The sequence below is a fragment of the Narcine bancroftii genome, chromosome 6 (assembly GCF_036971445.1).
Source record: "Narcine bancroftii isolate sNarBan1 chromosome 6, sNarBan1.hap1, whole genome shotgun sequence".
In the NCBI taxonomy this organism is placed as follows: Eukaryota; Metazoa; Chordata; class Chondrichthyes; order Torpediniformes; family Narcinidae; genus Narcine; species Narcine bancroftii.
The window spans coordinates 72,942,655-73,002,145 of NC_091474.1; the positions used below are offsets into that span (position 1 = coordinate 72,942,655).

General features: G+C 43.5%; 1 protein-coding gene across 3 annotated transcripts; it reads left to right on the forward strand.

The window, feature by feature from the left end:
- Positions 1-339: 339 nt before the first annotated feature.
- Positions 340-54,413, forward strand: vstm4a (V-set and transmembrane domain containing 4a). Of its 3 annotated transcripts, none has more exons than XM_069885343.1 (9): positions 340-758; positions 14,332-14,724; positions 17,463-17,531; positions 19,007-19,075; positions 21,680-21,787; positions 21,870-21,903; positions 24,177-24,283; positions 30,906-30,970; positions 53,770-54,413. In XM_069885343.1, the coding sequence occupies exons 1-9, from the start codon at positions 710-712 to the stop codon at positions 53,884-53,886; spliced, it is 1,011 nt and encodes a 336-aa protein (XP_069741444.1). In that variant the 5' UTR covers positions 340-709; the 3' UTR covers positions 53,887-54,413. The 3 variants fall into 3 exon arrangements, with proteins under 3 accessions (XP_069741444.1, XP_069741442.1, XP_069741443.1); XM_069885341.1 differs by lacking the exon at positions 53,770-54,413 and adding an exon at positions 34,658-36,014; XM_069885342.1 differs by lacking the exon at positions 53,770-54,413 and adding an exon at positions 32,578-34,647.
- The last annotated feature ends 5,078 nt before the right edge of the window (positions 54,414-59,491 follow it).

Here is a 59,491-nt window from a genome sequence, read left to right on the forward strand (position 1 = left end):
TGCTGGTTTGCAGCTATTAAAACACAACGTTGGATATGTCTGGAAGCTCCCACTGCGGTGAAACTGCCGTTTTGGAATTTGCTCCAAAAACCGTGTTCTGCAGAAGTTCTGATAGGGAAGAAACAGAGTATGCTGCACTCCAGGAGCTCACAATGGAGTGATTATATGTCAGCTAATTTCCTCCAAATGGGAATGTCTGAGAAATCAGTCACACAACCAGGTCTCTTTCTCTCTTTCTCAGCCACATGTACGTTTGCTTGTCCCCTCCCCTTCCCATCCTTCCCTCTCTGCCCCTCCTCGTCTTTCCCCCTTTGAAAATCCACAGTGGGACAAATCATTTCAAGGCAGCAGCGAGGCAGGGAGCTCCGTGGCTGGAAGTTTTCTGCTGTTCCGCTGCTCCCACTCACTGTAAAGTTTTTTTTAACCTCAGGCAAGTTTTCTGACAGCTGAACAGTTGAGCTGCCTTTTTGTACAAGGTGGGCACTCTCATCGCTGCCAGTTGTGCTGACAATGAACTTCGACTTGTTCCCCTTAAACTGAAGAAGTTGCTTTCCTGTGGACTGCAGAGGAAATGCCATTTCCTACATTGGTGGAGAGACGATCGTGTGTGCATGGAGAATGAGAATTAGAAAGCATACAGCTGGCTGACTTGTTACGTAACATGTCAGACGCTTGTGGATTTGCTTTCAACGGCTGGCTTCTATGAAGCATGCAAATCCTGGGAGTTGTGCTGCTGTTGGTCGAGCTCCTTACCATAGGTAAGATGACTTTTACAGCAAATATTTGATACTTTCACTCAGAAAGCAAGAGGTTATCTTTTCAGATGCCACACAGCTATTCACACTGGCAGGATATAAGAGGCCCCTTCAGAATTTTTAAGGAACTGCTCCAAAAAAACTGCAGTGTTTTTCTTCTGAAAGCATTTATTGTTCAAAAAAAGGGTTAGTTTTGCCAAATCTAACTGGTCTTTTCTTCATTTTGTTTGATCCTTTCATTAGTTACTGTGCTGCCTCAGTCCTCACCATTTGTTGTCGATCAATTCAAGCCTCAATCACCATTCAACTCATCACAACAGGCAGGTTGGGAAGTCTTTGACAGCCTGCCAACCCCATCTATAAAAATGCAAGCAAGAGAAAATAGCTATGAGTTGGAAAGTTTGGTTGAGTTGCTTCAATGCAGGACTTTAATCGAAATCAGAAGAATTAGAATTTATTGTCATGAACATGTCACGAAATTTGTTGTCTTGTGGCAGCGTCACAGGGCAAACATTACATAAACCACCTTACAAAGTAAATAAAACTAGTGCAAGAAAAAGACAAAGTCAAAGTGAAGAAGTGCCTATGGTTCATTGTTCATTCAGGAATCTGATGGTGGAGGAAAAGGAGCCGTCTTTGTGCCGCTGAGTGCTCGCCTTTTGGCTCCTGTACCTTTTCCCCGATGGTAGCAGAGTGAAGAGGGCACAGCCTGGGTGGCGGGGGGATCCTTGAGGATAGAGGCAACTTTCTTAAGACAACGCCTCTTGTAGATGTCCTCGATGGAGTGAAGTCTGGTGCTTGTGATGTCACAGACTGAGTTAATAATCCTCTGGATTTTTTTTTCTCCTGAACATTGGCACCTCCATACCAGACAGTGATGCAACCAGCCAGAATGCTCTCTATGGTCCACCTATAGAAGTTTTTGAGTCTTCGGTGACATACCGAATCTCCTAAAACTCCTCACAATGTATAGCTGATGGCCAGCCTTCTGCCAGATTGCATCGACATGGAGGCTCCAGGACAGATCCTCGTGATGTCACACAAAGGAAATCTCTGTTGAGAAGTTCTAGCTGTCATTTCATGTTGACTCTTTTTTTATTGCAGACAATGAAAACTTTTCTGATTTGTGACAGGTTGTGTTTGATGAAACAGTTGTGAATAGGTAGGGATCACAGCATAAGAAGACTCTCCATGCTGTGTAGACACTGCACCATGGCCAAACAGCTGCTCTGTGTGGAAAGTGTGCTGGGCAATTATAGCCATGCAGTTCTCAGCATTGTAGAAAAGATGCAATCCTTGTGTCTATGTGGAGTTAGCCCATCATGAAGGGTGAACTGCTTTCTCCAAGCATATTTCCATGATTATAATTATTGTGGACTTCTGTACTATTGCAGGATTCAGCTGTAATTTTCGTAATAAAACCATAGAACACTACAGCACAGAAATTGGCCTTCACTCCATCTAGTTCACACCGAACTATTCATTCTGCCTGGTTCGTTGACCATAGCCCTCCATCACATCATTACAAGGTGAGGGGCAGAGAGCTTAAGGGAAGCATCAGAGGTGTTTTTACACAATCAGTAGTGGGTGCCTGGTGGAACCTGGTCCAATAGGGACATTAAAAGACACTTGGATGCATAATGGCTCTGAAGGAGGGAAGATTAGTAGGTTTTTATATGTCAGGACAGCATCATGGGCTGAAGGGCCTATACTATGCTTTAATGCTCTTTTTTATTCCATATTTTTTCTTAATGTTTAACAAAGAAAACAGAGAAAATAGGTATTTATAATATATATAAAAAAACCCAACTGATCGCTAAAACAATAAATAAAATAATTTAAAAACCAACTGTGGATCTGAGGACCTGTTGAATAGTTTAAAACATCGCTGCGGGGTCCACTCCGACAGATAACAAAATGTCTGGAAAGGAAGAGTTAATTTATAGAATTCTTTGGCTTGGCTTCGCGGACGAAGATTTTTTTGGAGGGGTAATGTCCACGTCTGCTGAAGGCTCGTTGGTGACTGACAAGTCCGATGCGGGACAGGCAGGCACGGTTGTAGTGGTTGCAAGGGAAAATTGGTTGGTTGGGGTTGGGTGTTGGGTTTTTCCTCCTTTGTCTTTAGAATAACACCAGTTAAATCCCATGAAAGTCATCAATTAATTTTCCATATCCCTCCCTTCCATGTACCCATCCAATCTGCTCTTGAATGTCCAAGTGGAACCCACGTCCACCACCTCCGCTGGCAGTTCGTTCCACACTCTCACCACTCTGAGTGAAGATGTTCCCCTTAAACATTTCACCTTTCACCCTCAACCCATGTCCTCTAGTTCTTGTCTTAACCAAGAAAAAGTCTGCTTGCAATTACCTATCTATAGCCCTCAGAAATGTGTTTACCTCTATCAAATCTCTCCCAATTCTTCTATGCTCCAGGGGAAAAAAAACTACTAACCTATTCAACCTTTCCCTATAACTCAGCTCTTCAAGTCCTGGCAGCATCCTTGTAAATTTTCTCTGCACTCTTTCAATCTTATTGATATTTTTTCTGTACCTAGGTTATCAAAACAGTGCACAATGCTCCAAATTTGGCCTTACCAATATCTTGCACACCAACTAACATCCCAACTGCTGTACTCAGTACTTTGATTTATGAAGGGCAAAAGTTTTTTTTACCTGCGACGCTACTTTCAAGGTCTGCTATCCTTCTTTAAGTGGTGCTGTAGTACAATAATTGGATGCCCTTCCTCCTTGCTCGATGGAGATGGGAATTTCTCGCAAAGATGGAATGCGACAGATGCACTGCTAATCCATAAGTGTTAAACAGGGATTGGTGCACCTGTACTGCAGTGATAACTCGGATCCTTGTTTCCAAGATTTGTTCTGATTGAACAAAAGACAAGACTTCCACTCCTGGATCACATCTCAGATCAATTCAAAACCGAGGGAATAGTGCAAAGTGTGATCATTGTTGAGAGGCAGGAAACTCGGCAGCAAGTTTCTATAAAGAGATTGCAAAGAAAAATCAGCATATTCCTGAAGCCTGAACTAAACAGTAAAAGCTAAACAGTAAAAGCTGAAAATCGTCATCAGGTGGGGCAGCATGGCTAATGTATCTTTCCTTAACACTTGGAAATGCCACAAAACAGAAAAGGGGGAAGGAGGAGCGGAGAGGAAAGAGAACAATGGTGTGTCTAAGTGAGGCTGGCAAAGGCTGAATCACTAGTGGTGGTGGTGTGGCAGAGTGAGGGCAGTGAAGACTTGTTAGTCATATCTAATCCATCCTGAGCAACTGTAGAAGCAAGGAGGTGAATGAGGGTAAAGGGGAGAGGGATGCATTTATACTTAGTTTTTTACATTTGTTGTACATACCTCTGGAGCTGTTGCAAGCAAGAATTTCAGTGCATCTGGACATTGTACAATTAGGAGAGGCACAGTTAGCGTAGCTGTTAGCACAGCGCCTTTACAATGGCAGTGATCGGGACCTGGGTTTGAACACCACACTGTAAGGAGTTTGTACACGCTCCTCATGTCTACGTTGGTTTTCTCCAGGGGCTCTGGTTTCCTCCCATCGTTCAAAAACATAATGGATAGGTCAATTGGTTGTAATTGGGCCAGAATGGTCTGCTCTGTGCTGTATTTCTAAATTTAATAAATATTTTTAAAAATAAATTTAAATATAAAAAAATTAATTTAAAATTAAAAAATTAAAAATTCAAAAAATAAATTTCACATCTTTTTTGAAAGGGAAGTGACCCAGATTTTAAAAACAGTTAAAAAATGAATTGAGTAAACTCACTTTGTGCCAACACACGACATGCCTTTGGCATCAAAGTGAAAACACAGTGATGGAGAAACTCAGCAGGTAAATCTTTATTTTTGCTCTATAAAGGACACTGTTTGACCTGTTGAGTTTCTTCAGCATCATGTTTTTACTTCAATCACAGTGTCTTCAAACGTTTGCATTTTACACATGCCTTTCGGAGCCAGGTTTACTCTGGCCTGTACTCTGAAGAGGTCCAGGACTGAGCAATGATTGCCAGTGATTCTGGAGAGCTCTTTTCAAGAGGGGGCCGTGCTGCAAAATTCAGGAGATCACAGAACACTGCACAGCGGAGATGAGCTCCATAGTGGATTCACCAAATGATCAAAGAATTAATTTGGAATGTTGTCCTGAGAATTTCCACAAGTTTATTTTGCCATGTGTTAGATATGGAGTTGTGAGCAGGTTACCCACAATGTGCAATATGACATAAGGTTCAAAAAGAAATCTTTACTTTGCTCAAATTCATCTGCAGATCACTGAATGTAAATCTGCCAGAAACCAAAGGAATCAAGCTGTGCTTGGGAAGAAAAATATTTTCTTATTTTTAAATATGTTTTTGTACTTTTTAAAAGTTGGAATTGTTCATTCAATTGAAAAATGGTGTATTGTAATGACCGATTTAATCTCAGAATCCACCCTTTTACTTTAAATGAATATAATTAAATTAAAGTTAATTATTTGGAAGTTACATGAAGTTCAAAGGTGAGATTTCTTGTAAATGAAAAATAAAATTGTATGTAACAGGGTTTGAAGCAATTGCATCAATGTGCTTTGACTGAAATTACCCAGCTGGACTTATGGAGCCTCTTCAAAGGCCTGTAGATGTGCAGAACCACTGCAAGGCCTCCCTCCGAAATGAATCCATCCTGGGGGGGGGTTAGATTCTGATTCAATAATTTTAACCAGTGATCATGATCACAGGGGCTTGATTTACATTTGGTGTAAATTATTCTCGAATTTCTGCAACTCTTTTTGGCGCTTGCATGATGTGTGAAATTCCATGAAGAGAAGCTCGCACCCTGTGTTGAGCCCTCACCGTGGGTTGCCGTGGAGAGATAATGTTCCGAAATCCGGCTGTGAAAATATACTGCACTGCACTGGACAACATCTGGGTTCCTTATGTTTTATAGTAAAAGTCCAAAAATCTGGATGCTCAAAATCTGGACGACCGGGCCACCTGAGAATCTGGACTCTCAAATTTTAAAAATTGAGCAGTTTGTGTGCGTGCGTGAGCGCCACAGATGCACAGTGACCACGATTAATCTTATCACAAAGAAATTCATTTGTATACTGCATTTTTCTTGTACAATGTTCATTTTTAAACATTATTTCAAAAATTACATGCTTTTTTTGTAGCAAAAAAACTTTTATGTTTACATTTTTATCGTGTCGACTTTATTTTCCTTAAAACTGCTCGATTTGATAAACGAAGCCTGCTGTTTTTGCTCATGAATAAACTATCAACATTCACCTGTTTATTCCTCCTTAAATTTTAATTTTAAAATTATTGTCTGGAATCTGGAAAATCCGGATCATCCCAATCCCTAAGATTGTCCCAATTTTAGGATTTTTACTGTGTTACATACCTGTAAAGTGAAATTGAAAAAAAGTTTAGAATTGCTGCACTGATCCAGCAGAATTTATGAAATAGACACAGCATATGCTCTTCCAAACCCTCATACATACCCTGCCACTCATTAGGGACATGACTGATCAACATCTCTCTCCATACCCTTTAACTCCTTCAAGATCGAAAACTATATCAGTCTCTGTCTGAACTATGCTCAGTGACTCAGCTGATTGGGTGAAGAATTCCAAAGATTCACCACTCTTGAGTGGAGAAAGTTCTCCTCATTGCTTCTCTCAAAGCCTCACTCCTTATGTTGAGTCTGGGAGGTACACAAGAAAGTTTACAGGCGCTGGGGTCTTGTGTGGTGCTTAAAAAGTGCTGGAGAAACTCAACTAGTCAGGCAGCATCCATAGGAAGCAAAAGGCATTTAATGCTTTTGGCCTGAGCCCTTCTTTCCCAAAGCATGCACTGTTGCAGAACTTCTTCAGCCTTCTAAGGAAGTAGAGACAGAGAAGAGCATGTGGAAAATAGACACATTCCTATTCCTGTCCAATTAGCTACATGGGTTCCAATTATTCTCACATGTTTTTCCAGATCAAAACTCAAGATGTTAATATTCAAGGAAAGGTTGGATAGGTATATGAACAGGAGAGGTGTGGAGGGTTATGGGTCAAATGTGGGTCAGTGAGATTAGGTGGGAGAAGATGTTCGGCACAGACTAGTAGGGCCAAACTGGCCTGATTTTGTGCTGTAAAAGGTTATATGGTTATATATGTTAATGACACTTTCCCCGTTCATGAGACTGCAACAGATGCCCTTCCACAGGTTAATATGTCTCACAGTACCCAGTAGTCCCAAGCGAAATGGCGGTGTGCAGCCCCAGGAGGCACCAGAAACACTTCACCATTGAGTTTATGGATTTAACTGTGTTATATTGATTGGTTACAAGTTCTAGAAATGGGCAGGATTCTGCCCTGAACTTGCTGTTGGACATTCCACTTCAACCTCAGAATACGTAACTGTTGTGCTCTGTTTTGAAGAGTATTTGTACCTGTGTACTCAGGATTGATGGGAACCTGCTTAGAACAGAGATGCAAAGGAATTTCTTTAGCTAGAGGGTGGGAATCTGTGGGATTTGGTGCCATAGGCAGATGTGGAGGTCAGATCATTGGGTGTATTTAAGGCAGAGATTGATAGGATTCTTTGGCTTGGCTTCGCGGACGAAGATTTATAGAGGGGGCAAATGTCCACGTCAGCTGCAGGCTCGATTGTGGCTGACAAGTCCGATGCGGGACAGGCAGACACGGTTGCAGCGGTTGCAGGGGAAAATTGGTGGGTTGGGGTTGGGTGTTGGGATTTTCCTCCTTTGTCTTTTGTCAGTGAGGCGGGCTCTGCGGTCTTCTTCGAAGGAGGTTGCTGCCCGCCGAACTGTGAGGCGCCAAGATGCACGGTTTGAGGCGATATCAGCCCACTGGCGGTGGTCAATGTGGCAGGCGATGGTCCTCCATTCTGGAGACGTGACCCACCCAGCGCAGCTGGATCTTCAGCAGCGTGGACTTGATGCTGTCAGCCTCTGCCATCTCGAGTACTTCGATGTTAGGGATGAAGTCGATCCAATGAATGTTGAGGATGGAGCGGAGACAACGCTGGTGGAAGCGTTCTAGGAGCCGTAGGTGATGCCGGTAGAGGACCCATGATTCGGAGCCGAACAGGAGTGTGGGTATGACAACGGCTCTGTATACGCTTATCTTTGTAAGGTTTTTCAGTTGGTTGTTTTTCCAGACTCTTTTGTGTAGTCTTCCAAAGGCACTATTTGCCTTGGAGAGTCTGTTGTCTATCTTGTTGTCAATCCTTGCATCTGATGAAATGGTGCTGCCGAGATAGGTAAACTGGTTGACCGTTTTGAATTTTGTGTGCCCGATGGAGTTGTGGGGGGGCTGGTAGTCATGGTGGGGAGCTGGCTGATGGAGGACCTCTGTTTTCTTCAGGCTGACTTCCAGGCCAAACATTTTGGCAGTTTCCGCAAAACAGGATGTCAAGCGCTGAAGAGCTGGCTCTGAATGGGCAACTAAAGCGGCATCGTCTGCAAAGAGTAGTTCACGGACAAGTTTCTCTTGTGTCTTGGTGTGAGCTTGCAGGTGCCTCAGATTGAAGAGATTGCCATCCGTGCGGTACCGGATGCAAACAGCGTCTTCATTGTTGAGGTCTTTCATGGCTTGGTTCAGCATCATGCTGAAGAAGATTGAAAAGAGGGTTGGTGCGAGAACACAGCCTTGCTTCACACCATCGTTAATGGAGAAGGGTTCAGGGAGCTCATTGCTGTATCTGACCCGACCTTGTTGGTTTTCATGCAGTTGGATAACCATGTTGAGGAACTTTGGGGGGCATCCGATGCGCTCTAGTATTTGCCAAAGCCCTTTCCTGCTCACGGTGTCAAAGGCTTTGGTGAGGTCAACAAAGGTGATGTAGAGTCCTTTGTTTTGTTGTCTGCACTTTTCTTGGAGCTGTCTGAGGGCAAAGACCATGTCAGTAGTGCCTCTGTTTGCGCGAAAGCCGCAATGTGATTCTGGGAGAATATTCTCGGCGATACTAGGTATTATTCTATTTAGGAGAATCCTAGCGAAGATTTTGCCTGCAATGGAGAGCAGCGTGATTCCCCTGTAGTTTGAGCAGTCTGATTTCTCGCCTTTGTTTTTGTAAAGGGTGATGATGATGGCATCACGAAGGTCCTGAGGCAGTTTTCCTTGGTCCCAACAAAGCTTGAAAAACTCATGCAGTTTGACATGCAGAGTTTTGCCGCCAGCCTTCCAGACCTCTGGGGGGATTCCATCCATACCTGCTGCTTTGCCACTTTTCAGTTGTTCAATTGCCTTATATGTCTCATCCTGGGTGAGGACCTCATCCAGCTCTAGCCTTAGGGGCTGTTGAGGGAGCTGGAGCAAGGCGGAATCTTGGACTGAGCGGTAGGCACTGAAAAGAGATTGGAAGTGTTCTGACCATCGGTTGAGGATGGAGATCTTGTCACTGAGGAGGTCTTTGCCGTCTGAGCTGCGCAGCGGTCTTTGGACTTGGGGTGAGGGGCCATCGTACACAGCCTTTAGGGCCTCGTAGAAACCCCTGAAGTCGCCAATGTCCGCACTGAGCTGGGTTCGCTTGGCGAGGCTAGTCCACCACTCATTTTGGATCTCCCGGAGTTTGCACTGAAGATGGCTGCATGTGCGACGGAAGGCTTGTTTCTTCTCTGGACAGGACGGCTTTGAAAGGTGAGCCTGGTGGGCAGCTTGCTTCTTTGCCAGCAGCTCCTGGATTTCCTGGCTGTTATCGTCGAACCAGTCCTCGTTTTTCCTGGAGGAGAAGCCCAGTACCTCTTCAGTGGATTGCAGTATGGTAGTCTTCAGCTGATCCCAGAGGGTTTCAGGGTATGAGTCCGTGAGGTGGATTGCATCGTCGAGCTTTGCTTTGAGGTTTGCCTGGAAGTTTCCTCTCACTTCGTCTGACTGCAGGTTTCCAACATTGAGCCTCTTTCTGGGGGCTTTATTGTTCCTGGGCTTTGGCTTGAAGTGAAGGTTGAGCTTGCAGCGAACCAGCCGGTGGTCAGTGTGACATTCCGCGCTGGGCATGACCCTGGTGTGGAGCACATCTCGTTTGTCTCTTTCTCACACCAGGACGTAGTCCAGGAGGTGCCAGTGTTTGGATCGGGGATGCATCCAGGTAGTCTTCAGGCTGTCCCTCTGCTGAAAAAGGGTGTTTGTAATGACAAGCCGCTGTTCTGCGCAGAGCTCCAACAGGAGGCCCCCATTGTCGTTGTACTTGCCAACGCCATGCTTGCCCAGGATTCCTGGCCAGGTTTCTGAGTCTTTGCCGACGCGAGCATTGAAGTCGCCAAGGATGACATCCTTGTCGGCTGTAGGGGTGCATTGAATGAGGTTGCGCAGGTCAGTGTAGAACTTGTCCTTTTCTGCTGGTTCTGCCTGGAGGGTTGGAGCATAGACACTGATGAGGGTGATGCGACACTTATTTTGAAGGGGGAGTCACATGGACATGATCCGGTCCGAGCGCCCTGTCGGGAGGTTTTCGAGTTTGGAGGAAATGGAGTTCTTGACCATGAAGCCTACACCAGATAGGCGTCGTTCATCCAAAGGCTTGCCAGACCAGTAGAGTGTGTAGCCTGCGCCGCGTTCTTGGAGGCTGCCTACATCTGCCAGGCGGACTTCACTGAGAGCGGCTATGTTTTTTTTTTTTTTTTTTTTTAAATTTTTTTTTATTTTTCACACCATAAATCACATTAGCCATGATATACACAATTTCTTTTTCACACATATACAGTGACTTTTTCTCCCCCCCCCCTTTCCTCCCAAACCACCCCCCCACCCCCCCTCTCATCCATTTTAGGTATACAATCTAGGTTGCATTAATCCAGTCAGACAATGTTGTCATTCAACAAAATTACACCAGAAATTCTACTGAGTCCATTCTTTTCTTTCCTTCTCCTTCCATCAACTTAGGTAATGTTTGTCCCCGGTAGGTTTTCGCTATTGTATTTAATGTAAGGCTCCTATACTTGTTCGAATATTTCAATATTATTTCTTAACCAATATGTTATTTTTTCTAATGGAATACATTTATTCATTTAAATTTGGTAGTTTATTCCTTTTAATTTGGTTATGTATTCCATTAATATTTAAAGACATATAGTTCAGCGTAGCCCTTTTATATTTTGTTTATCTTCTCTTTCCGTTTTTCCATCATTACCTTTCCTCCTTTTCCATTTCTGTTTTCTTATTTTCAACTCTTTATAAGACAACATTCCTACAACATCCAACATTTTCCTTATTCTCCTATTTCTATCTTATTTATTCCCAATCTCCCATTCACCTCCTGAGTTGTCCTTTATCCCTTGTCGGACAACCACATCTCCCCTCTCCATTTGGATTTGCGAATCCACTCGCAAGCGTCAACTGATTTTGCAGTGACCGCTATTTCCCCCCACCCCGCCTCCCCCAGAAAAGATTTCACTTTTCATATGTCACAAAGGTCACTCTTTTAATTCCCTCCTTATTCTCTCTATTCCATTACCTTCCCTTATTAATTCTTGTCTATACTATCTATATTTTCCTCTAAGTACAGATACATTCACGTATGCTCCTTGTCTCTATTCACTCTTATACCTCTTTACCCGCATACATATCAATCGTGATCATTTTTACTCTCATTACCCGTCTTCATCCCTCAGTCTATTTTTGTCTTTACCCACATACATATCAATTGTGATCATCTTAACTCTCATTACCCGTCTTCCTCCCTCAGTCTATTTTTGTAATTGTTCTGCAAATTTTCGTGCTTCTTCTGGATCCGAGAATAGTCTGTTTTGTTGTCCTGGAATAAATATTTTCAATACCGCTGGATGCTTTAGTATAAATTTATACCCTTTCTTCCATAAAATCGCCTTTGCTGTATTGAACTCTTTTCTCTTCTTTAGGAGTTCAAAACTTATATCTGGATAAATGAAGATTTTTTGCCCTTTATACTCCAGTGGTTTGTTGCCCTCTCTTACTTTTTCCATTGTCTTCTCCAGTACCTTTTCTCTTGTAGTATATCTTAGGAATTTTACTACAATAGATCTTGGTTTTTGTTGTGGTTGTGGTTTAGAGGCCAATACTCTATGTGCCCTTTCTATTTCCAATTCTTGCTGTAGTTCTGGACATCCTAGGGTCTTAGGGATCCACTCTTTTATAAACTCCCTCATATTCTTGCCTTCTTCATCTTCCTTAAGGCCCACTATCTTTATGTTATTTCTTCTGTTATGGTTTTCCATTGTATCTATTTTTTGAGCTAGTAGTTCTTGTGTCTCTTTAGTTTTTTTATTAGATTTCTCCAATTTCTTTTTTAAGTCTTCTACCTCCATTTCTGCTGCTACTGCCCGCTCTTCCATCTTGTCCATTTTCTTTCCCATTTCTGTTAAGGTCATCTCCATTTTATTTATTTTCTCTTCTGTGTTGTTTATTCTTTTTCTTAAATCCTTAAATTCCTGTGTTTGCCATTCTTTAAATGATTCCATGTATCCTCTAATAAGAGCAATTATATCCTTTACCTTGCCTCTCTTTTCTTCTTCTATTTCACCATACTCTTCCTCTTCTTCTTCCTCTGGGTTGGCCATCTGTTGTTTCTTTGTTGCCCTTTCCTCCTCTTCTTTCTTGTTTCCATTGTCTTCTGTGGTCTCTTCTTGCTGCAGGTGTTCTGCAGCTGTCGTTGCCGGCTGTGGAGATCGACTCCCCAGCTGGTCCCCCCTCCCGTCGGTGTGTTTTTTTTCATTCGCATCGCGCATGCGCGAAACTTCGCGCATGCGCGGTTGCGCACTTTTACTCGGCTCAGCGAGCCATTTTTGTAGTCCATTATTTACCGACCTGAGGGAGCGGGTTTCTCTCTCCGCAGCGGGCCTCTTCGGACAGGTAAGGCCTTCACCTTTTTCCTCCTTTGTCTTCTCTTCCTCTCTTCTTACCGTTGCTTTCGACTTTTCTTTTTTTGTCGCCATCTTCTTTCCACCTTTATACTCACTTTTCTGTAACTTTTATTTCTGTGCCTTTGTGTTTTCTCTTGTTTTTCCCGACTTTTCTGGAGAGGGCTGGAGTTCACCGTCCGGCCACTACTCCATCACGTGACTCCTCTCGAGAGCGGCTATGTTGATGTCAAGTCTGAGGAGTTCATGTGCAATGACGGCAGACCGACGTTCAGGTCGGTGGCTGTCAGCCTTGTCTAGCATGGTTCTGATGTTCCAGCATGCTAGCTTGAGTTTATGAGCATCTTTTGAGGGGGAGGACATGGATGGGGAGGACGTGGAGGGGGAGGACGTGGAGGGGGAGGACATGGACCTGTCCTCGGGCCTGCGCAAAGGAGATTTTAGGTGGAGTGCAGTGCGCGCAGTACTGGCCCCACCCTTTACACCCATGGATCATGTGCCGTGGCCAAGCAAGCAGGGATGTGGCAGCGAGGTCCTTGGGTCGTAGGTTTTATATCGGAGTGGCCTTCTCCTATGCAGTTTTCTTACCCGGGCTGGAGGGGCCTGCCTCCCCTCCTAGGTCGGTCCATACTGCCTGTACTGGGGCCGCCGCCGCCGCCTACCCTCTGCCCGGACCGGGGCCGGGGCCGGCGCTGCTCTCCCTGTGCCCGGACCAGGGCCGCCACCTCTACCTCTCTGCCCGGACCGGGGCCTCCGCCTGCCTCACTCGACCGAGGCCGGAGCCTCCCCTTGCTCCTGCCCGGATCAGGGCCGCCGCCGCCTACCCTCTGCCTGGACCGGGGCCGGGGCCACCGCTGCTCTCCCTGTGCCCGGACCGGGGCCGCTGCCTCCACCAGGAGGATTAGCCAGGGCATAAAAGGCTATGTGGAGAAGGCTGGGCAGTGGGAAAATGGATCAGGTCATGATTAAATGGCAGGGAAGGCTTGATGGGCTGAATAGCCTATTTCTCCTCCTATACCTTATGGTCTTACTCTTGCTGAGGAAAGTTTATTTAATGGGTAGGAGTGGTATATTGAGTTGTGGAATTGGTTGCGTTTGCTTGTCTTGTGTTGCTATACTGCTGACTTACGTAAAAAAATGAAGAATGAAAATAAAGATAGCACTATCAATTAGACTCGACAGATCAGGTCGAGATTAATAGGCTTTAGTTACTATAAACTTACAGGCATAGCTTCCATGCTGTTGGCCCAATTCCAAGGCAGCACTGAGGGAGGGGATTGAGCAGTACTGTCTTTATTAGGAACCCTGAGGGGGAGGAGTTACAATATCAGGGGCGGACCCACCAATACAATGCCTATAATAGCATTCGCAGGTGAACAGCTAACGTCTCCAATTCCTCTCTATATTATTTCAGTGAAGCTAATCGCATCGAGAATAAAGCAATAATTTTCCCTTGCTCCAAGCACTGAATTCTCAATGCAGCACAGAAGAAAACTATAAAGTTTGAATGTGACAGATGATAGGTAATCTGTAGCAAATAAAATGATGTATATCAAAATAACTATGTAATATTTCAGCTCTATGTATTGATACTGCAACAGGACATCACTCAAAGTATTGGTATTATGACTAGTATATTACCACTGTACATTGATACCATCTGACAGCTCGTCTGGATATTGTAGAATGCTTTAATATTGACCATAATGTTATCACCTTGTGACAGATTTCTGCAAGGCCTTGAGTGTCGTTGTAACCCCAGGACCTGTGGTGGAGTTCAGTGAAGGGCAACGAGGAAGTTTATTTTGCCGGGTGTCCCAACAGAAATGGAGAAACAGCTATTTGTCTCTGGTGTGGCTCTTCTCAAATTCAGAGCACAGCAATCAGAGGATCCTGAGACTGAACCGGACAGGCCACGTACAGGCATTTCGGAATTGCAGGAACCACCACTGTGAGCTTCAGTTCTTTCAGCAAGGTGCAGTCAAGGTCTACGTATTGATCATCAACAAATTTCACAGCAGTGATGAAGGGCATTACCGATGCAAAGTCCAGGAAGTTGCAAACCTAAATAGGAAGTGGATGTCAATATCGAATGGAGAGAATGCCACAAAAGTGAAAGGTAAGAGCTCGCGTCCTATTTTACTTAAATGTGCAGACAAACCAATTAAACGTGTAAACAATTGTGAAATGAAAAAAAAATTATGGGAGTTCTCTTTTAAATGCAATAAAGTATTCAGATAATTATTCTGGTTTTACCTTGGAATCCTCTTGTTGGCATTGTAACTATGGAAGCAAGAATAAAACAGCGTAATATTTACCACGTTTAATTTCATCTCGCCCCTGGAGTCCACTGCCCTCACACAATTAAGTGAATTATGCTGGCAGTAATCTCATCTTGCTCAGTTCTTGTCCTGATCATCATTCTTTCCCCTTCCCCGTGAGCTTTTCTCAATGCTGCTATTTTGCAGAAGGTCCTCCTCACCATGCTCTTTTGCCTCGCCCGGATGAACCCCAATTTGGGCAACCCCTCCCCCACCCCCACCCGCAGGGATCCAGTCATGTCGTCTGGGCAGAATTGGAGCCTCTGGACCATTGAGAAACAGATCCCTTACTGCCACCCCAAAATTCCCCTCACAGTCTTTGACAGCCAACCAAACACACCTCCGCTTTGTTGCTTTAAAAAGCTGAGAGATTTTCAATAGTGTTTAAATATCTTGGAAGAATTTTTTTTTAAAGTAGGCTTTTTCCACTGAGGGGAGGTGAGATACAAACCAGAGGACATGGGTTAAGAGTGAAAGGGGAAATGTTTAGGGAGAACTTCTTCACGTAGAGAGTGGTGGGGGTGTGGAACAAGCTGCCAGCTGAAGTGGTAAATGCGGGCTCAATTTTAGCATTTAAGCAAAATTTGGACAGGAACACAGATGGGAAGAGTGTATAGGGCTATGGACTGGGTCCATAGTCAGTGGGACTAGGGAGAAAAAATGGTTCGACACAGACTAGAAGGGCTGGAGGCCTGTTTCTGTGCTGCAATGTTCTATGGTTCTATGAAGTCATTAAATAATCTGTCATAATTGAAGAATAAATCTTATTGGTAAATTGAAGAAGCTTGCATGCATATAATTCTCTTTGTCATTCCTGATTCCTTGCACCATCTGCATTTAGCCTTCTGTGAGTCCTGAAATGGACCCCTCTGCACTTCTGGACTTTGCTTTCTCTCCTCATTTCAGTATTAAACTTATTTTTTCAATTTTCCCATCCATTTTGTGCTTCTTTGCTGCATTAACTCTGTTTGCCAAACCTTTGCTTACTCCCCTAACTTGAGACATCTTATTTTGTAGCCTCTTGTGCTGTCAAAAGCTTTTTCAATAATTTCTGACAATCAGTGATGTTTTAAAAGCAGCTGAGATGGATTAAATAATCGAAAAATCAGATTATATTTCAAAAATTAAAGAATAATGGTCTTATTTTAAATTGCATTTACCTCCTATAAATTATGTAACAGATTAATAGTCACGGTTCAAAGAAAAAACAAAGGAGATTCCTTCACTTACTTCCCTATCTAGCCGGCATTTCCAGCCAAAAAGGGCAGGACCATCAAGACGGAGCTCTGCGCTGAGTACCGAAACAGAGCTGGAGGGAAAGTGCGCCTGCCATCCAACCTTCAGCTTGTTTGCGCTCCATGTCATGCAAGCTGGAACCTGGAGGGCATGACACTGCTAGCAGGCTGGTGGCTGCCCACAGGGACACTGGAACAGTGTGATCCCACCAGTGGGTAGGAATAGGTGGTATTAGTAGCACCTCCGAAGCATGGACTGTCATGGATAAATCCCGGACTTTGCTCACACAATTGGGACTGGGATGCGAGAGGGTGCCTCAGGAACTGAGGGATTCCGGATGGTGTCAGAGGTTTGGATCTGGAGCTTGGGTTGCCGGTGGTTTGGACTGAAGTCTTTGTGGCTGCAGAAGCTGCGGGAGTGCTGGAAACAAATCCACAGACACTCGTCGTCTCTGGAGAACTGTCTTTTGCACGTGCAGCAGGTTATCAGGAAGACAAATGGAATGTTGGCCTTCATTGCTAGAGGGATTGAATTTAGGAGCAGGGAGGTTATGTTGCAACTGTACTGGTGAGGCTGCACCTGGAGTGCTGCGTGCAGTTCCGTCTCCACACTTGAGGAAGGATGTACTGGCTTTGGAGGTGGTGCAGAGGAGGTTCACCAGGTTGATTCCAGAGATAAGGGGGTTGGCCTATAAGGGAGAAATTGAATTGTCTGAGACTGTACTCACTGGAATTCAGAAGAATGAGAAGGGATCTTATAGAAATGTATAAAATTATGAAAGTTAAGATAGAGGTAGGTAAGTTGTTTCCATTGGAGGGGAGACTAGAACTAGAGGACATAGCCTCAAGATTCAGGGGAGTAGATTTAGGACGGAGATGAGGAGGAGCTGCTTTTCCCAGAGGGTGGAGAATCTGTGGAATTTGCTGCCCATTGAAGCAGTGGAGGTGACCTCAGTAAATATATTGAAGAAAAGATTGGATAAATTTTTGCACTGTAGAGGAATTAAGGGACATAGAGAAAAGGCAGGTAGGTGGAGATGAGCCAATCATCAGATCAGCCATGACCTCATTGAATGGAGGAGCAGGCTTGATGGGCCGGGCCGGATGGCCGACTCCAACTCCTTTGACTTAATTCCTTTTTCTCTAACTGTAAGGGGAGCTGGGCAATTTGTGCTGATGTCGAATCTTTGCTACCTCACGATAAACTTAAGGAAATTTTGTGTAATATCACATTTTCTGCTTAATCACATGACAATAAAAGAAGCTTGAATCATCCTGATGTTTCTTTAATTTGCTGACAGTGCGTGTACTTTGGACAACTACTGGGCCAATTCCCCAGAGCACACAGGAAACGTGGACGGACTTTGAAGGTACAGTGAACTTCCTTCTTGTGTATTATTGCTGAAGATGGCAGGGTGAGCTGACCAACGAAACAAGCAAGGCTAAATTTTATTAATTGAATTTGTAATGTTATGTTGCAACTGTACAAGGTACTGGTGAGGCCACATCTGGAGAACTGAGTACAGTTCTAGTCTCCTTACTTGAAGGATGCACTGGCTTTGGAGACGGTGCAGAGGAGGTCCACCAGGTTGACCTCAGAGATGAGGGAAGTTAGCCTAAGAGGAGAGATTGAGTCATCTGGGACTATATTCACTGGAATTTAGTATATGGAGATGAGTCTATCATCAAATCAGCCATTGAATGGTGGAGCAGGCTCAAAAGGGCGGATGGCCAACTCCGATTTCTTATGAAATGTCACAGTCATGTGCCAATGTTCTGAACTTCAGGCTGCGAAATAAGATAACAAGAGCAGGAGGCCTCTGGACTCCTTCAGCCTATTCCATTCTTCAGAGGATTGGAGACAAATCAGTGGCTTCATCGTGCCATGGTTCCTCCCTTCCTTGTGGAAGTGTGCCACTTCAGGCAGCTTTTCTGATGGTCACTGGGCAACTTTGGCCTATCAACAGTTAGTCATCCTATCAAATTCTAAAAGATGCTGTAAAATTTGAAATTAAATTAAATTAAATCTCTCCCCTTATTTCTCTGTCTCCTTTTCACCAGCTCTACATTCACAGAGCCTCCCCTTCCCTGATCAATTCTCACCTTTCCTCTCCCATCCTCTGATTCATGTCTAATGATCACCATTTGTCTGTTGGCCTGTACCCCTCTTTCAACCCTTTCTCTTCTTCACCACCAGCCTTTTGATTCAGGCGCCTGCCTACCTTGAAGAAGGGCTTGAACCCAAAATGTCTCCAATTAATCCTTACCTCCTGTGGTCGCTGCGAGACCAACCAAGTTCCTCCAGCATTTCTATGTTTTTACTACAATCACGGTGTCTGCAGACTTTCATGTTTCACTCTTTTCTCACTGCACCTTGGCACATAAGAAAATAAACTTGAATTTTTCCATCTTATAAAGGGAAACAAAGGTTTCCTTCAGCAAGGATTCAACACCTGAAGTGGAAGCTACCTGTTCTTTACACTTTCCAGGCAGTTTAGAGAATGGAGTTTGTTGAATGTACAACACAGGAGGTGGTCTTTCAGCTCACCAGACTCCCTCCCTCCCCTTACGATGAGCAATGCAACAATGTCCGCACCTCTCTGGCCAAAAATCTCTTTCCCAACTTCTGTCCACGTGGTCTCATTTTCCAAGGGCCCAAACGAATTGCTTTGCTTGTCACTCTCTTGACTTGTTCTCTTGGTGTCCAGTACTTGGGGAGCATTCACCCTAGACACCACCAAACAATGGAGAATCCTCACTGCCGATTTGGGTCTGAAGCACAACATCTAACACCTGCTATTAGATGAAACAAAATAAACAAAAAAGAGTTGATTCTCTTTTGCAGATTCTCTTCCAGAAACTTCCACTCTGCTGACTTCCATAAATCCTCAGGAAGAACGGAAATTATTTGAAGGTAAAACCTATTGCTCTTGAGTTGAGGTTGATTGAACATAAAGGGACTGCAGTGAACAAAGAGAAGCTGGAGGTCCTCAGTGGGTCGGGCAGCATCTGTGGAGAGAAATGTTCAGTCAGTGTTTAAGCTCAGAATTTCAATGGACAATGTCACCACGTTTCACAGATAGGATAAGATTGGAACTCAAAGAAGTTTCAGGGTGAAATTTGTGGGGGTGACAAAGATGGGAAAGTCTCAAGGTTTCAGGAGCGGGAGAGTTCCCAGTGGAGGCAGAGCATGGGACTTTGTGTAATGGAGGCAGGGAGAAAGGGACAAATAGAGGGGAGGAGAGTTTGGTGGAGGGAAAGGTTGACAAGACGAGTGGTCCCCTTAGAGCAGTGGTTCTTAACCTTTTTCTTTCCACTCACATACCACTTTAAGTAATCCCTATGTCATAGGTGCTCTATGATTAGAAAGGGGTTGCTTAAGATGGTATGTGGGTGGAAAGAAAAAGTTTGAAGATCACTTTTTAATTGTACCAAATTGACTCGTTATGTGCGTAGTTTCATAACTCCAAAGGAAATGGGCCAAGGACAATTTTTCTCAGCAAAGAATTTCAGTCACAACTGGGTCTAGAGCAGTGATTCTCAACCTTCCCTTCCCACTCATATCCCACCTTAAGCAATCCCTTACTAATCACAGAGCCCCGATGGCCTAGGGATTACTTAAAGTGGGATGTGAGTGGAAAGAAAAAGGGGTGGAGAACCACTGGCTTATAGGAAGGAAAGGTCTAATATAGGGACGGGTGGTAGGATCAATGGAAGAGGAAAAATTCAATGGAAAGTGGAGGACCTGATAGAGGCAAAGTTCACATTAAATATCACACGTCCCACAATGGAGTGATAGACGTTTTGCAAATGGATCAGTAGGAACAATACCAAGGGAAGAGTTACAGAGTGAGATGAGTTGTTTAAGATCAAAGACAAATTGACGGAAGAACAGGGATGGAAGGGCCAATGGACATAGGGACTAAGGGAGATATGGAAGGAAGGTCAATGAAGGGTAATCTCATGGACTGAGTTAAAGTGCATGAAGAGTGTTGAGTCCAAATGTCTGCAAGTTCATCATTGGTGAAAATGTATTGTCTCAGTCACTGGAGGTCGGTCCAACTACATTATAATCCATCACAGGTGTGAACCACAGCTCAATAGCATTATTGGCTCTGAATCAGTTGGTTGTGGGTTCAAATTTCAGTCCAGGTCCTTGATGATCCTGGATGATGTTTTAGTAGTCGACTGCTAGATGTAGTTGTAAACTGAACCCCTATATTCCACCTCAGATATAAAAGTCATTTTAAATTTAAATTTAGACTTTCTGTCCTATAAGCCCATGCCTCCCAAATATTCTAATTGACCTACAACCCCTGTGTGTTTTGAAGGGTGGGAGGAAACCGGAGCACCCGGAGGAAACACATGCAGACACGGGGAGAACGTACAAATTCCTTGCAGACAGCGGCAGATTCAAACCCAGGTCACTGACGCTATACAGCGTTAACCACTGATCTAACCATGCCACTATTTCAAATAAAACCTGGGGAGAGGTCCTTGGTATGTTAACCAGTACTTAGCCTTCAACCAGTGAAAAAAATAATAAATAAATCTGTTCCAGTGACCACTATCTTGTTTGGTTCAGATTAGCTGCTATTTTGTTTATCAGCATTTTATACATGAATTTCTGTATATGTCTGTTTAAGGTGAGTGGGGGAAAATTTAGGGGGGGGATGTCAGAGGTAGATTTTCTTCCTCACAGAGAGTGGTGGGTGCCTGGAATGCATTGCCATGAGGGCTGGTGGAAATATTTAAAAGACTCATATAGAAACAGGGATGTAATAAAAATTGAGGGTTCTGGGTGTGAGGCTGGGCTGACTTTATTGTGAAGGAGATTGCGTATGAACACAGCTATGGTTGTTGCAGTTGCCCAGGCCTGAAATACAAGTTTGCCTTTACCTCCCATGGAAATATAAGGCCCTGGTGAGGCCTCACTTCGAGCAGTTTTGGCCTCCTCATTTACAAAAGGATGTGCTGTCATTGGAGAGGGTTCAGAGGAGGTTCATAAGGATGATTCTGGGAATGAAACGGTTATCATACAAGGAGTGTTTGACAGCACTTGGCCTGTATTCATTGGAATTTAGAAGAATGATCTCATTGAAATATTTCGAATGTTGAAAGGCTTGGACAGAATAGATGTAGAAAGGTTGTTTCCCCACGGTGAGAGAGTCTAGGACAAGACAGCACAACTTCAGGATTGAAGGGCGTCCACTTAGAACAGAGGTGCGGGGGAATTTCTTCAGCCGGGGGTGGTGAATCTGTGGAATTTATTGCCACAGGCGGTTGAGGAGCCCAGGCCATTGGGTGTATTCGAGGCAGAGATTGATAGGTTCTTGATTAGCCAGGGCATCAAAGCTTATGGTGGTGGGGAAATGGTGGGATGGACTTGATGGGCTGAATATCTGATGGTCTTATGGATGCTGCATGCCATGCTGAGCTCCTTCTGCACCAGTGGGCTTTCTTGCTTAACGACATGACTGGGGACCTGTGTTTGCTAATATCTGTGCTTCAACTTCAGATCTGTATCTTCTCGTGATGATGGTGTGCTCTGTGGGGATTTTATCCGTGATGCTTTTTGCAGCAGTTATCACTTGTCAGATTATAAAGAACAGGAAGAAGAGAAGAGGTGATTGTAAGATAAACTTGTTGATCATTTATTCACTTCCATTGTGCCTGAAGAAATTCAAACTCTTGTCTTCTGTTTTCAGCAAGGAAATACTTGCCAAAAGAGCCTAATAACAGGTACTGTTTTATACAATTTTGGGGAGAAATTTAGAAATGGAACTAAATTACAAAAAAAATGGAACTTTTTCTCACTTATGTTGCCAACTGCCAAATTGAAGCTCTTCTTGATCAGATGTGTTCAGTCACATATGAAGCGAGATTTGTCCTCTTCCCCAGATAGAGGGGCCCTTTGAGTATCAACATCATTGGGTCCCCCCCCCCCCCCCCCAGAACTGAGAGTGAAGCTTGTCCTGGTACAGTGTACTCTTCTGCACACAGAGCTGGGGTGAAAGCTACTGAACCTTGTTTCACAGTGGACTTTTGAAGAGATTCGCCTGATGGAATGACTGGGTTGGAATCCAAGTCTCTCTTGTGAAACACCCTGTTTTGAGACTACTCCTGTACATAAGGTGTACATATTACAGTTGCCCAACAGAGAGATCAGAAGCTGCATCCATGATGCATTGAGCAAAGTGGGAGAAAGGCAAACTTTATAAGTAAAAAAATATATAATTAGCTTCTGGCAATGAGATTTAATTCCTAAATATTCGATGGTGTAAATGTAAAAGCCAAATAATGCTGGAAACATTCAGCAGAGTTAATATAACTTCTTCCAACTGATATATTAATTTCTATTCTCTCTCCACTAGTGCTCTCTGGCCTGCTGAGCTTTCCAGCATTGTCTGTTTTATTTCAGATTTCCAGCATCTGCAGTTTTATTTTGATGTTCGTATTCTATGGTGTCCTTATTTGGGGGAAGCCGGGTTAACATAGCAGTTAGTGCAACACTAATACAGTGCCAGTGACCCAGTTTCGAATGCGGCGTTGTGTGCAAGGTGTTTGTACGTTCTCCCTGTTTTCCCCCTGGTGCTCTGGTTTCTTCCCACCGTTCAAAACGTAGGCTGATTTGGGTGTAATTGGGCGGCACGGGCTCATGGTCAGAAAGGCCTGTTACCGTGCTATGCATCTAAACTTACTTTAAATTATCTGTTATTCTTTTAGTTGCTGGATGACTAGAGTATTCAAGACTGGGATAGAATTTTCTTGGGGAATTTGATGCAAAGGTGATAAGTGGTAGATCACTGCTGATCTACTTGACCAACAGACCAGGCTCAAGGAGCTATGTAGCTGCTTTTTGCACCTATGCTATAATCAGAAATAACCTAGGAGCTGAACTCAACTACTCAGTCCCACGAATCTGTTCTACAAGATCACGGCCGATCCAATTTTTGTCTCAACACCATTTTCCAACATGTTCCCCACAATGTTTGACTCTCCTATCATCAAAATATCTCCAAAATTCTTAGCCTTGACTCATTCCAGCGACTCTTCCTCCACTGCTATCTGGAGTTGAAAATCCCAAAAGTTCACATTCGAAGAGGAGAAATGTCTCCGTTAAGTGGTCAAGCCCAGTTTTGAAATTACAACCCACCACCCCCCCACCCCCCCCCCCCCCACCGCTATTTTTCATTCCTCACTTCAGGGGGATGCATCTCAGCATCACAGGAAACTCAGACCTTGGATGAAAGTATTTTGTTCTTGTTCTGTTGTTTGACTTGTTAGAGTAGGACTGAGTTACTCTTCGCAGGAGGCAAATTTTGAAGAAACATTGAACATACAGTAACAGAGCAGAGTTTCGAAAAGATGGGGAATTGGTTTGACCTGAGCCATGTGTGTCAGATCCTCTGGGGAACATTCACGACCAAACCTGAATTTGCTCTTAGTAAAAACACGACGCTGGAGAAACTCAATGATAAAGATGCACAACCAACATTTCAGGTGTGAGCCCCTCATCAAGGTTTGCTCTTTCTCATTCCTGACAGCTGAGACATTGAATGGGAAGGTTTTCTCAAGGTGGATACTGTATGTAACTTGGGTGAAATACCATTCTTGAATGGAGAATTGGAAAAGAATGCTACCTCCTTGGAAGTAACTTTGAATCTCTTCCTTAAGATAACTTGGTTGCTTTTTGGTTTGGATGTTGCTTAACATTATAATTCAAGCAATAAAAAGTTAAGTGTTGTCTGTAATTTTCCCTTTGAATGTTTATCATCTATTTCTGGATGGCTGTTGCCACAGATAAGCACATACCAAGCCAAAGAGACACAAAGTGCCCTCTTTTCCTGATTAGACAGACATGACCTTTCTCTGGGAACCACAGATAGAAACTGTGAGAAATATGCTTGTCTTGATTAATACAGAATATAGAGCAGCTCGCTCTATTTCTTGATGGAGATTGAAAGGTGAAAGGCCGCAAAATAAATTGTGGAATAAAATCTTGTATTTTACAGTTCAGGAGAAATGGTGATGGCTGCAGGGAGATCTTCCATATTTCAAACCAAATTGCAGAAGAAGAAGTTTGCAGCATGTGATGCACCTCCTCCAGTCCCAGTGAAAAGTAGGTCTCAATGGATCTTACTCCAGAGGAAGTGTAAGGGAGAGTTGTGCAAAACTTCAGCTGTCTTGAACTGTGTGGGCCCCAAACATTGGAAGTGTCCTCTAAACTCGCCATCTCCATTTCCCCTTTAAAACACACCTTAAAGGCTATCTCTGAACCCAAGCTTCAGGCATCTGCCCCAAATGACCCAGGGTGGCTTGGGCTTAAATTTAATGAGCACCTTGATGGTAAGATATTTTTGGTCATTCCTTTCCCATCCCACCTCAGGAGCACCTTTACCTATGAAGATTATCTTGTGAGTCGTGCTGCCTTCCTCAGCTTTGCATAACTCTTCCAGGCCAACCCAAAAATGCGACCAAACCATGCTCTAAGGATTTCCCATGATCCCTATCAGTGTAGACATTCACCAAGGTTTCCGATATCATACTGAACCTCTGCATCACACCTCTTTGGAGATCTGCTGACTTTCTTTTTAACTTGGTTAGTTTGATGTTCCAAACCATCACACCTTCCCTCCACCTTATCACAGAGGCATTGACTTGCACAGCACCGAAATGAGCCCTGTGGTCCATGTCAATCTTCATGCCCATGGACACTAATCACCTGCTAGCATCAGCTCTGTATTCATCATGCCCTGCCCATTCAAATGTCTGTCCCAATCACCCATTCTCAACCTTTTATTTCATTATGGCCCCCTGAGGACTCTGCTCAAAGCAGTGGTTCTCAACCTTTCTCTTTCCACTCACTTACCACTTTAAGTCATCCCTGTGCCATCAGGGCTCTGTGATTAGTCAGGGATTGCTAAAGGTGAGATGTGAGTGGGAAGGGAAGGTTGAGAATCACTGCTCTAGACCCAATTGTCACTGAAATATTTTGCTTGAGAAAAATTGTCATGGGCCTAGTTCCTTTGGAGTTATGAAACTGCACATAATGAGTCAATTAGGGATGATGAAAACAGTGGTTTCCAAGCTTTTTATTTCCACCCACATTCCACCTTAAGCAACCACTTACTAATCACAGAGCACCTATGGCATTCTTAAAGTGGTGTGTGAGTGAAAAGAAAACGGTTGAGAACCTGGCTCAAAGTTTATGGGCCCTTTCCCTGTGAAGCAGTCAGTTTAGATGTTTTCTTCCATACTTCTCTCCTACCGACTACATAAGAATATTTTATGATTAAAGACTCTGGCCACCCTTCAATTTGTTGTGGCCCATGTGAAGAATGGCTAGTCTAAACGTCTCTTCAACAGTGTTTCTATCTGAATCCACCACCTCCTCCTCTGACAGTGGGCTCCAGGTATCAAACATTCACTGTAAAAAGAAATCCCCCTCAAATCCCCTTTGAAATGCACACCTCCCACCTTTATCCTCTATCCTCTTGTTTTTAACACCTGTACCATGGCAGATAGGTTCTGACTCCATGCCTCTTTTATGGAACAAGTGTGCAATTTGAAATTATTTTCTGTGTGTCAACATGCCCATCAAGCTAAATTCCAGGAAAAAAAAAACAATGAAAGGCCTGCCTCTTCCAGTATCCAAGCTCTTCCCGTTTACATGGTTAACAGTAATCAAGGACTACATAGGATATCAATCAACAGAAGCTCGGGTACTTGGCTGCTGAAGCATTGATTGATGGAGGTTGCTTGTAATTGCTGACAGCTGCCTCAGCCTCCCCCTGACATGGCTATTAATGAATTGGTCTGAATCTAATTAATAACCAAGTTGATGTCCAGCATTTTATTTATTTGCCTTGCATGTTCTGCATTGCTCAGTTCATGGCTATTTATGGCAGAAATGTGACAGCTTCTCTGAAAAGAGAATATCAAGCTGGTCCATACAAATGTGTTACGTTAAATACTTAATATATTCAATCAGAATCAGGTTTTTATTGTCATGAACATGTCATGAAATTTTTGGTTTTGCGGCAGCGGTATTGGGCATTAATATATTATATATTGAGCGGACAAATGTCAGCAAAGCATGTCTAAACTTGCAGATAAATGTTCAGTCACGAGAATACCTAGGAAAATAAATTGACAAGCTGAAACTCAAAAATTTGCCACGAATTGCAGGTTGGAACAAAAGGTCAGAGAATCTGGTGATGAAACCTAAGTGTTTCCTTCTCTGCCCTTGACATAGCATCTCATCGTTGCCTTCTGCTTCACCCAACAGTTGTGAGACTGTTTCATTAGTTCTAGTACTATTACCGGAGAGCACTAAATTAGGAAAAACTTTCCCTTATGGTTAAGATTCTGATTTCTTGCCACTTAGTCTGATTCAAGTAAATCACAAAGACTCGGTGGTTGAAGTAAAAAAAACACACAATACTGGAGAAGCGAGCTCAGCAGGTCAAACAGTGCCCTTACGTAGCAAAGACCCACAACCGACACTTCAGGCTTGAGCCCTTCATCCAAGAGAAAATGCTGGCAAGTATCCAAACAAAGGAGTTGGGGTTGGGGGGGGTTTGGCAAAGGCGGGAGTTGGAAAAAGGAGGGAGGGGACAGCAGCAATGAGGGGGAGGAGGTGATGACTGGATGGGGATGGAGGAACGAGAAAAACAGGAAAAGGGGGAGGAGAAAGAAAAATGGAGACAGAGAGATCCAGGAAGGGGAGAGTGTTGTCAGATTCAATGAGTGCTCTCCGTTGAAACGATGGAACTAGCAGGTAGATAATATAGTTCAGAAGGCATGTGACCTTCATAAGTCAGGGCATTGAGAGGATATGCTCCAACTTTATAAAACCATAGGGTAGATTGCATCTCTACAAATCGCTGGTGAGACCACATTTGAAGTATTGTGTTCAGTTCTTGTCACCTCATTATAGGAAGGAAGTGGAAGCTATGGAGAGGGTGCAGAGAATTACTGGGATGTTGCCTGGATTGGAAAACCAATTTCATGAGGCAAGATTAGCAGAGCTGGGACTTTTCTCTTTGAAGTGAAGAAGGATGGGAAGAGTCTTAATAGAGGTCTACAAGAATCTGAGAGGCATGGATAAGGTGGACAGTCAGCGCCTGTTTCCTAGGGTGGGAATAGCAAACACCAGAGGACATGTACAAAGTGAAGAGAGTAAAGTTTAGGAGAGATATCAGGAGAACGTTTTTCTTCACACAGAAGAGTTGAAGGTGCCTGGAATGCCTTGCCAGGGGTGGTGGAAGAGGCTGGAACAGTAGAGTCATTTAAAAAAAATCTTAAGACAGGCGCATGGATGAAAAAAAATAGAGGGTGATAGGGTAGGGAGGGTTTTTTTTGGTAGGAATATATAGGTTGGCACAACATCATGGGCCGAAGGGCCTGTACTATGTTGTAATTTTCTAATTCCTATGTTCTTAATGCTAGTGTAGATGCAGAGGAGACTGATTAGGATGTTACCTGGAATTACAAGATATTTCAGTTGGGAGGAGAGACTGGAGAGGCTCGGTCTGTTTTCTATATAGAAAATTATGTGAAAATTGGGTCAACGGCAAGAAACTACTCTTCATGTCAAAGATGACTGTACCTCAATGTTATAGGCTGCAAAACTTGGAACACCCCCAGCAGAGAAAAATAAAGGATATCCAGAGCCAAGAGTAGAGGAAGAAATCGTAACTTGGAAATTGGATTAATTAGCACCTATTTTATGCATAAATCACATAACCCAAAACAGTGATCATTTCTGGATGAACTTACATGATGAAGGTTGCTTTTCCAAAGTGTCTTCACAGACGTGTCCACAGGCTCAGAGTTTCCAATGTTATCAGCACAGAGACGGTGATATTCTGCAGGAGGGCCAATGGTTGTATTCTCACACTTTCTTGTATGGGCCAAGGTCATAAGGACTCTGAATTTCTGTGACACAAGATCTCTCCTTGTGGCGACAACAGGTTTCACCTTTTGCTGTTCATTGCTGCTTCAGAGAGATGACCCTTGCACGATACTGGTGAAGAAATAAGTTCTCCCAACGTAATTTCACTGACCAGCAGGTGTTATCTTGGGACTGGGAGTTATCAACGGTGCTGCCTTCCCGTAAAACTGGGCAGCCACTGGCTCCTCCCAAGTGCTCAAGGCTGTTCCTTTAATTAAGCAAATATTCCTTCAGCAGGAAGAGGTTCTGTTCCCTCAATGTGCAGATAGTTCTGGACTACAAGAAGAATTTCCTGATGGCCAATGTTAAGTGTCTGGGAAGCACACAGAGCTCCTCTCCGAGGTCCAGACTCCTGGACCTTTTCACTTCCCACAGGGAGGGACCCTGGCTGATATAAGGTCCCCTCCACTGCCCTTGCCCCTCACACCAGTTATTTTCCAACTACAGTATCCACAGATTCTTTGTCAACTATTTAGGCTGTTTTAGAGATTGCGTCCAGGGTTAAGTCACCTCAAACTGAATCTTGACCAATTTTATTAACATGGATGCACTCAAAAGCAGAACCCTGGAGATACCTGTAGAACAGAGAGATAAATACTCAGCTCCCCGAAAATGACTCCGATTTACAAGATGGTGTAGAAGATATTTGGCACATCTGCTTTCATTGGGCAAGGTTCTGAAGTTGGGACCTTATGATTTATCTTTACAAAGCGTTGGTGAGACCACACTTGCAATTCTGGTCAATGCCATGATAGAAAGGATAGCAACAAGTTGGAAAAGAAGCAGAGGGATGTCAGTCTTAGGAAGTGGAGTTGCAGGACTCATGTTGACCCACACACAGTCCACTCTTTCTATCCACTCACCAGATTGCACAATGGCAGTGTAGGGTAAAGGGAGCAGCCTGTCACCAACTCCATACCTTCTCCACAAGCCCAATGGGCACAACGACAAAGGCATTCAGGTCTCACCGACTACCGTGCCCCATTCTGCGAATTTGGAGAGGTTTGTTCTTTCTTATCATTGCTTCCTCATCGCCATGGTGATGAATTTTTAATACATCCTGCAAATACAGATCATATTTCATCTTGACATCAGTCCATACCTTTCAACAACTCTTATCATTCAAACCACAGCAAAAATGTTTGAAGATAGACATTTGTATGAGTTGCTGTCCATTTTCAGACATAAACTGGGTTCAGATGGGAGCAGTTAATGCTTTTGTATTTCAGGCAAAGAGCATAAAACCCTTTATGTGGAGGAGCATGAACCAGGCAATGGCCTGGAAGTCTCCTCCTGCTCCTGACAGCCCATAGCCCAAGCACACTCTTCCTATCCACAGGAGAGAAGCCTCAGGCAAGGCTTCAATCGAGCCAAGAGTTTCATTCAGCCCTTCTCTGTCACCAGGAGAGTCTTGATTCTGTTTGGGATCTAGCAGTAAGATGGGGACTTTGATCTGGCAGCTGAGTTCTCTTGGTGTCAATCTCAAATGTACAATGTGAAAGTCTCACTGGAGATAGAGGACAAGCTTGTTGTGACTTGGAACAGAATTAATTCCAGGCAGTATTGACCCCAAGGCTCCAGCGCTTGCTATCACTCTCCACTCCCCGTTACTCATCCTGAACTCACTCCCACTGTTCCCTTTCCACTCTCCCTTTGCTTTAATCCTACCACCAACATCATTTATGGGTCACTAGCTGGACTGCTTGGAAAACCACTGTACCTCAACGCAATAGATATTGCCCAATTTGTAATAAACTCACTCTGCTCCACACTCCACAATCCATGGATGATATAAAATCCTAAGGGACTGGGAAAGTTGCAATGTTGATCCAAACATTGAAAACACCCAAAGGTTCAGTGTGAATGGTAACCTCACCATGCCTCATGACTTAAGCTCACAAGAAACCTTCCTGCAAGGAGATTCCAGATTTCCCTGTCAAAGTTCCCAAGGATTGTTGCCAATAGCAGCACAATAGCATGGCCTGGTGAAGCTGCTGCATCACTATCCTCACCCCGGCCACTGCCTGCATGCTCTTCTTCTTCTGGTTGATGCAGTTGGCTTCCACATCCCAAATATTGATGCATTGCTGGCTTATTTGGCCATTGTAATTGTCCCCAGCATCTAGGTGAGTGAGAGAATCTGTGGGCAGAGAGTTAATGGGAATGTGAAGAGGATTAATGAAATGTTAATGGCTGGTTGGTGGTGGGTAGGGACTCCAGGGCTGAAGGGCCTCACAATCTCCCAAATATATTGGCCTCTAATTGTTTCCAATCTGTGCACCACCAGTGTGGTTTTTGGCACCATGAGACAAAGGGTGCTGTGAATTTCACGAAAAATCTGCCTGGGTGTCTGAATTCATATCCCTGCCTTTGATTCAGCCCCTCACCATGATTATACCTCTGTGTCCTATAATTTACATTTGCAATATGTTGCACCAAAGAGCGCAGATTCCTAAAATCTTCTGTAAGGGACTTTGTTATTAAAAAAGAATTTGAAACCAGTTGGCACGGCTAGCAATTCTAATTCCTCAAAAGGCAATGTCAGCATATATGTGTATTTGTGTGCTTCAGTGTACACGACTGTGTCTGTGAGGGTGCTTGCATGATTGTATCCATCTTTGTTTATGTCTTCTTGCATGCGCGCGTGCGTGTGCGTGTGAATGGTGTGCGTGCTTGTGTCTTTCTGTGTGCCCATGTCTGTGTGTATCTCTACATTTCTACCACATCTATGAAAAGCAAAAAATACTTACTTTAGATTAAAATTATGGCATGCTCTTTATTACAGTCCCAACAAGAGAAGCAGCCACCAAAAGAAAGTTCCTGAAGAAACATGATGGCAAATCCATTCTGGTAAGCAAATACTTGGCACATCTTGTACCGATGCCATGTCTAGAGTGGGAGGATTCCACTTTTCCTGGAGAAAAAAAAATTAGAAATTGAAGTCTGATCCTGGAACTGAAATGCTCATGGAGATCGTCCCTCACACTCCACAGTGAACAGACCCAATCCACAGCTCCACCCGGCTCTCAGTACACAGTCATACAAATGTAGAAGCCAGGCCTTAAACAATGAACAGTCAATCTCATAGAAATTACATAAATTCAAATACTGCTTTCTTTTTAAAAATTCAGTTATACTTCTTGTGATAATTTTACACTAGAAATACAGCCACATTTTTAACAACCTGCTATTGGATATTTAAAAAAAATATTTCTCTTATATTGCATAGCAGATTATTAATCCTACACATGTGCAAACCATTCAAGGTTGTTCATAGAACACCTGGAGATATTGCCCAGACATCTAAGATGAACGCCACTTGGAGAAAAATAGTGGGGCATTATCAAAACTACGGTGGTCTAGAGATTCCTTGTCAGCTGCCACAGGCCCTATACCAAGAATGAGCAGGAGGAGACCGTCGCTGGACCATCAAGCCTGCGCTGCCATTCAAGAAGTTCTTGGCTGATCTGGCCGTGGATGTTCTTTGTAACCATCAACCCCTCCATTGCTCAATAGAACACCACATTTAGTGCTGTAAATTGCTTCTGAAATTTGGTGCCATTTTGAATGGCTGCTGCTTGGAGCAGAAAAATATTAAGTGCTGGTAGAGAAAGTTCCAAGAGAAGTAGAGCAATTGGAAGCAATTGTCAAAACCCTCAGCAGAGCTGGCCACTCGTCCAGCTTTTTGTACATACTCTTGCTTGTGCTGCTTTAAAGTGAGCATCTTATAGAAACATCTGCCACGTCCTGCAATATTCTTATACATTTCAGTTGTCAGAACTTCAACAGTAAAAAGTAAGTAAAAATCTTACCATTTCATGTACAATTTACTCATCGTGGACTTACTAATTTTATTGTATCTATATTGCTTTCCAAGATCCAATTATTTATTTAGTGTTCTTTGACTTCATTGAATTATATTTACAATCAGACATCATAAAAATGTATGAAAAGCACACTCACACGGGGTCACCCATGAACTAGAATCCAGCATTATTTTTCATATCAACACATAATAGAATAAAGAATAAATAGATAATCTACAGCAGAACACAATGACATTTTACAATAATTCAATAAAACATCCAGAGAATCTGATTTCACAACTAGATGTGCTTAAAATTTGCATGAGTTGGAGTTTGCCAGGGTGATTCTGAGAGCCAGTAAATAGGCCATAAAACATCAGCACTGTGAAATGAGAATAAAATAAATGGTAATTCAATGAGAGAGAGGATTGAACACACACACTTAGGGCACGCGGCAAAAACAATTAACGCTAATTACATTACCACCATAAAATGGCTGAAATATTACAATCTATGTCTGACACATCACATTATTATTTTGGAGCATTTTTCACCCTTTGTGTTTTGTGAAGAGCCTTTTCATGTCTCTTGTTTAGCTGAGGCTCCTTTTGAATTAACTTCTGTTTCAAAGTCAATTTGTTTCCCCCTTAGGGTTTTGGCGACGTTTTTGTTGAGTTGTATTGCCTTGATACTCACGTGACTCTACAAATATACCGTGGTTTGCCGAGGGATCTGGCTTATTCTGGGATCGATGGCAGTAACACAGAGAATACTCTAACATGCTGAACTTTGATATTATGTGTTTTACATTTTAGAGTTTCTATTGAAATAGTGTTTATATTTTAAACTTCTTCCCATGGGCAGTAAGAATGCTGAATGACCAAAGGAACTGTTCACACTAACCCTCCGAGACTCTCATATTCGCGAAACAATATTTATTTTCAATCAATGAAATACTTGTCCTGCATATGTGTTGTTTGTCTGTATGTGTATTATGCCTGGTTGTGTGTCTGTTTGTTTTGGCACCGAGGGCCAGAGAACGCTGTTCTGTCAGGTTTGGCCTGTGCAATCGGATGACAATAGACTTGGCTTGACGTTGGGGATGTAGAATTGGTCTGGTCCTCAGAATCAAGGAGTGAGCGTGTGCTGACTCTTGGGGCTGATGTCAGCGAGGACAGTTCCATGCCAACAGCAACTACTGGCCCTGTTTTTAAGCAGTGCTCAGCACACAGGGTTGAAAAGTATCCAGACCATATTTTCCTAACAGAATTTTTCAATTACTGAAATAAGCTTACAAAGCATAAGTGGCATTTATTCAATGAAGACAAAGTACTTCGATATACATTTTCACTCAGCAGAGCAGACAGCTTTAGACAAATAACTGTGATTTTTTTTTAAATGCTCTCAACAATGGTCCAAACTAATTGGACCAATTGGCTGCCAAAAGCTTTCAGTTTTCTTGGATACAGAGACAGCAAACAAAGCACATGATGGAATCAACAACAACAATTTCTACTTCTTCAGCACCTCTATTGCAATAGGTCAGCCCCAGGTACTTCAAGGAGTGAGAAGGAGCAGACTGTTACATGGCCATGCCTCTGGAGATGAGAGGAGAGATGACTAAATGCAGAAGGGACAAGAGATGGAAGGGGGCAGTGACACCAGTGGATTGGAGAGCTGGAGAAGGACCTAGAGGAGAGATTATTTGCTGTGTGCAAGAGCATTCAGGATTATATGACGAACTAGAGTAAAACACAAACGTCTGTAGACACCGTGGTTGAAGTAAAAACACGATGCTGGATAAACTCAGCAGGTCAAACAGTGTCCTTCATACAGCAAAGATAAAGTTAATAACCAACATTTCAGGTTTGAGCCCTTTGTCAAGGGATGAGTAAAATGTAGACAAGCGCATGAGCCTGTGCCACCCAATTGACCTATAACCCTTTTACATTTTGAAAGGTGGGAGGAAACCAGAGTGTGCAGAGAACACCCTCACAGATGTGAGGAGAACATACAAACTCCTTATAGACAGTGCCGGATACAAATTGGCGCTACAACAGCACTGCGCTAACCGCTCTTGAACTTGTGTCAGGCTGTGTGTTCCAAACTCAATCACTTTCTCGCTGTCTCATGTTTGTTCCCTCTGCCCGTCTGTTATTGCATTTTCTTCTGGACCTTTAAACATCTCCATCATCTCCATAGCATCTTCCACGCTCAGCTTCTCATCTCCACTCAACCAATGTACCCTGCCCATGGAATTGTTCCAACAAATCTCCTCTGCACTCTCATGTTTCCTGCAGCATTGGGCCCAGAGTTGGTTAAAATGTTCTTGCTGAGGCCCAAATGCTGAATTATAATGTGCATCTCCTGTTTTGAAAGCCAGAGATTCTGTCTGCTTCTTATTGCACTCCTCCTGAACTTGCCATATCTTCTCCAATTTGCATTTTGGGTTTTTCTGAATCAACTCCTTTCACCCTCTCAGTCTCAGATTAAATTTTCAAATCTCCTCCTCCTCTCTGAGGAGTTACATGGTACAGAATATCTCCTTCATCCCACTCATCTTCCTGGTCATTAAACTCCTAACTTCTCTAAGCCCATCTACCAGCAGTTGGCTGGCACCCTCCTGTGTGTGGAGATTCACCATCTTGGGCAGATACTTCTCAGATGTTTGTCTCAGCTTTTTTAAGGTGTTGTTTTGGAAGTTTAATTTTTTTTCCTTTCTCTTCCTCAGCCTCAGATAGTGGAAGACAGCCTGACCTATGCTGAGTTGGAACTGATGCCCACACAGCCAAGTGCCCCACCTGTGACAAGCTCCCCGTCCCCCCAGAGCCCCACCACAGTCTATGCCAAAGTTTTCTTTTCAAAAAACTAGAAGCAATTAACCCCTCCATTAGAACAGCTTCAGGAACTTCATGCTTGCAGAAGACATATGAACTATGGTGATCCTGTGAACCTGTCAGATATCTCCAGAATTGGTGAAATGTTTGTACTTGCACGGACAGGCTGGCACTGCAGCTGGAGAACCAGCTAAGAACCCGAGAGCCTTCTTGCCTGCTCTGGGCCTTGTTTTCAGTCCTGGCCTCATACCTGCCCAGGGGCCTGTTTCACCAACCAAGAAACGTGGGGTTAGAGAGGTCACTATCCAGGGCAGCAAAGAAAGATGCATGTGTGTTCATAAGAAAACATAGAATAATTTAAGTGATGCAAACCGACAATAAGATTTTGTCTGAGTATGAATCGTTGAAAGAGTGAACAAGTGGATGTGCGAATACAGAAGCAATTGTGAACATATATAATTCACCACGTTTTACTTGATACTATTCTTGTGAGGCTTTAAAAGTGCCGTAAATAAGCAGTTTGTTCCACATTAGTGTGCTTGTTGTGTTTCTTTGCAAAGTCTGGGTGTCTGTGCACTTGTACATGCAAATGCTCAAGTGTGCTTGTGTGTTCAAAGAATGATCATATGAGAGCAAAGGAATGTATACACATCAGTGTGTGTGAGAGAGAATACATTTGTGCATGCATGTGTGTGTGCATGCAAGTGTGTGCACATATATGGCAATGTGTGTATGCGCATGCATGTGTTTCTGTGTGCACATGTATGTATCTGTTCATGTACGTGGGAATGTGTATGTGTGTGTCATTGTCATTGTTTACTCATCTCCATTATCCTTAGTTTCTATATAAAACCTGTACTACATGAACCTATTTAATAATTTGTTAAGTTAGTACCAGTGTAGCAGTGGGGCTACTGACAGCAGTCTGTCCCATCCAATCAACCCCCTCAGCGACATCAAGTAGAACTGTGGGATCTCTCAGCTGGAAAGCTCTGGCATGGAACTCAATGTGGACAGTCTTTGGCGCCTCTCAGTGGCTGCGGCAGCCACCATCTTACCTGCAGGAATCAGCCAAGACTGACTAAGGAAAATTTCAAAAACCAACTGAACAATCCTGTAAAATAACTGGGAGATGCTCCTTGAGCTCCGGGCAGGGGGCAAATTCCGAAACAGCTTGTCATCTTTTTGCCTAATTCTGTAGGCAGTTTAATTTCAGTTTTACCTTAGATGTATAAAGCTTTCTTGAATCTGCACCAAGTTTCATAATGTAATGAAAGATGTGAGATTGTACATGCACAAAAAAATAGCTGCACTTCATGGTAAAGGCAGAGAGAAAGAATGCTAGATAATAAAACCAAGTAGTTTTATGCTTTTTGTGAAGCATGGCAAAAACTTACATAGAATCATGATGCCTGAGGATTGTTTTGAAAACTTCAGCTGCAACAATAGATACCTCCAATTCCAATCATGACCTAAATTTGTTGCAATTGAGGTCTGAAGATATCAGTGTAATTGGGCTAAGTCAATGGACAACATGTGAGGTCAGAGAACCTAAAACATAAGAGAGCTGTGGCTACAATCATTGCTGCTTAGAACAAGCCAGGCCCAGCTGAGTTTCTGTATGCATTAGCAACAGTTCCTGCTCACCTCTGAGACTGAAAATTATTGGATTATAGAGAATATTCTAGAACAAGGAGAGCTTGAGGGGTACAAGAATATATTCCCTGAAAGGTTCATCACAAATAGGCAGGATGGTGAAGAAGGCATGTCTTCATCAGCCATAGCTGTGAATATTGGAGTTGAGATGTAATGTTATGCCTGTGCACGACATTGGTTAAGCCACATTAGGAATACTTTGGCATCCTTTCCAGTTTAATGATATCCTTCATGGGACAGAGGCCTTGAATTTTAAGGAGAGGGCTTTTTCCCTGGACGGGTGGCATTATAGACATATACAAAATCACAAGGGGCATAGCATCAGTCAGAGGGTAGGATAGTCCAGAACCAGTGGGCACAGGTTTAAGGTGAGGGGGGGATAGATTGGGGGTGAGTGTGCGGAATGAGCTGCCGAAAGAAGTGGGAGAGGTGAAGACGATGGAGACATCTGAAGACAGATACATGGGCAGGCGAGGGTGAGAGAACCAACATGGGCCAAGTGGGACTCGCCTCGAGAGGTGACGGTCAACATGGATGTGGTGGACGGCCAGGTCTATTTCCATGTAGTGTAGATCAATGACAATGATGGGTTTATGAATACTGAGGGGTATGGGGCCAGATACTTTGTGAAGCAGGTCGCAAGTTCATCTCAAGTTCAAACCCAGCACCACCCATCAGAGCAGAGACCAATGATCCAAACAAGTTGTCCTTCATATCAACTCATCTCAGTGAGGGAAAGACCTACTCACTTGTTCACATTTGTTTTACATATTATAGATTATTAATTTGAGAAAGGATGCGTTCCAATCCCCTCGTCTCTCTTGTCATGAGGTATGGAATTTCTCCGAGTCAGTTTTCAGACAATATTCAAAGCCATTGTTGTGACTGTGGTGAAGATGTTCTGACCTCAAGCCCGTGGTACTCTGGTACCCATGATCTACTCTCCAGTGTAACTAGAAGGGACACCGAGATAAGCTTGTGGCAGTCTTGAGGTGACGATGTGTCAATGGTGCCATCTCTGCTGTACCTAGACCCTTGTCTGGAGACTGTGGCTCACGGTGATGTATAAGGGCTGGTGAATGAACCCAGGCAGTGAATGGCCTGACAAATGTATCCATCTTCTGGACTGTTATTTTACTCCTTTATCCCTGCATGTTTGAAGCCATATAATTTATTTAATCTCCTGTAATATAACATATCATGGCAGCAGCAGTAAATAATGGCATATCCTATTGATCTAATTAGTTTTCAGAGCGTGGCCATCATTTCAACAAGACTCACATCACGTGAGGACAGAATTTTACCATGATTTTCTTCTGAGCTTATAAAGTACAGTTAGCAGTTCAACAGAAGTTTATCATGCTGGGAAATAATTTTGATCACTTGTAACAAGTGATAACAGACAATTTGCCCAGGTATTTGCCAAGTGGTCATTTGGCAACATCTTCTCTGGCCCATGGTCTTTGTCTCGCTCTGAGGATGATCTCGACTATCAGAACTTTGTTGAGATGTTGAATAGCCACCATATCTGTCACTGAGATCAATAACACTGCTCCTGAGTTACCATTTGAAGAGGAGCAGAAAAGTAGTTGGAAATGTCTATCAGGTACTTCGTCACATCAGATTTGCTTGATGCTGTTTGTGAGATCTTGTGAAAAAGAACATTTCTCCCCATTTACAGTGATGATTAGAATTATGCAAAAGTTTATCTTTCTTTACCATACTCTTAATGTCAGGAGGAATCAACAAGATTTTTTTTCGACCACCATCGTTCAGGCAACACACCGTCCTGAAGTTGTTCATTGGTACAGGTTTATAAATGCTCTTGCAACCGCTGCAACCGTGCCTGCCTGTCCCGCATCGGACTTGTCAGTCACCATCGAGCCTGCAACAGACGTGGACATACCCCTCCATAAATCTTCGTCCGTGAAGCCAAGCCAAAGAAGAAAAGTATAAATGCTCTTAGTTGTCCCATCAACCAAGGGAATTAATGTGCCTCAAACATACCACACCATAGGGCAGAATATGTGAAGGTAAAGAATAATGTGGTTCTTTTCATGTCTCTCCCCAACTGTGAGGGTGTCTTCAAGATTCAATTTATTGTCATGTAATAAACAGCATCATATTACATAAAATTGTTTTGTCTGCTGTAAGGCAGACAAATTTGCAATCGGCAGAAATTGCCTGAGGCTCCTTTTACAGTTAGAGAGAGAAAGAGAAGCAAAATAGAGTTTCCCCCAGAGTCACCGAGTTCCATGGATTCACCTCCAGTACTTCACCAGTCCAAACCATCAGCAATTTGAATCGCCGACACAATCAGGAACCCTTCAGCGCCCTCAGCATCCACTCGCATCCCAGTTCCAATACCTGGTCTTCGTAGTCAAGTGTGGCACCAAGCAGTCCATCATGACAGGTTTGTACTGTAATAGAAAGGACTGTGTTTAATCACATGACTTGTCTCTGTTGGTGCTCTAATACTTCGTTATATTTAAGAGCACTTCGGGGAAAAGCATAGGAAATGTTGAGATTCATTCAAAAATCCAAATTCTCAACATGCACCAAATACAATTAACTAGCAGACAGACTCATTATTAAACTACCAAGCCTTGATTCTGAGATAGTGGTACAGTGATTTGACAGGGGTCCAGATATCCGGGCCACTGATCTAGAAACGTGAATTCAAATCGGCAGCTGGGGAATTAAAGTTCAAGTAATGTTTTAAAATGTAGAATAAAAAGGCCTGACTTGGTTACCGTGACATTAGATTCTCATAAAAATCTGACTGGTTCACTCAGTCTAGGTGTAGAAGTCAAACAAAAGCAGGAATTGTTGGGAACACTCAGCTGGGCAGGTCGCATCTGTGGAGAGAGAAATGGAGCTAATCTTTCACACCAGGACTGGTTTCAGGAAGCAGAGTCATTCCTGAGTGAGTGGAGGGCTCCACATTCTCAAAGAGGGAGATGAGATTATTCAGAGAGAGTGGAAAATGCAATCAGCCAAATGTCACATCAGCCAGCGATGAAGAGGTCTGAAGTGGGAGGTGTTCGGGTGGAGCAGAAGCTCCAAAGATTCGGAGGAGGACTCCTCTGTCAGCTACTGTTCAATATGTGACTCGAGACCTACTACTGTAGTCAACGCTGAAATGATCTCACAAACAACATATCCCAGAATAATTAAACATCAGGGAGGATGCTGGGCAATATAACTTAATCCGTGGACAAATAGTAAATGGGTGTGCTTCTTTAGAATTTGGATTTTAATCACTAAGAAATGGCCTCAAATCTGTTTGAGAATCAAATCAGATGAAACCCTCCTCCTTCAAAGCTGTGGTGAGGGTGAAATGAGCTTCAACAATGAACCCATTGCCTTGGCTTAAAGAAACAGTTTAGAACCAATTAAAACTCAAGGCTAATTGGGAGTTGGATGGCAGGCTGACCAAGACCGGTTGCATCACTGTCTGCTATGGAGGTGCCAATGAACAGGACAGGAACAGACTACAGAGGGTGGTGAACTCAGCCAGCACCATCATGGGCACTAGTCCTCACTCCATCGAGGACATCTCTAAGAGGCGGTGTCTCAAGAAAGCAGCATCCACCATCCAGGCCATGCCCTCTTCACTCTGCTACCATCAGAAGGAGGTCCAGGAGCCTGGAGATGAAGACTCAGCAGCACAAGGACAGCTTCTTCCCCCCTCTGCCATCATATTTCTGAACAGACAATGAACCACAGACACTGCCTTATTTTTTCTCTTTTATACACATTATTTTTTTTTAAATCTTGTATTTATAGAATTATAATTGACAGTAATTTTGCTCCTTGTTCTGTACCATAAAAAAAAATTCATGACATACTCATGACAATAATTCTGATTCTGAAGAAGGGACAATGACATGATTGATAGTCAGAAATGCATTGTTGAGGCTTGTGTCAGGAAATCTGGGCCTGGGCTCAATGCCACCAATGGGTGGACACATATGATGGGGTTAGCAAACAGCATTGACACTTCTTATCTTTCAATTAAAAATGTAAGTCTGTAGATTTCTTTTCAACAAAGATTTTTTTTTCCCCGTAACCCATCTGGTTGCATTTTAATTTCGAGGAACAGGGTTTAGGCCCAATCAAAGAACTGCAATGTAATGTTCAACAACTTCCAGATGTTTTGCTTAGGAGGGGCAGTAAATCTAAATAGCCTTAAAGTCAGCAAATTTTTATTTGTTGAGAAAATACTTACTTGTGGGCAGCCTTTTTATTCAGTCTCTCAGAGTTTTGGGCTTAGTTACCAAGCCCCTCTCAGCACGAATTATAGGGCAGAGAGTGAAGCATTCCATGGCGGGAAGATGAGGCATCTGCGGATCCACAAGGCAGCGAGAACATCTGGAAACAACTGTGTTGTGGTGGAATGAGGAGTTGGTTTCTCAGTCAACAAACTGAAGATCACATCCCCCTCACCCCTCCCACCCTATCCCATCTCCCCCACTCCAACCCAACCCACACCAACATTAAACCACCTGGGAAAAACCCCTCTCATCAACTCCCATTCATACCCATATACATTTCACTCCTTCCCCACCCCTCTCCCACCATCCCAACCCAGTTCTACCTCACCACACACTCCCTCCACCTCCTCTCCCTCATTACCACCCACCTACACGACTCACCATTCACTCTCCCTCCTCACTACCCCCTCCCTCCACCCACTCTCCCTCTTCATCACCTACTCACATGCCTCACCACTCACCCTCCCCCCCCTTCACACCGCCTCATCATTCAAGAAGTCATCTGGTGGCTCCACACTGCATCAACATGGGAAGGAGAAACAAGGACTGAAGACAATGTGAAGCAGACAAAAGAATATTACAACTGGTGGCAAATTCCACCAAAATTAGTTTTGATTTCATTGATGTGGTTGTCTGAACCACAGGAATAACCTTTACTGGTGGACTATAATGAAAGGCTATTTTATAAGTGTTCACACCAGTGGTCTCACAACTATGGTAGCAGCATAGGATACTGACAGAGATAGTCTGACTGCCAAAAGAATCAGACTCTTCCAATCACATAAGACCACTTGAGGTCCAGTCATGATCTGTTTCGCTCCTGCCATGATTGGGGCCTGATCATCTTCAAAGAACTCCTCAGTGCCAAAGTGGTCATAGACTTCCAGAAGAAAGGCGGAACACCCTCCCCTGCCCACATCAATGGCATTGAGGTAGATAACTTTCCATTCCTAGGTGGAACCATTTCCCGTGGCCTATCCTGGCTTCATCACAGAAGTACACCAATGCCTCTACTTCTGAAGAAGCTGAGGAATCTTGGTACATGCTCTGTACTTTTTACAGGTGCAGCATTGGAAGCATCCTGTTAGGATGCATCACTGCTGTCAATTGGAATAATTTGTGGTCATTTCAAGGAAGGAGCTGTCAGCAGCAGGTTCCCTGCAACTATATGTTTCAAACAAAGTCTGTGGAGCAAACCCTGAGGAAACCAAGGAGATATAGGGGCTCTTGGAATAGGAAAAATAAGGAGGAAGGCAAAATCTAATGTTTGGTATGTCAAATGCTGCACACTTAGAAAGATGTAAGAGATATAAACAAGACGACAATTTAAAGACAGCAATCTGTCTTAATAAATATGGGCACAGATTACATGAGTAACAAAGTGCTCACGAGCCTTTCTAAACCATGGGTTTACCCCATCTGGGGTATTCTAACACCTTGGAGGAAGACATAAAAGCACTGGACTGGGTGCAGTTGAGATTTACTCAATGATTCCAAAGATGAGCGACTTTGGTTGGATGTGTGGTCTGGGCTCTTCTCCATGGGACAGAGAAAGCTACAACAACTAGTGAGCACAAAATGAAAGGTGATTGGCAAAGAGAATCAAAAGTTACCTGAGGACCATTTGTCTTAGTGAGAAGTCAGAGTGTGAAGTACCTCCAGGGGCAGATTCAGTTGCTGTTTTTAAAATACATCTGAATAAGTATCTGTTGGAATCAGAATTTATTGTCATGAACATATTTCAAAATTCATTGTTCTGCAGCATCACAGTGCAAACATTTATAGAAATCACTTTACAAAATAAATGAAAATAGTGCAAGAAAAATAAAAAGTCGAAGTAAGGAAGTGTCTGTAATTCATTGATTATTCAGGAATCTGATGGCAGTGGGGAAGAAGCTGTCCTTGTGCCGCTGGGTGCTCGTCTTCAGGTTCCTGTACCTCCTTTCTGATGGTAGCCGAGGAAAGAGGGCATGGCCTGGGTGGTGGGGGGTGGGTCCTTGAGGATAGAGGCTGCTTTTTTTAAAAGGCACCGCCTCCTGTAGTCATTCTCAATGGAGTGAAGTCTGGTGCCCATGATGTCACAGGCCGAGTAATCAACCTTCTGGAATTTTTTCTTGTCTTGAGCGTTGGCACCTTCCTACCTGACAGTGATATAACCAGTGATACAAATATCTAAAAGTATTTGCAGGGCTATGAGAAAAGATTTGCTCTTAAATAAAGGCAGCATGAACTTGATGGCCCAAATGGCCCTCTTTCCTGCTGCAACCATTCTGTGAGTCTGCGATCTGCCTGGCATCCTGCCAGTTACGGATTATAGCTGTCCAAAGGGTGGGGCTCTACTGTGTAGCCCATCGTCAAGCTGACAATTGGAATAAATTGTGGTCATTTCAAGGAGGGTGGTGTCAGCAGCAGGTTCCCTGGAACTATATGTTTCAGTTCCAAACCTGAATAGAATCAAGGGGAAGAACACGACTTTCAAACCCAGATTTAATTGGTTCCTAAATTTCAAATGCTGAATAATCTGGAGGTTGTTCATTTCTCAACCATTTTTTTTCAGTTAAAAAATTAAGCTGTTGGCTTTAGACAGCTACTCAAGTCAGGAACGCTACAGAATAGAAAACATAAGTGGAATTTATTTCTCTTCCAAAATTACCGACAAAATATTACAACCTAAGGTGTAGAGAAGAGTAAACATATTCAGTCATACCAATGCTAATTAATGTCTTAGTTTAAATTTGCAGAACACAGTTCAACATGCCGGCTAAAGGCCACTGCACATATCTTCATAAAAAATGCAGCTTGGCTTTCTTAGAGGGAAGATTGCTTCGTAATTAGTTTTACAGCAGATGATAATTAGGTTAGTTCAGTAAATGGCTCTGCCTAGGTGCTATAAATTTCTCCATTAAATTATTTTCAGAGTTCCTGTCAATCTGACATTTGTGCTTCCAGAATCATAGACTTATTGAATTAGGACAAGTGCCACTGTCGTTTTGAAGGTCATTTACTTCCTCATTTAGATATATGGTGATTATTTTCCAGTCCAGTGAACTGTGTTACTTGCCAGTCAATTTAATTTTTTCTAATATAGGAAGAATATTGTTGTGTCATACATTACCAAGCCCCATTATCAAAAGCCTCACAAGATCCATATGGGTCATTACTATTTTAATAATCAACCCTAACAATGCAATGGTTGGCGATTTCCCAGAGCTTGAGCTGACAGTTGATACATCTCTTTTACCACTCACTCTAATCCACATAAATGAATTGTCTAAATTATAGTATGGAGAATGTAGTGAGAGGAAGTAATGGACCCTTGTGCTTCTGGGTTCCACAAGGACAGCCTCACATCAGGTTGAGAAATTCCCCAGAGGCTGGTGGAGAAGCTGTCCTCGCTGGGACTCAATAACCCTCTCTGTAATTAGATCCTGGACTTCCTAACAGAAAGGCCACAGTCTGTCCAGGTTGGTAGCAATCAAGCACTGTCACACCGAGTACGCTCAGAGCTGTGTGCCGAGCCACGACTGCATCGCCAGATCCAGCTCCAACAGCGTCTTCTTGTTTGAAGATGACAACGATAGGCGTCGGCCTCATCAACGAGCCACACTACAGAGCAAAGAGAAAACTCTCATGGAATGGTGCGAGAGTAACAACCTGAGTCTCAATGCTGACAAGAAAAAGGAGATGATTGTGGACTTCAGGAGGACCAGGAACACATCAGCAACTCTGTAGTAGAGAGAGTGGAGAGCACCAAGTTCCTTGGAGATCACATAACTAGTGACCTATTATGGACACTCAACGTCTTCCTCACTTGTCAGGAAGTTGCAACAGTGACTGCACTTTCTGGGAAGACTGAAGCGGGCAAGGCTACCAGCCACCATCACGTCAACCTTTTACAGGAGCTCCCTCGAGAGCATCCTGGCCGGCTGCATCAGTGTGGTACAGTTGCTGCAGAGAAATGGATCGGATGTCAATCCACAGGACTATAAGAGTGGCAGAGAGGATCATTGGAGCCTCCCTTACCCCCATCGACATGATTTTCCGGGATCAATGTCTGAATAATTGAGGACCCCTTACAGCTTTCAGCTGCTCCTGTCGGGGAAGAGATACAGGAGTATCAGAGCCAACACCACCAGAATCACCAGATGAACGACCAAAGGAATTGCTCACACTAACCATCTGAGACTTTCATTTGTACAAAACAATATTTATTTGTTTTTATAGATAAAATACATGTCCTGGATACGTATTGTTTGTCTGTATGTGTGCTATGTCTGGTTGTTTGTCTACATATTTTGCAACGAGAACCAGAGAACACTGTTCTGTCAGGTTGTACTTGTGCAATCAGATGACAATAAACTTGACTTGAAAGAAAAGTTTGGAGACAGTTTCTCTCCGCTGTTCAACCACTGGAATCCCATCCACGCAGATCAGTGCTAACTAGTGTTCAGAGGCTGAAATTTGTGTTTATTTTCATGCGTCATTGGAGACTCTGCTTATTTCTAGCTCAGGGCTTTGAAAGAAAATTGAGATGCAATATGACCCCCAGACTGGATTTCAATGATGGTGGAACAAGCCCTCTCACATCACATCACACACAATGGCTCAGTTCCTATTCCTGTCTGACATGTGCAAATGATTTATTGGATACTAAAAATAAATTGGTCTGGTGCGGCAATGGTGTTGGCAGCTACACAGAAATGAAGTGAGTCTGGATCGCCACACTTCACTGCAGTTACATGAAGAGGACTTGGGCTGACGTGAACGAACCTAGTGGTGTCTTAGGTTCTGTAGCCCAGATCTGGTAGCAGAGATCCTGATGTGGTGAAGTTGAAGATGATTTAAAAGAGGTTCACAAGGATGATTCCGGGAATGAAAGGGTTTTATCATATAAGGAACGCTTGACGGCTCTTGGCTTGTATTTGTTGGGATTTAGAAGAATGGGGGGGGGGGGGAGGGTGGGCATATCTCATTGAAACATTTGAGTAGATGTACAAAGGTGTTTCCCCATAGTGGGAGAGCTCAGGACAAGAGGGCACATCTTCAGGATTGAAGGGCGTCCGCTTAGAACAGAGACACGAAGGAATTTCTTCAGCTGGAGGATGGTGAATCTGTGGAATTTGTTGCCACAGGCAGTTGTGGATGTTGGGGTATTGTGTGTAATTAAGACAGAGATTGATAGGTTGTTGATTAGCCAAGGCATCAAAGGTTAAGGGGAAAAGGCCTGGCAGTGGGGCTGAGTGGGAGAATGGATCAGCTCATGATTTAATGGCAGGACAGACTTGATGGGCTGGTTGGCCTATTTCTGCCCCTATGTCTTATGGTTTTATCATCGTATGCTGCTTCTTCTTTGGTCATTGTCACTTCAGAAGAGTCACGTCCTGTATGTATGCAGTGCACCTTCATGACCAGAGGATGCTACACTTATTTGAAGGAATCTTTCGCATCGTTCTTGAATTGTTTGCTGCGAATCACCATGACAGGCTTAGGTTGAGTGGCTATTTTGGGTGTAAATGTTACAGGGCCTGCTCAATACCTCCAAATGGGTGCAATCACACACCCATTGCTGGGATGTTGGGCTTTGTTCATCAGGAGAATTAATCAAGAAATTACACCTGGAGATCCAAGCCTCACACCACTTCTTCCCCAGACCGTCCCTTCCCTCCATCACAAGCCAGCCAACAGTGTCCAACTTTTCCTTCCACTCAACTCACTTATTCCAAAAGGAAGACCAGATCCTTCAGCAGTTTGCTTTTTAGTTGTAGATTCCAGCCTCATCAGCCTCTTGTGTAAGCCTGGTCTTGCTCTAAGATCTGATCTTTCAGCATTTTCCAATTAGTACACTACATCTGGATTTGGCTTTCAGAGACCCTGCTTGCACCTCTTCAGACCACAGATTGGGGAGGAGGTGATTGATAGGGTGGGTGGTTTGTGAAAGAGCAGGCCTATTCTGCTGCGGACACGACCCAAATGTTGCTTCCCCACTTTGGCTAGTCATGGGTCAGAAATTCCCTGGAATTTCCCAGGATTAGTGCACTACATCTGGATTTGGCTTTCAGAGACCCTGCTTGCACTTCTTCAGACCACAGATTGGGGCAAGGCCTATTCTGCTGCGGACATGACCCAAATATTGTTTTCCCCACTTTGGCTAATCATAGATCAGAAATTCCCAGGAATTTCCCAGGATTACTGCAATACATCTGGATTTGGCTTTCAGAAATCCTGCTTGCAACTTCTTCAGACCACAGATTGGGGCAGGAGGTGATTGATAGGGTGGGTGGTTTGTGAAAGAGCAGGCCTATTCTGCTGTGGACACGACCCAAATATTGCTTCCCCACTTTGGCTCGTCATGGGTCAGAAATTCCCAGGAATCAGTGGGAAGTAACTCTTCCTCAAAGAGATTTTGAAAACATCTTCCCGAAGGGCCTTGGGATTAATTTGGAGGTTTGGATCTGGAGCTCAAATTGCTGATGGATCGATCAGGGATCTGTGCAGCTACAAAGACTGTGGGAGACGAATCCACAGACATTCAGTGTCTCTGAAGGACTCTTTTGCTTCTCTTTCCCTTATGGTTAGAGGTGCCAGGCAATGCTCAGTGTGATTCTGCATTACGGCAGACGTGTGATAGTATACCATCTGAATATAACATGTACAGATTAACTCTTCAAATAACCTGAATGATTAAAATCATTTTTTCTACAATAATAAAGAGAAAATCAAATTGTAAAGTCATTAAAAAAAACTACAACATTCAATTATGCTCCAACAAGTTGAAACTATGCCTGCACTAATTACCAGCAATCGTTCTGAGATCCTGGCTGGCTAGATTTAAACCGTTTATTCTTTCCCCCTCCTTTCTAAGCTGAAGACATCAATGCTGAACTGAAGCAAGAACATCTTTATCCAGTGAACTTCAGCTGGGTCACAGTTCACATCACAGTCAAGTTTCAACATTCCTGCCAGCAGGAGGTAGGAAACCATCAACAGGCAGAACTCCAGCAGCTTGTACACTGACCCAGCAGGACTGAGTTTGGAGGAAGGGAATAACATGGACTGAACTTCAAGGCTCCCCCCCACCTCGAATAACTCAGCTGCTGAGCTTGTGGAGGTGCTGAGGGTGCAGACCTCACATTTCAGACTGTGAGACAAAGTTGGTGAAGAAAAGCATCATCAAACTGATACTTGGTTTTATCTCTAAACATTGACCATCTCTTTACCTTCACATATGCTGTCGGACCTGCTGAGTTCCTCTGGCAGGTTTTTTTTTTGCTACAGATTCCATCATCTGCGCCCTCTCCAGATACGTTCTCATTTTTTCACTTTAAATTCCATCCATCTTCTCCTTTCCCATCACCCACCTTGTCTCCTAGGCTTGATGCACTTTGACTTGGGATTCTATATTCACAATCCCAGATAACTAGACCATCAGCAAACATTTTGTACCCTCAGCTGAAGCACTAATGTTAATGATAGGGACCCGAGGTTCACAATCTGCAGACAACACCAAACTGGGGTGAAGTTAACACGGAGAAGGACTGTGATAAGATTAAAGATACTTTTACTGCCATGTAATAAAACATAAAATGTAAGAGTACACGTAATTTCACAGAGTCACCATTAGAATTGCCAAGTACCAGAAAGAGAAGCAAAACATTCAGATTTATTGTCAGATACGTACATGACATCACATATAAACCTGAGATTCTTTTTCCTGCGGGCGAGGCAGAATTACCACTTAATGGTCATGCAAAAAAAAACTACTCAGTGTACACATATAAACAAATAAAGAAATGTAAACAAACTGACTGTGCAATACAGAGAGAAAAAACAATAAAGTGCCCAAGTCGGAGTCCTTAAATGAATCCCTGATTGAGTTTGTCGTTGAGGAGTCTGATGGTGGAGGGGGAGCAGCTGTTCCTGAACCTGGTGGTGTGAGTCTTGTGGCACCGACACCTCTTTCCTGATGGCCACAGTGAGAACAGAGTGTGTGCTGAGTGGTGTGGATCCTTGATGATTGCTGCTGCTCTCCAATGGCAGCATCTCCTGTAGAAGTTCCCAATAGTGGGAAGGGTTTTGCCCATGATGGTCCTCGACTGTGTCCAGTACCTTTTGCAGGGCTTTCCACTCAGGGGTATTTCTGTTCCCATACCAGACAGTAATGCAGCCAGTCAGCACACTTTTCACCACACATCTGTACACACATATCAATTCAAGTTTATTATCATCTGATTGTACAAGTACAGCCCCTATGAAACAGTGTTCTCCAGTCTTCAGTCCAAAAACATGCAGACATAAAACACATACTGAAATACAATACATATGCAGTACGTATATACATATACAAAAATAAATTAATATTATTAAATAAATAGTAGTCTCAGAGGATACGTATGAGTATTTTATATTTGCTTCCACCATGGAAGCACAGTAGTTATAATTTTCAATGAATGAATTGAAATCAGTGATGTGGTGTGGATGTGGATTCGGCAAATTCACTTCAGGTCATGAGGTGGTGCATTTTTTTGGGCAGGAAAAGTCAGGCGGGTCATATCCTTGAAAAGGGAATGTCAAGTAGGGAGCTGAGGGACCTGGGGGACAAAGCATGCAGAGATTCACACCATGGTGTTCTTACGCAGTAACCGTAATTAATTGCACAAAGTGCTTTGAGGCATTTTGTTTCAAAATGTACTGAATAAATACATGTATGATTATTGAATGAGCAATTAAAGATCATGTCAAAACAATGCTGATTAAGTAACCAGACAATCACCAAGGAATGTGAATCAGAGGGAGCCGTGGGTTTTGAATGCCTGGGAGAGCTTGCATCAAGCTCAAGTTCTTGATTAAAGATTTAACTGGATGGTATTTAAAATTTAATTAAAGTCAATATTGTCTTTTCAATGCTTTGATTTACTCTGAGTTCTGCTGGAGAATGATTTATACTTACTCTCTCTGTGCACATCAGAAGTTTCTAACTTATGCCTTCTGGGTTAAGTGAGTGGGCAAGGGTCTGGCAAAGGGAGTACAATGTTGGCAAATGTGAGGTTCTCCACTTTGGAAGGAAAAATGGAAGATCAGAATATTATTTAAATAGAAAGTGATTGCTGCATGAATTGCAGAAGATTGGTTTGCAGGTGCAGCGGGCGATCAGGAAAGCAAATGGAATGTCGGCCTTCATTGTGAGAGGAATTGAATTTAAGAACAGGGACGTTATGTACAAAGGTACTGGTGAGGCTGCATCAGAAGTACTGGGTACAGTTCTGGTCTCTTTACTTAAGGAAGGATGTACTGGCTTTGGAGGTGGTCCAGAGGAGGTACCAGGTTGATTCCAGAGATGAGGGGACTGGCCTATGAGGAGAGATTGAGTCATCAGGTGGGGGAGACCATAACTAGGGGACATAGCCTCAAGATTCAGGGGAGTAGATTTAGGACGGAGATGAGGAGGAAATGCTTTTCCCAGAGGGTGGGTATCTGGAATTCACTACCCATTGAAGCAGTGGAGGTGACCTCAGAAAATATATTTAGGACAAGGTTGGATATATTTTACAGATAAGGGAATTAAGGGATATGGGAAAAGGCAGGTAAGCAGAGATCAGCCATGGTCTCATTGAATGGCGGAGCAGGCTCGATGGGCCAGATGGCCGACTCTTGCTCCTATTTCATATGTTCTTACAATCTGGTTAAAGTTCAGGTATACCAAATCTTTAGGTTGAAGAGTTTCAGTGAGTACACTCCCACCCCTCCATTAAAAAAATCTGGGTTCGAACTCCATTCCTAAGACACAAGTGTGAAACTCAGATTAGAGATTGATTGATAAAAGTCTCCTCCTTTGTTGGATCTCAGAAAGCTAATTAAGGTCAGGCCTGAATGATGCAATAAACTTAAAAATCTGTGTCACTTATTCGTGATCCTAAGTTCTCTTTTATGTTCTAGCCAAGCTCCGTCCCTCAACCACCACCACATATATCAGATGATATGGATGGCACTGCATATTGTGTTCCATCCGTCATATCCTTCTCCATTCCCATCTGCCCATATCCCTTCATCCTCCTGACTGCCTGCAGTGCCACTCAGCTCTGTATCATGCCCATCAAAAACTCCATGATTGGCCTCAGTAAACCTGTCAGGAAGACACGGTCTCAAGCATTATGATCTCTCATTGAGTCAGAATTCCTGCAAGGCTCGGTGGTGCGTCAAGAGTTTGTGAAGAAGGGCCCAAGTCTGAACTCTTAACTTCCTATTACTTTTTACAGATGACGTGTGACCTACTAGTTTCCTCAGCATGTTTGTGCACTGCAATCCTTGTGTTACGCAGATATCTCTCTTGGGCTAACAGTGGAATAGAGAGGCGGATAAAGATAGGCATTTCTCAGTGCTGGACTTATAACTGGGCAGGTTCTAATTGTCCAAAAATAGAGTTGGAGTACAGAAAATGTTAGGAGTTACAGAGATATTTTTGTGATGCAGTAATGACTAGGTTCTCAGTCAATGTGTATCTATTTCAGCATGGAAGGGAACAGTTTTTGAACATAGAACATTACAATAAACCCCTTCCTACCTCATAACCCTCTATTTTCTTTCATCCATGTGGCTGTCTAAGAGTTTCTTAAATGCCCCTATTGTTCCAGCCTCCACCACCACCCCGGCAATGCATTCACAACTCTGTGTTAAAAAAAAACTTACCCCTGATGTCTCCCCTAAACTTCCCTCTCTTCACTCTGTACAGATGTCCTCTGGTGTTTGCTATTCCTGCTCTGGGAAAAAGCCACTGGCTGTCCACCTTATCAATGCTTCTCAGAATCTTGTAGACCTCTATTGGCACAGCTTTTAGCATCGAATGAAGCAAATAAGCAGAACTTAAAAGCAAGTGAAGATTTTGAAAATTGTGAGTACAAGGGTTGAGAAAAGAAAAGTTGTAGACTAGGGCATGATTGAGAAAGTGTAATCTACCATTACAATTAACTCCTTGAGATGATGTGGCAATGAATCTAAATCAGAGAGTGGAATATGAAAGCAGGGATGGAGAGGATGTCATTATGTGTATCTGAGGAAAAGGAAATAAAGAACAAAGGGAAGGGTTTGATGAAGTTTTTTTACCTGAAAAGTTAACCCTGTTTTCATGTCTGTGGAGTATACCAGCATTCTCTGGTTTTGTCCCAGACTTCCAGCATCTGCAGTAAGATGGGGAAGGTTGCACTGGGGGGGGGGGGGGGGGGACTTCTAGAAAGATGGACAAATCTAAGTTTGGGAAAGGAATTTGACGTTTCATTTGAAATTGAATACAATTCTATCCATAAGTGATCTGCACAAGTTTTAGATAAAGCTGTCCCAACCTTTGACAGTCGCCTTAACAGATGTTCGGCCTCACATTAATAACTGCCAGCAATAGCTTGAATGTTCAATGGGGACTTTTATAATGGGCCTGTGTCAGATTCATGACTGCTATACTTCCCTCCTCAATGAGTAAATTTCTTTCTTTGGCTTGGCTTCGCGGACGAAGATTTATGGAGGGGGTAAATGTCCACGTCAGCTGCAGGCTCGATTGTGGCTGACAAGTCCGATGCGGGACAGGCAGACACGGTTGCAGGGGAAAATTGGTTGGTTGGGGTTGGGTGTTGGGTTTTTCCTCCTTTGCCTTTTCTCAGTGAGGTGGGCTCTGCGGTCTTCTTCAAAGGAGGTTGCTGCCCGCCGAACTGTGAGGCGCCAAGATGTACGGTTTGAGGCGATATCAGCCCACTGGTGGTGGTCAATGTGGCAGGCACCAAGAGATTTCTTTAGGCAGTCCTTGTACCTCTTCTTTGGTGCACCTCTGTCACGGTGGCCAGTGGAGAGCTCGCCATATAACACGATCTTGGGAAGGCGATGGTCCTCCATTCTGGAGACGTGACTCACCCAGCGCAGCTGGATCTTCAGTAGCGTGGACTCGATGCTGTCGACCTCTGCCATCTCGAGTACTTCGATGTTAGGGATGAAGGCGCTCCAATGAATGTTGAGGATGGAGCGGAGACAACGCTGGTGGAAGCGTTCTAGGAGCCGTAGGTGATGCCAGTAGAGGACCCATGATTCGGAGCCGAACAGGAGTGTGGGTATGACAGCGGCTCTATATACGCTTATCTTTGTGAGTTTTTTCAGTTGGTTGTTTTTCCAGACTCTTTTGTGTAGTCATCCAAAGGCACTATTTGCCTTGGCGAGTCTGTTGTCTATCTCATTGTCGATCCTTGCATCTGATGAAATGGTGCAGCTGAGATAGGTAAACTGGTTGACCGTTTTGAGTTTTGTGTGCCCGATGGAGATGTGGGGGGAATGGTAGTCAAGGTGGGGAGCTGGCTGATGGAGGACCTCCGTTTTCTTCAGGCTGACTTCCAGGCCAAACATTTTGGCAGTTTCCGCAAAACAGGACATCAAGCGCTGAAGAGCTGGCTCTGAATGGGCAACTAAAGCGGCATCGTCTGCAAAGAGTAGTTCACGGACAAGTTTCTCTTGTGTTTTGGTGTGAGCTTGCAGGCGCCTCAGATTGAAGAGGCTGCCATCCGTGCGGTACCGGATGTAAACAACGTCTTCATTGTTGAGGTCTTTCATGGCTTGGTTCAGCATCATGCTGAAGAAGATTGAAAAGAGGGTTGGTGCGAGAACACAGCCTTGCTTCATGCCATTGTTAATGGAGAAGGGTTCAGAGAGCTCATTGCTGTATCTGACCCGACCTTGTTGGTTTTCGTGCAGTTGGATAACCATGTTGAGGAACTTTGGGGGGCATCCGATGCGCTCTAGTATTTGCCAAAGCCCTTTCCTGCTCATGGTGTCGAAGGCTTTGGTGAGGTCAACAAAGGTGATGTAGAGTCCTTTGTTTTGTTGTCTGCACTTTTCTTGGAGCTGTCTGAGGGCAAAGACCATGTCAGTAGTTCCTCTGTTTGCGTGAAAGCCGCACTGTGATTCTGGGAGAATATTCTCGACGACACTAGCGACACTATTATTCTATTTAGGAGAATCCTAGCGAAGATTTTGCCTGCAATGGAGAGCAGCGTGATTCCCCTGTAGTTTGAGCGGTCTGATTTCTCGCCTTTGTTTTTGTACAGGGTGATGATGGTGGCATCACGAAGGTCCTGAGCCAGTTTTCCTTGGTCCCAACAAAGCTTGAAAAACCCATGCAGTTTGACATGCAGAGTTTTGCCGCCAGCCTTCCAGACCATTAATGGAACCATTAATCTGTGATCTTAAAATGAAACTTGCCACACACTTCCCATTCTCCCTTGATTTTATTGGCTTTTTTGATTGATGACTGTTTTAATAATTTATGGGGGCAGGATCTTCAGCTTTCATTTTCAGATATTACATGGAATTCTATTTTAAAATTAGTAAATTCTTCTTCTTTTTGTACCCATCACTCACTCTTACAATTTAAGGTAGTACATCGAGCCTATTTTTCTCAAGTTCAATTGGCTAAATTTTACTCCAGTGTTTCTCCAGAACGTGACAGATGCAGGCCTGAAGAAGGAACTCTGTTACACACGTTCTGGTCTTGTATTTCTCTTCCCTTTTTTTTGGTAAGATATTTTTCGTACCCTATCTTTAGTCCTTAATATTAATTTGAAGCCAAATCCCTTAATTGCCTTTTTTGGATTTATCTAAGATCTCCTTTGCTTCCCTTTTATTGCTGGATGTTCAATGCTGATGAAATGGAAAGATGCTGCCCCTCCTACTGATACTCAATGGCTATCTGATATGATGGCATGTTTAACTTCGGGGGGGTGGGGGGGAGAAATCAGATGCTCTACCAATGTAACGGGTTTGAATTTTTTTTAATTTTATGGGGCCCTCTTATTAACTATTTTCATGATTATTCAGATATTGTTTTGTGATTTTAGTTATCTCTATATGGTAGGGAATTATATGCAATGACCAACAACTTTGGAAGGGAAGAGGGTAGATTTTGTAGAAAAGTAATTTTTTTTCTTTTTCAATTAAGCCATTTTATATTGAAGTGTGTAATATACATTTTTGTCTTTCTTCTAGTCTGTTTGCTAAAGTACCTTGTTTATATATAATAGTTCTTTTCTACATATAATTACTATACTTGTATATTCCTTTTTATGTGCTTACTCTATTTAATGGATTTTACTTGTTTATTATAATTGAAAACAATGAAAATATTGAAAAAGAAAGATAATCACAGTAAATTTTTAAAAAATCCTGCATCAACACGATGAATCATTTCTACATCTAAGTTTGTGTTGCTCCTCCGAACCCCCCTTCCCTATTTTATAACAACATTGGTACACTTTTTGCCGGATACAGTGTGTTCCATTTTAACATTCCTTTCAGATGAATAAGGGACAAAGAGAAATTGCTAACTCTTCAGTTTGTCAACACAGCCAGCTTTTATCCATGGGGGAAAATGAAACCCAGCTCTCTCATAATCTTCAAAGAATCCAAAATGATTTGCCTTAACATGTGCTGTTAATTATGACGTATAGCTTTTAAAACCTTAGAGTTTTGGAACCTTTTGAAAACAGCAGCACTCTAAAACTTTCCCTGAAAAAAGTGATTAAGGAGAAACAGGTACTGAGAAAGGAAACAATTAAAGGAGTTTGATAGAGGGAGTGAGTTTTATGCAGTCCTCCCTCGGCCTCGAGACTGTGTCCCCCACAGTGTTTCACTCCCTCGGTACTGCGCTCCCCACAGTGTGACCCTCTCTCAATACTGCCCCTCCATAAGCATCATTCCTTTGAATCTGCCTCTCCAACAAGGCAACAATCCCTCAATATAGCCCCTTCAACAATGCAGCAAATTCCTCCACTCCCACGGCACTGCATCTGGGGCAGCGCAGGCATCCAAAGTTCTGCTCAAATGTGCCCATCTCTTTTTTTAAAAGAGAGGTTTCTGTGGTGGAGGTGAACTCACAAATATGACGTAAAAGCAAGCTGCCACCAATAGAATCACCACCTTTCAGATGAGTAAGACCTGGCCCAGAATCCCAACTGGTACCTTGTACCTTGTACTAGGCTGAGGGAACAGTCCTTTCCAACTGTGGCCTGGGTTTGAGGGCATGACATGCAGTCGCTTTGCCACTCCAAAATTTCCAGTATTCCCATGTGGATTTGTGTCATTTTCCAGGAAAAAAAGATATATATTAATGAAGAGATTATGGTTAAAATCGGGTCTGATTTTAAGTTGGAATGCATATCTTTTTCAGGAAATAGCTGCGTGCGATCTTGTACATATTTTTGCACAAATCATGCCTCACATTTGCTTTAGATGCACAGATTGATGCGTTGGAAAACTGGTGTGGATTCTTGTGGGTGAATTTCACCTCAACATTGCTGACATTTGCAAGGCACCAGATGTTTCAGATAAAGTCTACTCCATTGCAGCAGGAATTAGAACTTTTGAGACAAACTTCTACAGGTGTACTGAGGAGAGCATTCTGGCTGGTTGCATCACTGTCTAGTACTGAGGTGCCAATGCACAGGACAGCAAAACACTCCAGAGGGTTGTTAACTCAGCCTGTGACATCGCGGGCACCAGACTTCACTCCATCGATGACATCGACAAAAGGCAGTGTCTTAAGAAAGCAGCCTCTATCCTCAAAGACCGCCCTCTTCACTCTGCTACCATGGGGAAAAAGGTACAGGAGTCTAGAGACGAGCACCCAGCAGATTCCCTACTGCCATCAGATTCCTGAATGAACAATGTTCCACAGACCTTGATCTATTTTTATTTTATTTATTTTGAAATGTGGTTTAAAGAAATGTTGGAACTGTGATGCTGCCACAATTTACAACACAACAAATTTTGTGACATGTTCCTGACAATAACTTCTGATTCTGAAACCTATGATCAGTACTTACAGGGAAACCAAGGGCACAGCACACAGCGATGGTTTGAACTGGCGATTAATGCACGTTATTTTTAATGCAATATTTTTAAGATCTGGGCATCACTGAGAAGACCAACATCCTTAATTGCCTTTGAGGAGGTGGTATTGAACCACCTCTTGGACTACGGCAGTGGTCCCAGAGTGTGTAGGGAGATGTTTGACACCCGATGTACCATCTTAGAGTTCAAGTTCAAATTTATTGTCACAGTGGATACAGGACATCACATCCAGCCCTGAAATTGTTCTTCCCACAGGCCAGGCAGAAGTTCTACCTATTGGTTATTGTAATTCAGAGCTAGTAACTGACATTGTCCATGAACTGCATCTGCCATGAACGAGTGACAAAACTCACCGCAGTTACTTGCCCTGACTTTGCTGTTCCCAAACATCTGGGAATACAAATATATATTTCCCTGAAAGTGGTGTCAGAGGTAGATTGGGTTATAAAGAGAGCTTTTGGTTTATTGGCCTTCATAAATCAAAATATTGAGTACAGGAGTTGGGATCTTATGGTAAAGTTGGGGAAGCCAAATTTGGAGAATTGTGTTCAGTTTTGGTCACCTAACTACAGGAAAGATATCAATCTTCTTCTTCTTCTTTGGCTTGGCTTCGCAGACGAAGATTTATGGAGGGGGTAAAAGTCCACGTCAGCTGCAGGCTCGTTGGTGGCTGACAAGTCCGATGCGGGACAGCCAGACACGGTTGCAGCGGCTGCAGGGGAAAATTGGTGGGTTGGGGTTAGGTGTTGGGCTTTTCCTCCTTTGCCTTTTGTCAGTGAGGTGGGCTCTGCCGTCTTCTTCAAAGGAGGTTGCTGCCCGCCAAACTGTGAGGCGCCAAGATGCACGGTTTGAGGCGATATCAGCCCACTGGCGGTGGTCAATGTGGCAGGCACCAAGAGATTTCTTTAGGCAGTCCTTGTACCTTTTCTTTGGTGCACCTCTGTCACAGTGGCCAGTGGAGAGCTCACCATAGAACACGATCTTGGGAAGGCGATGGTCCTCCATTCTGGAGACGTGACCCACCCAGCGCAGCTGGATCTTCAGCAGCGTGGACTCGATGCTGTCGACCTCTGCCATCTCGAGTACTTCGACGTTAGGGATGAAAGCGCTCCAATGGATGTTGAGGATGGAGCGGAGACAACGCTGGTGGAAGCGTTCTAGGAGCCGTAGGTGATGCCGGTGGAGGACCCATGATTCGGAGCCGAACAGGAGTGTGGGTATGACAACGGCTCTGTATACGCTTATCTTTGTGAGAAACAGAGGAACTACTGACATGGTCTTTGCCCTCAGACAGCTCCAAGAAAAGTGCAGAGAACAAAACAAAGGACTCTACATCACCTTTGTTGACCTCACCAAAGCCTTCGACACCGTGAGCAGGAAAGGGCTTTGGCAAATACTAGAGCGCATCGGATGTCCCCCAAAGTTCCTCAACATGATTATCCAACTGCACGAAAGATATCAATAAGATTGAAATAATAGAGAAGATTTACTCGAATGTTGCCAGACTTCAGGAATTGAGTTGCAGGGAAAGGTTAAACAAGTAGGACTTTATTCCATGGAGTGCAGAAGAATGAGGGGAGATTTGATAAAGGAATCTAAAATTATGATGGGTATAGACAGGGTAAATGTAGATTGGCTTTTTCCACTGAGGGTGGGTGAGATACAAACCAGAGGAAATGGGTTAAGGGTGAAAGGGAAAAAGTTTAGGGAGAACATGAAGGGAAGCTTCTTCACACAGAGAGTGATGGGGGTATGGAACGAGTTGTCAGCTGAAGTGGTGAATGCAGGCTTAATTTTAACATTTAAGAAGAATTTGGTACATGGATGGGGGAGGTATGGAGGGCCATGGACTGGTGCATGTCAGTGGGACTAGACAGAATATTAGTTTGGCACAGTCTAGATGGGCTTGTTTCTGTGCTGTAATCTTCTCTGGTTCTATGTGACCTTCACATTCAAGGAGGAGGACAGGGCACAGGGGGACACTGCGCCTGAAGATTCCCTTCCAATCATGCATCACCATTAGGATTCCCTGAGACGGGAGACAAACTTCAGCCTTCATTCTCTACATCAATGTGCTGCTCGAGAAGGAAGTTTACAGAGTAGAGAGGGCAACAGGTTAATTGGGACCACAGGGCTTGAGAACCATGCTGCCAGGGATCAGGGGAGAAAGTGGTTTCTTATAACAATGCTGAAACTGACTCTGGAGTTTAAATAGATCACTTTCTGGACCAGAAATGCTGCAATGTTTTGCAGGAACCTAAATCTACTCATTAAAAAGATTAAGTGTGGCCTCTAATTTTCTGTAGTGAGTTTAATTGGCAATGAATGTAGAAATGCAGCAATTTCATTAAATTCATAGAGCATGGAAACAGACCCTTTGGACCAACCTGCCCATGTCATTTACTATTTGTGAACCAACTAAAACTTTATGGGAAATCTGTGGTCTATGTGTGGTGCGGGTGGTCGCTTTTGGTCCTCTTCTTCCAGATCCAGCCTGTTGTTCTGTTCTTCAGGAATGGAAGACCCATACCTTTTAGTTTCCCCATTACAGGTAGTCCTCAGCGTATGATGCAGTTACGTTCTGGCACTTCCATCAGATGTCGAAAAAAATTGTAAGTCGAAAAAGGACAGCGGAATCAGTGTGGGGATCGACACGGGGCTGATGGGAGAGAGCAAGGCAGTGGAATCAGTGTGGGGACTGACACGGGGCTGTCGGGAGAGAGCAACGCAGTGGAATCAGTGTGGGAATTTATACAGTGCTGACGGGAGAGAGAGGGGCAGTGGAATCCGTGTGGGGACTGATACAGTGTTGCCAGAAGACACTGAAAATTCAAAGTAGAGTACGGATTCAAACCCTTGAAACTTTGAAAAATACTAAGTCAGCCCATCGGGGACTATCGGTAGTCTTTTATTACACACAGG

Excerpts from the sequence above, each read along its gene's own strand:
- vstm4a (XM_069885341.1), top strand. The coding sequence starts at position 710 with ATGCAAATCCTGGGAGTTGTGCTGCTGTTGGTCGAGCTCCTTACCATA. Across the intron at positions 14,725-17,462 it reads GAATGCCACAAAAGTGAAAG|TGCGTGTACTTTGGACAACT; the intron begins GTAAGAGCTCGC and ends ATTTGCTGACAG. Across the intron at positions 30,971-34,657 it reads ATGATGGCAAATCCATTCTG|CCTCAGATAGTGGAAGACAG; the intron begins GTAAGCAAATAC and ends TCTCTTCCTCAG.